This window comes from Trifolium pratense, linkage group LG4 (assembly GCF_020283565.1).
Source record: "Trifolium pratense cultivar HEN17-A07 linkage group LG4, ARS_RC_1.1, whole genome shotgun sequence".
Classification (NCBI taxonomy): Eukaryota; Viridiplantae; Streptophyta; class Magnoliopsida; order Fabales; family Fabaceae; genus Trifolium; species Trifolium pratense.
In genome coordinates this window covers 57220520-57292608 of record NC_060062.1, presented here as the reverse complement: position 1 = coordinate 57292608, position 72089 = coordinate 57220520, and the positions used below count along the sequence as shown (strand labels likewise).

At 36.7% G+C, this 72089-nt stretch overlaps 3 protein-coding genes and 1 long non-coding RNA gene across 7 annotated transcripts; all 4 read left to right on the top strand.

Annotated features, from left to right (window-relative positions):
• The first annotated feature begins 8060 nt into the window (after nt 1-8060).
• LOC123882461 lies at nt 8061-10048 on the top strand. The gene is made up of 2 exons (XM_045931321.1): nt 8061-8089; nt 9296-10048. The coding sequence occupies exon 2, from the start codon at nt 9299-9301 to the stop codon at nt 9764-9766; it is 468 nt and encodes a 155-aa protein (XP_045787277.1). The 5' UTR covers nt 8061-8089; nt 9296-9298; the 3' UTR covers nt 9767-10048.
• Nucleotides 10049-15988: 5940 nt separating this feature from the next.
• LOC123923726 lies at nt 15989-17973 on the top strand. The gene is made up of 2 exons (XM_045976447.1): nt 15989-16017; nt 17224-17973. The coding sequence occupies exon 2, from the start codon at nt 17227-17229 to the stop codon at nt 17689-17691; it is 465 nt and encodes a 154-aa protein (XP_045832403.1). The 5' UTR covers nt 15989-16017; nt 17224-17226; the 3' UTR covers nt 17692-17973.
• A 21008-nt stretch (nt 17974-38981) lies between these two features.
• LOC123923002 lies at nt 38982-41202 on the top strand. Its single transcript, XM_045975650.1, has 2 exons — nt 38982-40245; nt 41171-41202. The coding sequence occupies exons 1-2, from the start codon at nt 38982-38984 to the stop codon at nt 41200-41202; spliced, it is 1296 nt and encodes a 431-aa protein (XP_045831606.1).
• A 26783-nt stretch (nt 41203-67985) lies between these two features.
• LOC123920388 lies at nt 67986-71731 on the top strand. 4 transcript variants are annotated; one of them, XR_006813652.1, is made up of 7 exons: nt 67986-68441; nt 68604-68724; nt 68956-69069; nt 69673-69935; nt 70276-70470; nt 70987-71042; nt 71482-71731. It is a non-coding gene; the product is annotated as an uncharacterized LOC123920388 (long non-coding RNA). The 4 variants fall into 4 exon arrangements; XR_006813650.1 differs by having other exon boundaries at nt 69568-69935; XR_006813649.1 differs by having other exon boundaries at nt 69324-69935.
• Nucleotides 71732-72089: the final 358 nt, after the last annotated feature.

Sequence of the window (72089 nt, the reverse complement as noted above, 5' to 3'; positions counted from 1 at the left end):
GTTTGAGAATCTAAGAATGAATGATGATGAAACCATTCAGGATTTTCACATGACCATACTTGATTTTGACAATCAATTTGATGCCTTGGGTGAAAAGATACCTGAAGAAAAGCTGGTAAGAAAAATGCTTAGGTCTTTACCTAAGAAGTTTGACATGAAAGTCACAGCTATAGAAGAAGCAAAGGATATCACAGATATGAAGCTAGATGAACTAGTTGGTTCACTACAAACCTATGAGGTAGCTACAAATGAAAAGATGGATAAGAAAAACAAGAGCATTGCCTTTGTCTCGAATGCTGAGGAAGAAGATCAACAGAGTGACACGGAGTCTGAGAATAGCATCTCTGATGCAATGGTTCTTCTAAGAAAACAATTTAATAAGGTGCTAAAAATAATGGACAAACGTCCAAAGACAAGTGCAGCTGACATTGGTTGCAACACTTACAGGAATTTCAGAAAACCTGTAACAGATGAGAAATCAGCTCCAAATAAAGGTGTTCAATGCCATGAATGTGAAGGGTATGGACACATTAGAACTGAATGTGCAACCTTCTTGAAGAAACAGAAAAAGGGGTTAACTGTTTCATGGTCAGATGAGGATTCTGAAGGAGAAACTGATACTGCAAAGTCTATTCATGCACTGACAGGTGTATGCACATCTGACACTGAATCATGTGATGAAGAGCTGACCTTTGATGAACTTGCTGAATCATACAAGGAGCTGTGTCTAAGGAGTGAAAAAGTCTGCAGAATCTCAGAAAAACAAAAGGAGACAATCTCAAAGTTGCAAACTGAAAGAATTGTCAATCTAACAAAAATCTCTGAGATTGGTGTTAAGTGTGAAGAAGAGTTGAAAACAATTGAGGAGCAGAAGGCAATCATCGCCAATCTGGAAACAGATAAGCTTGAGCAACTAGCAGAAATATCTAAGCTGAATGAAGAGGTAACTGAATTGAACTCTCATCTTGAGAATCTAAAGAAGCATGTTGTTATGTTATTTAAAGGAACTGACCTAGATGAAATCCTAGAAAAACTACCTACCCCTAGTAGAGCCAAAACAGGCATTGGGTATGAGTATAAAAGCGTTAATAGAATTAAAGATTACAACAAAGATGGAAAATATATGCCTGAGATAAGTAACCAACCCTCTCCAACAATGTATGGAAAAATGTCACCACACTTGTCCACCGGACATCATACTACACACAGACAAGTGTTACCACATATGGCTCCACATCGTCAAAGAAGGCAGAATCCTAGATTTATACCAAGGCATAAAAGCAAATATCGTTCATGGAGATGCCATCACTGTGGAAGAAAGGGGCACATAAGACCTTACTGCTATAAGTTATATGGGTATCCAAATGAAACTATTCAAGAGAAATTTGATCCATCCATAACTAATGCAAAGAAGGAGTGGAAACAAAAGGTTGATGTAACCAACACCAAGGGTTGTGCAGCTGAAAGTTGTGAGAAAAGCTTGATTGCTCACACTTCTCTTAGAGCCTCATCAAAAGAAGATTGGTACTTTGATAGTGGTTGTTCAAAACATATGACCGGTGTTGAAAAATATTTGATGGATATAAAATCCTATGCAACAAGTTTTGTAACATTCGGAGATGGAGCTAAAGGAGAAATTAAAGGTATAGGAAGGCTGATTGACAATGGTCTACCTAAACTTGAAAATGTTCTTATTGTAAAAGGGCTAACTGCTAATCTAATTAGTATACGCCAACTATGTGATCAAGGCATGCAAGTCAACTTTACAAAAAATGAATGTCTTGTTACCAATGATGAAGGTGACATCCTGATGAAGGGTGTTAGATCGAAGGATAATTGTTACTTGTGGGTTCCTCTAGAAGAAGCTAATGTATCTACATGTCTCTTAACAAAAGAAGATGAGGTTAAGTTGTGGCACCAAAAACTAGGACATCTTAACCTGAAGAGTATGAAAACTATCAGAGGCTTACCAAACTTACAAATACAGGAAGACAACATCTGTGGCGAATGTCAGATTGGCAAGCAAACCAAAGTGTCGCACCAAAAGTTGCAACACTTGTCCACTTCTAGAGTTCTTGAGCTACTACACATGGACTTGATGGGTCCTATGCAAGTTGAAAGCCTTGGAGGTAAGAAATATGCTTTTGTTGTTGTTGATGATTTCTCTAGATACACTTGGGTTAACCTCATTAGGCAAAAATCTGAAACCTTTGATGAATTCAAAGATCTTTGCTTACAACTTCAAAAAGAAAACGACTATGGTATTTTAAGAATTAGAAGTGACCATGGAAAGGAGTTTGAAAACTCTAAATTTGCTGAGTTTTGTGCTGCTGAAGGAATAGCTCATGAATTCTCTTCACCTATTACACCTCAACAAAATGGTGTGGTTGAAAGAAAGAACAGAACTTTACAAGAATCTGTTAGGGTTATGTTACATGCCAAAAACCTTCCTTATAAATTTTGGGCTGAAGCTATGAATACGTCATGTTACATCCATAATAGAGTAACATTAAGAACAGGTACTGCAACAACACTGTGTGAACTATGGAAGAACAGAAAGCCTACTGTAAAATATTTCCATGTGTTCAGATCAAAATGTTACATCTTGGCCGATAGAGAACCTAGGAGGAAATTGGATCCCAAAAGTGATGAGGGAATATTTCTAGGTTATTCAACCAACAACAGAGCCTATAGAGTTTTCAATTCTAGAACGAAAACCATGATGGAATCAATCGATGTCGTAATTGATGATACTGATTTGACAAGTATAGATTCAGCTGAAGAGACAGATGTAGTCACACCTGTCCCAACACCAGATGATGATCAAGCTGAATATGATTCTATTCAAGACTTTGAGCCTAATACAGAGAATTTGAGACCAAACAAAGGTCCATCAATCAGAGTTCAGAAGAACCACTCAAAGGAAATCTCTATTAGAAATCCTGACCAAGGAGTTACCATAAGAATATCTACATATGTAATTCTCAAGAATTTGAAAGAAGAAGCTCAATCTGGAAAGTTAAGGGGCAAGCTAAGTATTTGCCTATTTAAAGAATTGTAGCAGTTACTGCATGTAACGCGTGCAACCGCCTCTTTTCCCTCTCTCCATTGTATGGTGCACGCTAATCAAGGGAAATGTGATATGAATTCTTCCTCTAAAGTTAATGTTAATGTTGGTACTTCTGGTAAAGTCATGATTGACTATGTGATTGATTGGTTCAAGAAAATCGTTCTTGAGACTAATGTTGTGCAAGATGTTGACACATCTTTGGCCCGAGAGAATAAACAAGGTGAAACTGTTCCTGAAATCCCCGAACATGTGATTGTTCCTGGAAATGAAAATGGTCAGGTGATGACTGATAATAAAGAAGAAGTGTCTGACGAACACACTGATGTTAATTCCCCATCTAATGAGAAAAGTTGTTTGAACTTGAAGAAGTTCATATTGGTTGAATGGTCCCTAGAAGTGGAGGATGGACTATTCATGGCAGGGCGTGTAATAGACCTGTCCATTATTATTCAGGCGTGTAGCTTTGGTGATGATTTGTTGTATGGTTTGATTTATTTTCAAACCTATATTAACCTGTTGGACCTAGAATGTGGAGTATGTGCAAAGGTCATTATGTTGTGCCTGAAGTTTGTTGATGAGTTTTCTAGTTCGAATTCCGCTGCATATATATCTGATGGAAAACTCATGGTGGTTTTGGGTGCTGAGTATGCAAAACTATGGTGTTCTTTGAAGCTGTATCCCTTGGTGAGGTGATACTCGATGAGAGATCCAACTAACTTGTTAGAGATGCCAAAGATACTTGAGGGTGATCTCAAGTCCACTCATAAAGACACTCATATATGAAGTTTGTTGAAGAGAGATCTGAATGAACTTATGAGCAATTTATTTTTGCTTCTAATCCTAAAAGTCAACCTCCAGTGGCTTTGATAAAGGATCTCTTTGTGTATTCCTTGAGAAGGAGACTGATGTCCTCCCAAATGTTGGAACATCTGACCAGCAGATTATGCAGTTATTAAGGGGGAGTCCTTAATCTGAAGCTGGAAGACCTTGAAGACATGTCAGACTTAATGTCTTGACATCTTTATATTGAGAATTTATTTTTCTCAATATGAATGGTGGTATTTCTCTGAAACGGGATGAAGGTTGTTTACTCTAACTTGATATCATCAAGTCTATGAGAGCATGGAACTCTTGTTCTGCTGTAGTAAAAAGCACTTCAAGGGATTATGAACATTGGAGCTGTTTCAACTTATGTTCAATGGTTAATTGTTATCTGTACTTTGGAGCGTCATCCAAATCACCTAGGATGAGCATTTTAGTTGGGAGCAAATGATTATTGTTCTTTGTTATTGAAAGCTGATCAACTACTAATGGTTGATTCTCTTGTGTCCCCCTGCTGTTGTTAATTATGAGTTACTAAAACCACAAGTGAGTTACTGCTGATTCACTCGTGGAACTCATCCCTAAGACGGATGTTGTGTCAGATGTTGATGCATCTATGACACTGGAGACAAATGTTGTACCATGTGTAGGTACATCTGCTCAGCCAATGGTTGGTACTCTCACTAGGAAGCAGATGAAAATTCTTATGTTCTGAATGTGTTTCTGATATTGTGTGCTCATATATGTGACATTCAGAGGTGATTACTACTAGTATATGTGACTATTTCAGACCTGTTTCTGAAACTTCTGGTTTGAAGTTCTTATATGATTGTTGAAGATGGATTTGGTATATGCCTCTTGAAGTTGAAACTGGTTAATCTTCATCTGTGTGTGTGTAACTCTGAGCTAGATGTCCTGGAAATTATGTCACCTGACAGGAAGAAATATGACATGTAAGTGTTCCTTCTTAGATGATGTCTCTTTCATGATGTGCAAACAAGGGGGAAATGTTTGGTGTGGTGGATATGATATGGTTCCTCCACTACTGATTTATATATGATGAACTATGTATCCCATGGTGTTATATTTGGTTGTAGTAGCTCTGTGCACTATGTGGTTGATGTGATGAAGATAGTATAGGTTTATGGCTTGTTACTTATGATCTTCATGCTATACTGTTGGAGTTTGGTCATGGTATTGTGGATGAAAGCGCGCATGTTCTCTTTCCACTACTTTTGTTCTCCACATCTTTTGTGGGCAAGGCCCTGGATTTCCAGCACATGTGTGTGCATTTTGGTTTGTAATAATTGCACCCTGACACTTCTATTTCCTATGCATGATGTTTGTCTAAATTATGGCTAAAAAGGGGGAGTAGTGTGCGTGTGTGACAAGTGTGTGGACAGATGTTCTCACATCTGGAGACTGTTGACTGTTTTTGCATGAATTGTTCGTATGCGTGTGTGACAAGTGTGTGGACAGATGTTCTCACATCTGGAGACTGTTGACTGTTTTTGCATGAATTGTTCGTATGCTCGTATTGAGGGGGAATGTGAGTAATATGCATGTTATGAGGGGGAGTAGTGAATATTCTTTCTCTATCTGATGAGTGTATGCATGAATTCAGGGGGAGTGTGAGTGATATTATCTCTTGATCGCCTGAATGTATTTGATGACAAATGTTGTGCCAAGTGCTATGGCACCTGACTATTGAGTCCACTATCTATTATGACTGAGAATTTATTTTTCTCAGATGTTTATGGGAATTTATTTTTCCCTGTTGTTCTTATGTTGATGAAATGCGCCTTAAACTATTAGGAGTTTATTTCTCCTACTTCTAAGCATCTACTATTGGGAGTTTATTTCTCCCTTGTGTTGTTCCATGAGGCTAGTTGTTTTTATTCCGCTGTTGCATTGCCTCTGATACTACTTATTTCTCTTGGAAGTAGTTTTAGTGTGTGTTACTTTCTTTCCTAGTTGTGTGATCATGTTGACTCGAAGGAAAGGTAATACTGTATCTCTCTATATACTGGTCTAATATTGTTTTAGCCAAAATTTGCCAAAGGGGGAGATTGTTGGGTTTTTGTATATTGGCTACATTTTGCAAAAACATATTTTAGCCAAGTGTTGAGACAAGTGTGCTGACCCCAAGTGTTGTGACAAATGTTGTGACACTTTGGAACAACACCTGACTCTGTTCTGCGCGCGCCAGCTGGATGTTATTATTTTCTACTCAATCTTTTGAAGATCTGTTTGAAGAATTATGTCAAGGTTTCTTACAAAGGAAGGCGCACGTGTTTAATGTGTTTCATGAGGCAGCTAAACCCTAGTTTTATTTTCCAAAAGAATTATATTTTTGGAAAATATATTTTTGCGGTTTCAAAAATATAACTATTGTTTTCAAAAATATATCACTGCTGCCGCAATTCTAGAAGCCCTAATTTTGTCTTGAAGCCCAAGTCGTTCTACTACTATAAATACGAAGGCAAGCATATGGTTTCAAGCATCTAAAATCGTGTATTACAAAGCGTGTGTTTTAGGGATTTTAGAGTGTTAATTGTGAGCCTATCTTGTGTCTCATTGATGCAAGCTTAGGACCTGAGTGTTATTGAGTTGTAAGTGTGAACTTCTCCTAAGCTTTGAAGTACGGAGATTGTTCCATTGTGTTGTGTGGTTTACTCGCAAGCTTTTAAGCAAGAGTGAATCCTAGTTTCTTAGGAGTGTGTCTCCACCTGTTGTGTTTGTGGAATTGAATAGCAGCGCTGTCTGTGTTGCTAAGGTAGGAATTGGGACGGGGTCTCATATCTAGGAGTTCCTAGGTAGAAGGATCATTGGGTAGTGATTAAGTGAGAAGTTGTAAACGGGTGAGTTTAGCTTCGAAGTAATACTGCTGATAGTGGACTTCATTCCTGGATTGGTATCCCCCAGAGTAGGCTTTAGGCTGAACTGGGTTAACAACTCTTGTGTGTTATTTACTTTACTGTTTGTATTGTTTTATGTTATTTGCTCTGTTTATAGACAAGTGTTGGCGCACCAGTAACAACATCTGTCTACAGCAGACAAGTGTGCCTTGATAGTAGTTTTACTTTGTGTAGACCGATAATTAATTTACCCTTTAGACTGTGAATTTAAGAAAAATAATTTTAAAAATCAATCATGAAATATTTCAGTAGGCTATGATAAAATTTCAGGCTTAAAATTCTACCGAAATTTAGACAGTGCCTTAATCGACCGTATAAATTATATCACAAAAAAAAAATAATAATAATAAATTCATTGTATGGGATAAGAATTACACGTTATGCATCATGGTGGCTTAATTTTCTTCACAAGTAAAAGTGGAAACGTGGAGTTAACTGAAAGTAAAAACGTGGACATATATTTACCATGTAGAAGTAGAAGTGAAACTCTATAAATAGGACCTTAGTGTTCACTACCTTTCACACAACCATCACTTTCAAAGCTGAGAATTACTTAAAAGGTACCAAATGAATTTTTCATTCTTCTCATAGTCGTATATTCTTTTATTTTGTTTGTATTTGTTCTTTTAAAAAATTGATCTCCTTAGTTCACTTTAAAACCTATAATTACTCTTCTTTATATCCACTAGCTTTTAAGTTTAGGTTCTTTTGTTCCTTTTGTTTTAAAACTTCTAACACAGTCATGATATTTGTGCAAATGTTGATTATGTCACTAGATTTTCATTTCTCCTAGTGTTTAGCTTAATCAAATCAACCTGTGTAAAGTTAAACATCTTTTTTCCAAAATTTAAGAACATGGTACTACTTGATCAAATATATTAGTCACTGGTTGTCCATTTCTCTGTTTTAGCTTTGACATTTAACTCATATAACCATGTTGATTCTTTAAGTGATAACTAAGTAAGGTGTAGCCATGTAAGGTGTAGCCATGTAACAGGATAGTAACAAGAGTGGATACTTCTAAAAATGAAATCTTTGGATTAACATGATGAGTTAAAATATCAAGTATTTGGTCCCTTAATAAACAAGAATATGCACGTAGGTCTCTATTAGAAACAAAATGAGATGCATTTTCTTAATTAATATTACAGTTTCAGTTTTTGAATAATTTCCTTTAATACATTAGTAACAATGATAGTTACTTAGATATAGTGTTTTGATGAGTGAATAGGTAACATAGAAGAAGGAGATTGCACAAGTTATTCTGAAAAGCTCAAAGGTAAGGGGTTATACTAATAATAAGTTGGTGAGCACAAGAAATGTGGTAATTGTATATATATTATTAGTTATAATTAGGAACTTGTGTACTTAATGTTATAATTATAAGGTAACATAGAATTGATTAAAATAAGTTAATATGCAGGGGATGATAATCCCTGTAATATTGAATTATTGAAAGTAGAACTCCCTTTTAATATATGTGGTATGTGAATACAATCTATATATGATCTTAACTCATTTTCTCATAATATAAAACAGCATGTTCAAATAGTTAGAATAATAATTCATGATACATTCTCTACATCTTTGAACTATCTATTGTAAACTATGTGTGTACTTGAAGCTGTTTATGGTAAAAAGTTGAGGTGAACATGAGTTTCGGATACTAACTATACTAAATTGACTGATAACAAAGTAAATCAAAGTCGATGAGTTGAATAATTAATCACCTTTAATAGGTGAAGAGCAAAACAGGGTGTTTCTTACAGTACTAGAATGTATGTAAGACTGAGGATAGGTCCGGCTGGGTCGCCTCAAGACCTAATGGGGATCACCGGCGTTTTGAACTCCTACCAATAGTCAGTGATAGCAACTCTGACTGGAGGAAATCATACAACCCGACGTGGTGAAACCTGACTGTGCAGGACTATCTATAATAAGGTGTAGCGCTCGGGCCAGAATGGTTGAGACATATTTGATATATGTCGATTGCATACAACCATGATATGGCAGTTGAAACGGCCTTACGCTCATAATAAAAGTCTCCATGGAGTCGGTGTGTCAAAAATAAATACCAAATAAGTTAAGTAAACTAACTTTGGATAGTGAATTTTTGTCTCGGTTTATCATTTGAATTCGATGAGGACTAACAAATTTTGGGTGGTGAGAATTATTTGACTAAGTGCTATAATGTCTTGAATGTGAATAATCTTAAGTGATGACCCTAATATATTAACTTATTGATACATGCTTCTGAGATGAATTCTTACATTTATCACAATACATGCTTCTGTGATTAACTATTAAATTTTCTGTGAAACTGCTTATGATAATATGTGATTCCTTGATTCAACATAATTTTATGTCTAGACATGTATAGTAATTAGAAGAGATAAAATGCATGTAAGTGTATAATACTATGTGTAACCTTGTGATCTCATCGCGTGGTAAGCTTGTGTACGAGTATTTCACCCTTACATTACAGATAATGCCGAGGGAGCCGCTGAACCACTCGGGAACCCGGAAAATTGAGTGTCTAGAGGAGATGGGTGACGCTGTTTGGGAGCTGGATAGAGCGTCACAAACCTTGACTTTTACTGGATTCGTGAAGACAACTGAAGGAATAGGAGGATTACTTGTTTCATCTATCATACACCATATTACCCTGGAGATGGTGCTGTCATTAGAGAGAATGATAATGGCCCTCAACCTTAATGGAGTTGGAAGAGGTTCTAACTCTACTGGACCTAGGGGACCAAGGCCTCGTGTTGGTCGTACTGCCCGTATGAGAGTGCGTAGCCGTAGTCCAGTTTATTATAATTTTGTGAATGATCATCAAGCAAATTTAAGAATGAATAATAATGATAATCAAATTGTACCTGATGAAGATCCTTCTGAAGACTCTAGTGGTGGAGAAGCTAATGGGAATAATGGAAGTCTCCCTAATGGTCATTAATAATAATAATAATGGTTAGGCAGTATGTAAAATACTAACTAATGGTAGGATTAAGTCTTGAAGCCTTTTGGGTTATTATAATAGACTAGATAAGTCCATGCTTCGTGACTCTCTTTTGTGACTCTTGGTGGCAGTAACTTCTAGGGGATAAGGTGTATGACTCATGATTAGTTAAGAATAGTTTGATCTAATTAGGAACTATTTACTTGCAGGTTTTGTGAAATAGTTAACTATACCTGTCAAGTTTAACTATGTAAGCCTACTGGCATGAAAATTATGACTTTGTGAAATATATGATGCATATTCTATATAATAATGTGTTTTCATTTTATATTTATTAAATTTTATTTAGACTCAAAGTAAAAATATATTATTGATATTTCATTACGAGTAAAATATATAAATAGAGTTAATTCATATTCGCGATTAAATTTTACGACTTAACACCATTTTCTATAGTTCCTGAAAATGGGGTGTTACAATAGTGGTATTAGAGCACGGTTGTATCTTTTGGGTTAACTTGTGTTTTAGGTCTATTATGTTTTTGTTGTGTATAAACATTGGGAATTGTTTGAATTTTCTTTCTATAAGGTTTTAATTGATATTACCTTCTAGGAATTCAATGGCTCGTAGGAACACACGTTTAAATCCTGGGAATGCTGAAGGTGACATCAACAATGCTGATAATGACATGGATAGAGCTATCCAAGCGATGGCGAACATGGCGGCTTCCATTGCACAACAAACTGCTGCGAAGACTCAAAGAGACCTTCGAAAACAACAGAGGGAGGAACAAGCTGTTGAGTCCAAAGGATTGGTGGATTTTAGACGTCACGATCCTCCACAATTTCAGGGAGACCCGGAGCCGGAGAAAGCTGACTTATGGCTTCAGGAAATTGAGAAAATTTTTGATGTACTGAAGTGTCCTGATGGAGTAAAAGTGACCTATGCAACTTACTTGTTGCTTGGAGATGCAGAATATTGGTGGAAGGGAGCCCGACAAATAGTTGAAGCTAATAACCAAGAAGTCACATGGGAGATATTTCGTACTAAGTTTCTTGATAAATATTTTCCTAGGAGTGTAAGGACTGCAAAGGAACAAGAATTTCTGAACTTGAAGCAAGGAGGAATGACAATTGGGGAATACGCGGCAAAGTTTGAGTCGCTGGCAAAGTATTTTCGATTCTTCCAAGATCAAATTGTTGAAGATTGGTTATGTGAACGTTTTGAAGGAGGGCTGAAGCATAGCATTAAAGAGTCTGTCTTGCCACTGGAGATTCGTCAATTCCAACCGCTTGTGGAAAAATGCAGAAAGATAGAAGCAATGAAGGAAAGTGCAACAAATCGAGTGAATGTAGGAGGACCATCTAGGTCTAAGTATCCAACTCAAGGAGGGAACCAGAAGGGAAAGCACCAATACACAAAGCCTTATTCTCGACCCTCGGGGAATAATCAGGATCAACGACCATATCGTCCAATTGCATCTGCAGTTGGAAATGGAGCAAACAGGAACCAGAATCAGGAATTCACTCGAAGATGTTTCAAGTGCGGAAAACCAGACCATTTGGCTAATTCTTGTCCCGTGGACAGAATAGTATGTTTCAAATGTGGAAATGTAGGACACATGTCGAGGGACTGCTCAAACCAAAGAGTTGATCCTGTGGTGAACAAGGTGGGGGCTACAAGGCAAAAGGAGAACGGAAGGGTTTATACTCTAAGTGGTGTCGAAGCCTCTCAATCAGAAGATCTTATACAAGGTAGTTGCAATATGGCGGGTAATCTCTTAACTGTGCTATTTGATTCAGGAGCAACTCATTCTTTTATCTCTATGGATCGAGTAAAACAATTGGAATTGTCTGTTACGCAATTGCCTTATGATTTAATAATTTCTACACCAACTGCTAAACCTTTGGTAGCGAATTTAGTTTGCTTGAAAAGCCCTATTGTCATCCACAATAAGCAATATCTTGTTGATTTGATATGTTTGCCTTTAACACAATTAGATGTGATTTTAGGCATGGATTGGTTATCTTCCAACCATATCCTTCTAGACTGTGCTCATAAGACTTTAGTTTTTCCTAAACCCGAGAATTCTGGACTAATATCCGTAAGTGAGGTTGTAGTTTCTTTGAAAGAAGGAGCTCAAGGGTATTTGTTATTGTCTTCCTTAGAAGTTACGAAGGAAGTTAGTTTGAGCCAAATTCCCGTAGTGAAAGATTTTCCGGAAGTATTTCCAGATGATGTTCCAGGTCTACCACCGGTAAGGGATATCGAGTTCTCGATCGATCTAATCCCTGGATCAAGTCCGATCTCTATCGCACCATATAGGATGTCACCTATCGAATTAGCAGAGTTAAAGGCTCAACTTGAGGATTTGTTGTCAAAACAATTTATAAGACCAAGTGTATCACCTTGGGGAGCGCCAGTGCTATTGGTGAAGAAGAAGGATGGAGGCTCAAGACTTTGTGTAGACTATCGTCAATTGAACAAGGTGACAATCAAGAACAAATATCCACTCCCACACATTGATGATTTAATGGATCAACTTCGTGGAGCGGTTGTCTTCTCAAAGATAGATTTGAGGACGGGATATCATCAAATAAGGGTAAAAACTGAGGATGTATCCAAAACTGCGTTTAGAACTCGATATGGACAATATGAATATCTCGTGATGCCATTTGGAGTGACGAATGCACCTGCGATTTTCATGGACTATATGAACCGGATTTTTAATCCATTCCTTGATAAGTTTGTTGTCGTATTCATCGATGATATTCTCATATATTCCAAGAGTTACGAGGAGCATGAAGACCATCTGCGTCAAGTTTTACAGATCCTACATGAAAAGAAGTTGTACGCAAAACTATCAAAATGCGAATTTTGGCTTGAGGAAGTGAAATTCCTGGGGCACGTGATTACAAGGGATGGAATAGCTGTAGATCCCGCAAAAGTAGAGACAATACTTTCATGGGAACGACCGCAGACAGTGACCGAGATTCGTAGCTTCGTTGGCTTAGCCGGATACTATCGAAGATTTATCGAAGGATTTTCAAAGATTGCGGCACCATTAACTAAACTCACGAAGAAAAATCAACCATTTGTATGGACCCAAGAGTGTGAGGAAAGTTTTCAAACCATGAAAAGGCTTTTGACAACATCACCCGTGTTAGTTTTGCCACAACCAGATCAACCATATGAAGTTTATTGTGATGCTTCATACCAAGGGCTAGGATGTGTGCTTATGCAGCATAGGAAAGTTGTAGCTTACGCCTCGAGACAGTTGAAGACTCATGAGAAAAACTACCCAACACATGATTTGGAATTAGCTGCAGTAGTCTTTGCATTAAAGATTTGGAGACATTACTTATATGGAGCTAGATTTGAAGTGTACAGTGACCATAAAAGTTTGAAATACCTTTTTGATCAAAAGGAGCTCAACATGAGGCAGCGACGTTGGATGGAATTTCTCAAAGATTATGATTTCACCTTACTTTATCATCCTGGGAAAGCAAATGTTGTGGCGGATGCATTAAGTCGGAAGACGATTCACATTTCTGCCATGATGGCAAAGGAATTGGAGTTGATAGAAAAATTTCGAGATCTCAATCTCAATATGGAATTGTCTAACGGAAAAATTTGCTTTGGAATGATCAAGGTGTCTAATGGACTCATGGAGGATATTCGTCAGCAACAAGAAAATGATGAACATCTGAATGAGAAGAGAAAATTAATTGGACAAGAAAAAGCTAAAGAATTCAGTTTGGGAACTGATGGCATTTTAAGATGCAATGGGAGAATTTGTGTTCCAAATAATATGGATATGAGAAAAATGATTTTGGACGAAGCACATAAGAGCATGCTTAGTATTCATCCAGGAGCGACGAAAATGTACCAAGATTTGAGGCAGAAGTTTTGGTGGCCAGGAATGAAAAAGCAAGTCGCAGAGTACGTTGCATCATATCTAACATGTCAAAAAGCAAAAGTTGAACATCAAAGACCAGCGGGGGAGCTTCAATCGTTGGACATACCAGAGTGGAAGTGGGAGAATATTTCAATGGATTTTGTGGTGGGGTTACCAAGAACCAGACATAATTTTGATTCAATTTGGGTGATCGTAGATAGACTAACAAAGTCAGCACATTTCTTACCTGTTAACATTAACTACAATGTGGAAAAGTTGACTGAAATCTACATCAAGGAAATCATCCGATTACATGGGGTGCCTTCAAGTATCATTTCAGATCGGGATCCAAAATTCACTTCTCATTTTTGGCAAAATTTACAAAAAGCTTTAGGGACGAAATTGCAACTAAGTTCAGCATACCACCCTCAGACGGATGGTCAAACAGAGAGAACGATTCAATCTTTAGAAGATTTGCTTAGGGCATGCGTTCTAGACAACAGAGGAAGTTGGGATGATCTACTACCACTAATCGAGTTTACTTATAATAATAGTTTTCACTCGAGTATAGGTATGGCTCCTTTCGAAGCTTTGTACGGGAGAAAAAGCCAAACACCGCTTTGTTGGTATCAAGACGGAGAGAGCTCTATATTCGGACCAGAAATAGTCCAGCAAACAACAGAGAAAGTTAAACAAATCCGTGAAAAGATGAAGGTTGCACAGAGCAGACAAAAGAGCTACTTTGATCGAAAAAGAAGACCTCTCGAATTTCAAGAAGGTGAACATGTATTTGTGAAAGTCACATCAACGACTGGGGTAGGTAGAGCTATTAAGGCTAGAAAACTCACTCCAAAATTCATTGGACCATATCAAATTCTTCGTCGTATTGGTCCAATAGCTTATCAAATCGCTTTACCACCTTTTCTTTCGAATATCCACAATGTTTTACATGTTTCGCAATTAAGAAAATATGTACCCGACCCATCTCACATAATTGAACCTGATGAAGTCCCATTGAGAGAAAACTTGTCATATGAAACATCTCCCGTAAGGGTTGTTTGGGATCAAGCAACTGGGGATTCAACATGGGAGTTGGAGGACAATATGAAATCACAATATCCAGAATTATTTCAAGGTACACAATTTCGGGGACGAAATTTTTTTTAGTGGGGTAGTAATGTAACACCCAAATATTTTTAACTTGTTTTATGTGTGCCTTGATAGTAGTTTTACTTTGTGTAGACCGATAATTAATTTACCCTTTAGACTGTGAATTTAAGAAAAATAATTTTAAAAATCAATCATGAAATATTTCAGTAGGCTATGATAAAATTTCAGGCTTAAAATTCTACCGAAATTTAGACAGTGCCTTAATCGACCGTATAAATTATATCACAAAAAAAAAAATAATAATAATAAATTCATTGTATGGGATAAGAATTACAAGTTATGCATCATGGTGGCTTAATTTTCTTCACAAGTAAAAGTGGAAACGTGGAGTTAACTGAAAGTAAAAACGTGGACATATATTTACCATGTAGAAGTAGAAGTGAAACTCTATAAATAGGACCTTAGTGTTCACTACCTTTCACACAACCATCACTTTCAAAGCTGAGAATTACTTAAAAGGTACCAAATGAATTTTTCATTCTTCTCATAGTCGTATATTCTTTTATTTTGTTTGTATTTGTTCTTTTAAAAAATTGATCTCCTTAGTTCACTTTAAAACCTATAATTACTCTTCTTTATATCCACTAGCTTTTAAGTTTAGGTTCTTTTGTTCCTTTTGTTTTAAAACTTCTAACACAGTCATGATATTTGTGCAAATGTTGATTATGTCACTAGATTTTCATTTCTCCTAGTGTTTAGCTTAATCAAATCAACCTGTGTAAAGTTAAACATCTTTTTTCCAAAATTTAAGAACATGGTACTACTTGATCAAATATATTAGTCACTGGTTGTCCATTTCTCTGTTTTAGCTTTGACATTTAACTCATATAACCATGTTGATTCTTTAAGTGATAACTAAGTAAGGTGTAGCCATGTAAGGTGTAGCCATGTAACAGGATAGTAACAAGAGTGGATACTTCTAAAAATGAAATCTTTGGATTAACATGATGAGTTAAAATATCAAGTATTTGGTCCCTTAATAAACAAGAATATGCACGTAGGTAACTCTATTAGAAACAAATTGAGATGCATTTTCTTAATTAATATTACAGTTTCAGTTTTTGAATAATTTCCTTTAATACATTAGTAACAATGATAGTTACTTAGATATAGTGTTTTGATGAGTGAATAGGTAACATAGAAGAAGGAGATTGCACAAGTTATTCTGAAAAGCTCAAAGGTAAGGGGTTATACTAATAATAAGTTGGTGAGCACAAGAAATGTGGTAATTGTATATATATTATTAGTTATAATTAGGAACTTGTGTACTTAATGTTATAATTATAAGGTAACATAGAATTGATTAAAATAAGTTAATATGCAGGGGATGATAATCCCTGTAATATTGAATTATTGAAAGTAGAACTCCCTTTTAATATATGTGGTATGTGAATACAATCTATATATGATCTTAACTCATTTTCTCATAATATAAAACAGCATGTTCAAATAGTTAGAATAATAATTCATGATACATTCTCTACATCTTTGAACTATCTATTGTAAACTATGTGTGTACTTGAAGCTGTTTATGGTAAAAAGTTGAGGTGAACATGAGTTTCGGATACTAACTATACTAAATTGACTGATAACAAAGTAAATCAAAGTCGATGAGTTGAATAATTAATCACCTTTAATAGGTGAAGAGCAAAACAGGGTGTTTCTTACAGTACTAGAATGTATGTAAGACTGAGGATAGGTCCGGCTGGGTCGCCTCAAGACCTAATGGGGATCACCGGCGTTTTGAACTCCTACCAATAGTCAGTGATAGCAACTCTGACTGGAGGAAATCATACAACCCGACGTGGTGAAACCTGACTGTGCAGGACTATCTATAATAAGGTGTAGCGCTCGGGCCAGAATGGTTGAGACATATTTGATATATGTCGATTGCATACAACCATGATATGGCAGTTGAAACGGCCTTACGCTCATAATAAAAGTCTCCATGGAGTCGGTGTGTCAAAAATAAATACCAAATAAGTTAAGTAAACTAACTTTGGATAGTGAATTTTTGTCTCGGTTTATCATTTGAATTCGATGAGGACTAACAAATTTTGGGTGGTGAGAATTATTTGACTAAGTGCTATAATGTCTTGAATGTGAATAATCTTAAGTGATGACCCTAATATATTAACTTATTGATACATGCTTCTGAGATGAATTCTTACATTTATCACAATACATGCTTCTGTGATTAACTATTAAATTTTCTGTGAAACTGCTTATGATAATATGTGATTCCTTGATTCAACATAATTTTATGTCTAGACATGTATAGTAATTAGAAGAGATAAAATGCATGTAAGTGTATAATACTATGTGTAACCTTGTGATCTCATCGCGTGGTAAGCTTGTGTACGAGTATTTCACCCTTACATTACAGATAATGCCGAGGGAGCCGCTGAACCACTCGGGAACCCGGAAAATTGAGTGTCTAGAGGAGATGGGTGACGCTGTTTGGGAGCTGGATAGAGCGTCACAAACCTTGACTTTTACTGGATTCGTGAAGACAACTGAAGGAATAGGAGGATTACTTGTTTCATCTATCATACACCATATTACCCTGGAGATGGTGCTGTCATTAGAGAGAATGATAATGGCCCTCAACCTTAATGGAGTTGGAAGGGGTTCTAACTCTACTGGACCTAGGGGACCAAGGCCTCGTGTTGGTCGTACTGCCCGTATGAGAGTGCGTAGCCGTAGTCCAGTTTATTATAATTTTGTGAATCATCAAGCAAATTTAAGAATGAATAATAATGATAATCAAATTGTACCTGATGAAGATCCTTCTGAAGACTCTAGTGGTGGAGAAGCTAATGGGAATAATGGAAGTCTCCCTAATGGTCATTAATAATAATAATAATGGTTAGGCAGTATGTAAAATACTAACTAATGGTAGGATTAAGTCTTGAAGCCTTTTGGGTTATTATAATAGACTAGATAAGTCCATGCTTCGTGACTCTCTTTTGTGACTCTTGGTGGCAGTAACTTCTAGGGGATAAGGTGTATGACTCATGATTAGTTAAGAATAGTTTGATCTAATTAGGAACTATTTACTTGCAGGTTTTGTGAAATAGTTAACTATACCTGTCAAGTTTAACTATGTAAGCCTACTGGCATGAAAATTATGACTTTGTGAAATATATGATGCATATTCTATATAATAATGTGTTTTCATTTTATATTTATTAAATTTTATTTAGACTCAAAGTAAAAATATATTATTGATATTTCATTACGAGTAAAATATATAAATAGAGTTAATTCATATTCGCGATTAAATTTTACGACTTAACACCATTTTCTATAGTTCCTGAAAATGGGGTGTTACAACTGCCGCCTCCAAAAATTCACCAAACCCTCAACACTATAAACATCCACTCATATCATTAGGGGTGTACGTGGGCCGGATTGGGTTGGGTTTGGCCAAAACCAAAACCCAAACCACATATGGTACTCCGGGTTGGGTTTAGTAAAATAACCACCCGTTATAACATTGGGCCGGGTTGGGCAAATTCACTAATTCCGGGTTGGATTGGGTTGGGTCGTGGGTTACCCAAATTATTTTTCTATTTTCTATTTTTTTATATTAAATATCTAAATGTTGAATCATCATATTTTTTCATAAAAAATAACTCAATCAATGTATTTTCTTGAAAAATAGGCCAACTTTTTTTCACTATAAAAAATAATCACCCATTTTTTTTGTGTAAATCTACTAATTTACGGTTTGGATAGCGTGTTTTCTAAATGATGTTTTTGCTTTTTTTAATATAAAATGACTAAACCATGAATCACTATATTTGTTCATGAAAATTATTCAATTTTTTTAAATTTTAAAAAAATAATGCGAAAAATTATCATATTTGTTCATAAAAATTATTCAATCTTTTTTATTTTCGTAAAAAATAGTACAACTCATTTTCAATATAAAAATATTTAATAATCAAATGAAAAAATCTTTAGTATTTTCATAAAAAAATTTCAAGAAACATAGCACTAGTGGGTTAGTGGGTTTTTTGGGTTGGGTCCGGTTTTACCCGAAACCCAATTTTTTTAATGGGTTTTTCATTTTTGAAATCCATATTCACCCACTTACCCAACCCAACCCACTTTTTTGGGTTGGATTGGGTGGGTTTGACCGGGTCGACCGGATTTGCCCAAACCATGTACACCCCTACATATCACGTAAAACTATGGCATTCTCACAAATTCCCTAACCCAAAAATAACTATATTTCTTCGAAGCTATTTTCATCATCGACATCCTATTTGCATCAACTCCTTATTTCTTTCTTCAGGTAAGGGCTCTTTCCCCATACATTCATGCTACATAGGGATTATGTTGTGGAATGATAGTAGAATCTTTGTCTATTAAGAGAAAACTAATTAAAAGAAAACTAATAAAAAGAAAGAGAAAATTGTAGTTAAGGCACTTTGTTTATGTCGTGTGTTCAACAAATGCTATAATTTTACAATATATATATATATATATATTGTGTGGTTTGTTAATATTCATTATTACTTGTTTCGTGAGATAGTTTATGCTTTCATTTTGGTTGTTACATGTTGATTGCTGTATGCTGCGGCTGTTGTTCCAAACCGTGAGAATGAATTTGTTTGTAGACTTATCTCATCACTTGTTTAGTAACCAAGAGAAAAATAAATAGAAATATATGGAAGACTAGTTCCTGCAGCACCATTATCTTTGTGGCTGAGTGGCTTAGTGGATGGCCTTGATGGCAAATATTATGATGGCCTTTACGGCATCATTGTTATCTTTGTGGCTTAGTGGCTGATTGACTTAGTGGAAGGCCTTAACGGCAATTATTATTACGGTCTTTGCGGCAGATTTTCTCATTGGAATGAATTCTTTTATTTGCACTATCCGAATCTATTTATTTCACAATTTGATTAGTGGTATTGCGAATCATTTGACCAAAAATTTTGAACAATAAATTAATTATATAGATTTTTCTGAAATCTTTTGGTTGGTGAAGAATTTTATTATTGTTTTATAACATGTTTCTTGTGGTGAGTATGATTCAATATGGACAAGGAAACTGACCCTTTACAATTAACATTTTAGGTACTCAAGAAGAAAGTTATGACTGAATGTGTTGCTTGAAGCGCGTGCGAACGGGGAAAACTGAGTTTTCACAAATTTGATATTTTATGTAATAAATAGACTCTTGCAGTACACTATTTTAATTTCAGATCATTTTTAATATTTTAAACTTGTTTAGAAATGCGGACATGGATTTTCTTCCGCTAGGATTTTTGAACTACTTTTAAATTTTAATTTCATTAAGTTATGTTTCTTTGAATCTCAATTCAGTAATTACTATACTATTTTTACTTGATAAAAAAAAAAATAGTCACACATTTCCTAATTAAGCTAAATTTTTTACAAATATCTTGGATAAAAATCCGGGATGTTACAAAAGGTATCCATTTTTTCTCGATTATTTAGAAAGTTTCAATCTTCTGTCGAAAGACCCTGTTTGACATCAATATTTTGAATTAGACCCATACTTTGCAAAGTGTGATAGCTTTCTCAAAAGATTTTCTATCGGTTGAATTATGAGCAACGTGGTTAAATGTTGCCTCGATGACTTAGACTAGATACCCTATATTTGATATGCCGGAGTGATATATTGACCCAAAATATATTTATTGTTATTGACTCTATAAATTATTTTAAGATGGTAATATGTTGCCTTGATAATGCTTAAATTCAAATTTCTATTGACTCTGCCTCTCATATGATTAAATGTTCAATTGAAGACCCTTAAGTCTAAATCCTATTGGCTAGATAGTTTCAATTATATGTTGCCTTGATAGGGTTTAATTAAATGTTTCTTTGATGACCCTTAAGTCTAATTCTTATTGGCTATATACGATGACCCTTATTCCTCTATGACCTTTAAGTTCAATTCTTATTGGTTATATAAATTCGGTTAATGTTGTCTGGATGACCCTTATTAAATGTTGTCTCGATGATCCATAGGTCCTATTATTATTTGCTATATAAATTCGGTTATATGTTCTCTAGATGACCTTAAATCCAATTAATATTGGCATTATAAATTTGGTTAATTGTTGGCTTGATGATCTCTATATCCCATTGTTGCTGACGAAATAAATTTTGAAATGGTTAAATGGTTGCCCGGTGACAGTGCAATCTACACATGAAGGTAAGTAACTATTTTTAGTATCCATTTTAGATTATGAAATTCTGGTATTACTAGAATGATGTTACCCAAGATGTCCCAACAACTACTTTATGAATAATGTTGTTTCTATTGTTAGCACATCTTACGTAACATGTAAAATAGTGACAGAAAACAAATAAACTGCACGAGTAATTGTTAACCCAGTTCAGCCAACTGCCTACTCTGGGGGATACCAATCCAGGAAGGAAATCCACTAATAGTTCTAGTTACTAAGACCTCCAACAAACCCTAGGATTTACGCCTTATAAGCAAACCCCTAGTTTACGTCTTATAACCTCGACACTACTCATGCGACTTCTGCCTAGGAACTCCTAGACATGAGATCCCATCTCACTTCCACTCACACAACACAACCTGTGTTGTTTATTCAATGTTGGGAATAATGTGGCAACAACTTACCAAGACACTACTCCACTCTTGCTTAAAAGCTTCAAGTGAATCACACACGGTAAACTCCGTACTTCAAAGCTTAGGAGTAACCTTACAATAATAAACTCACTTCTTAACTCGTGTTATAAAATCCACAAGTAAGAATTACAATTAACAAATACAAACAAAGACTTAACAAAGACTCAATATGTGTTTTTAATATTTTTCAATGAGATACTTAGTCTTGAACTTGGTCTTCATATATATAATGAACTAGCACGCTTCTCTTGCTTCAGAATCAATAGGACGCTCCTTGAGAGTGATAAAAGGTGATCTGATTCTCTTTTGATCTTCATCAAGAATGTATAGAAACTTTCCAAAAGTGTTTAAGGGACTTTAGAGGATAACTGTGATCATCCCGTTGTACCATTAAGTCTTATTGATCACTGTCGTTTCGTGATCAAAATAAGTTTTAATTAAGAAAAGTAGTAACAAGGTAGTTAACCTTGGTCGTCTCACAAGGACCTCTAATTTAATAATTAGTAAAAATAAGAACAATGAATAACACAATTAAATATGGGGTTTTGGGTTTGTTTAGATCGAAAGAGTATTAGAAATTCAATTGATAAAAAGACGATCAATCCATTGGTTTTAGGAAAACTTCGTTATGATTCTATCCTCGGTTCACATAAAATATTGTTTATATATTCATGCCTTGGTTGGTTTATAAGACCGATTATACAAGCGATAAACAGTTTATACGAATTCATTCGATTAAGCAAAGAATGTGTTCAACTAACCATGAGTAGTGAACAAGCGTCACTTAGAACACGGTTTGTATCATGACAGATTTCGACCAACCCTTTTTTGCTAAGCGCGAAAAAACCTATATCAATTCCTATTCGAACTAGTCATACAAGCGATGAATCAATCCGAAAAGTCTCACAATATATAACTCAAAATAGAGATTATGCATCACTATATTCGAGTTTCATAAATAAATAAAGAGCATGAATTGATAAGAGAAGACAGTAAATAAATAAACTAAATTACTATTAAGAATTGAACCTCAAGAAGTCATGAACGATGTTCCCGTATACCAATGAATCAACCTAGGGTTTTTAGGCTTCCATGAGAGCAAAGCAGCCCTTCTTTTCTATTTTGCGTGAATTCAGAATTTTTTGAAACCCTAGCTGTGTTTTTGCTTAAGTACTCATAGAAAATTGGGCTTAAAAAGCTACGGGTCGAAAAACATAAGTTTGACCTGAAATTACATTATTTTCATAAAGTCTGGAACATAAACGTAAATATTTGACTGCTTTGCACTCCGAACTGGGTTCTGGCCTTAACATGAAAGTTGTAGCTCTTTCTCTTATCTTTCCAACGTATATTCGCACACCTCAATCCGATACTCGTAGCTCAAGTTATGACCTGTAGAGTGAGCAGGATCAATATGCAATTAAATCCGAAAATTAATCAAAGAAATACATTAGAGCTCAATTATGACCCAAAGTTTAGAAACATGGTAAAAAGTTAATATTAGGCTAGAAAAGCTTCCAATATGCCAAAGTACAAAGCCATAAAATATGTGCCAAATTGCACTGATCAAATTCCCCCACACTTATTCTTTTGCTCTCCTGAGCAAAACTCAAGTTTAAAGACTAAAGTAAAACTTTTTTTTTTATTTTAAGAGATAACAAAGCATGATACAACGTCATAAGCAATCAACACATTCTAAGATTCAAGCTCAAACCATGGATTGTATTTCAAAGATTGGCATAACTCTTGTATATCAACTGTCAATGATAATCAAGCGTGTGTGTGTACTGCCTATTACTGTCAACCAAAGTCATGACATGATCCTTCTCAAAAACTACACAGTCAGGATACTAAGCTACCTTTTCTTTCCTACAACTCAGAGTTTGAGTTTAGATTTCAGCTTGAGGGGAAGCTATTCTTTTCTTGTTCTCACAGGCTTTTTGATTTTTATACGCAGGGATACCACTTAAGTTCATTTTAGTTATGCTTTAGGTGCTACTCTACCTTTTCACCTGACGGGATCTCACTTGTAATGAGTCCAACCTGTTACTCTAAATAGAGCACCCTACACAGCATTTGTTCCTCCAGTTTTAGGCACAGGAACTCAACATATTCATTATTGTTGTTCCAGTTTCGGGCACAAGAACTTATTCTATAATTAATTTTTTAAATTTTTTATTGTGTAGTATCCCATCATTTAATCTAGCCATGATCCTACAATCAAGTAATCCAGTTTTCCCCCAAACTTAGTCCTAATCATACCTCTTTATCGTATTCTATACTCAAACAACTTAGCTGATGACTGTGTATTTTAAAGATTTATCAAGCCACTACTAAGTTTGCAAGTTTTTCAGCAATTGTGCATTAAGGTGCAAAGATCATCATATCAAGTATGAAAACGAGAATTTCCAAAAATTTCACCAATCCTACAGCTATATTGCTCTAGTCCTAAAACATGTAACTACTCATAACACTTGCATGCATGCTAAATTTATTTTTATTTTATTATTACTATTTTTTTTTAATTGACAGAAAAATAAAATAACTAAATGTTCCCCCCACACTTAAAACATACATTGTCCGCAATGTATAACAATAAGCATAAAGTGAGAAAAGGAAGGAACACACCCGAGGAGCTAAGTTATAGCAGCTGGAAAGTCCATGTCCGGCGGTTTTGGTGGAGGCCTTTCTGCACTACGAACACATGAAACAAGAAAAAGCAAATAGCACGTGAGCTTGTATAATAGTACAGAATCCGGTGGCTTAGGAGGAATAACCAGCACATATAGTGAACCTGCATTAACAAAAGCATGGAAATCACAAAATCCACAATTAACTTGTGAGTCAGGTAAAATAGGTGGAAGAGATGCATAAATGGTGAAGGACAACTGCATATTGTGTGGCTTAATCCGAGGCTCCACCACCAATTTTTCTGCTATGGGCAATAGTTGCTTCCGACTAAAATCCACATTTTTTGTGTCAACTTCAAGAGTTATTGAATTTGTTTGAATTTCTGCACAAGTGGTTGTCGGCATCAAAATGTCTTCCCCTAAAATGACTGCACTGATCTCATGACAAACATTACAAACACCACATTCACAAGCAACAATTTCAAAAGATTTATCTACTTCAAGAGAAGTATATGATTCATCCAAATCAAAATTTTGTGGTGTAATATTCTCTTTCATGCATTCACTTGAGTTTGTGTTATTTATTTTATGTTCATCAGATGAAACAAACAATGTTTTAATGGGCTCACCTGAAGTTTCATCAACACTTGTATCACATTGCATTACCTCTAAGAGTGCAGCAGGTTGTACATCATCATGCAACATCTTCTTCTCTTGAATTAGATGGGCATTGGAGAATATTTGCTCAACTTGGACTGCTAAACTTTGAAGAGAGGATTGCATCCATTCATCCATTTGCTTATTATGTTCGGACATCTGCTTTATCAATTCTTCCAAACTAGGTTGTGGCTCAACCACCAATGAATCAATTTGCTGAAACTGTGGATGTGACCAAATAGGCTGCTCAGCAGGATATGAATTTTGTTCTTGATAGTATTGTCCTTGAAAATTACCTGCAAATTGCGTCTCACCACAAAAAGTATCTAAAAATATAGGACAATCATCACTAATATGAAAACTCGAAGAACAAATAGTACACATCACAGTTGGAATATAATTTTGATAGCAAGATTGTTGTTTTCTTGCATCCAAGCAATTTATGATATAAGCCAACTGGTCCGATGAATCTCCCATTTTTTTATTCGTTTTTTTTTTGTCTAAATAAAATGAAGAGAAAAATAAAAAACGAATCAAAAAAAATCTAAAAAAAATTAAAAAGAACACCTAAAATCTCTAAAAATCAAACAAATCTAAATATAATTTTTTAGGATCAATCTGAGATATCAACCGAAAATTAATTATTTTTCAGCTTCGCTGCAATATTCAACGTTAGAACCTGAAACACAACAAAAACTCACAAAACAAAAAGTGTTAGTAATGTTAGTTAGTTCTAAATTTTACTAATCCTAATCAGAGATCCCCGGCAACGGCGCCAATTTGATCACTGTCGTTTCGTGATCAAAATAAGTTTTAATTAAGAAAAGTAGTAACAAGGTAGTTAACCTTGGTCGTCTCACAAGGACCTCTAATTTAATAATTAGTAAAAATAAGAACAATGAATAACACAAATAAATATGGGGTTTTGGGTTTGTTTAGATCGAAAGAGTATTAGAAATTCAATTGATAAAAAGACGATCAATCCATTGGTTTTAGGAAAACTTCGTTATGATTCTATCCTCGGTTCACATAAAATATTGTTTATATATTCATGCCTTGGTTGGTTTATAAGACCGATTATACAAGCGATAAACAGTTTATACGAATTCATTCGATTAAGCAAAGAATGTGTTCAACTAACCATAAGTAGTGAACAAGCGTCACTTAGAACACGGTTTGTATCATGACAGATTTCGACCAACCCTTTTTTGCTAAGCGCGAAAAAACCTATATCAATTCCTATTCGAACTAGTCATACAAGCGATGAATCAATCCGAAAAGTCTCACAATATATAACTCAAAATAGAGATTAAGCATCACTATATTCGAGTTTCATAAATAAATAAAGAGCATGAATTGATAAGAGAAGACGGTAAATAAATAAACTAAATTACTATTAAGAATTGAACCTCAAGAAGTCATGAACGATGTTCCCGTATACCAATGAATCAACCTAGGGTTTTTAGGCTTCCATGAGAGCAAAGCAGCCCTTCTTTTCTATTTTGCGTGAATTCAGAATTTTTTGAAACCCTAGCTGTGTTTTTACTTAAGTACTCATAGAAAATTGGGCTTAAAAAGCTACGGGTCGAAAAACATAAGTTTGACCCGAAATTACATTATTTTCATAAAGTCTGGAACATAAACGTAAATATTTGACTGCTTTTCACTCCGAACTGGGTTCTGGCCTTAACATGAAAGTTGTAGCTCTTTCTCTTATCTTTCCAACGCATATTCGCACACCTCAATCCGATACTCGTAGCTCAAGTTATGACCTGTAGAGTGAGCAGGATCAATATGCAATTAAATCCGAAAATTAATCAAAGAAATACATTAGAGCTCAATTATGACCCAAAGTTTAGAAACATGGTAAAAAGTTAATATTAGGCTAGAAAAGCTTCCAATATGCCAAAGTACAAAGCCATAAAATGATACGAATCAGGGTGTGGTAACGGAAGCAAACAACCAATAACGAAGGTACTAGGTACCACCCTTATTAGTCGAATTCTATTAAGTGTTTTAGGTGTTTGTTTGTTGGGTTTTAGCGAAAACAGCAAGGAAATAAGCAATGTTAAACTACACCAATAGCCTAACACGAGATTAGCACTCAACACCAATTGAGCTAATCGGACTATTTTCAAGGCGACGCTTGCAAATAATCAGGCGAAAATTGTAGACACAATTTCTAATTGGACTGAAATGTTCTCGTTTATTGAATCCCCGCAAATGATCAAATTACATGCATATATGGCCGAAAAAACAGTAAGGCCTAATTAAACACAATAAAACTAGTAATAAAAATGCAATTAACTAGAAATAAAATGACTTAATGCAATCAGCTCATGATACTCCTTTTCCATGATTAATCACACGCCTATTTAAGGCCTTGAGTGTCCCATTTATGCTTCTTTTGTAACCATCTTGGAAAGGCTTTAAATGGCTGAATTTTATTTGTCTTAATTGATGAAAATGCTTAAAATAACCAAGTAATTAAACTCAGCCCTTGATGAGGATTCCAAACAGTCCCCACGCCATTAACTTCCCTTTGAATGTCACTTGTGTTGATTTTCAACTCCTCTTGGTCAATTTTCGTACCATCCCCTCCCCCTTTGAAAGGAATTGACCTCAATTCTTGAATACCATCATCATCTAAATACGGTGAGAGATCTCCAACATTTAAAGTAGCATGTACTCCATATTCTCCGGGCAAATCAATCTTGTATGCATTGTCATTGATCTTTGATATAACTTTGAAAGGACCATCAGCTCTAGGCATGAGCTTATTCTTTCTCTTGCTTGGGAATCATTCTTTTCTCAAATGGACCCACACAAGATCACCTTCATTGAATAACTTAGGCTTCTTATTCTTGGACCTTTGCTTGTAAACTTCATTCACGGCCTTGATTCTTTCTTGCACTTGCTTATGTAGCTTGATCATTGCTTTGAGTTTGGCCTCGGCATCTGGATGAACTAACTCCTCTTTTGGCATAACTATCAAATCCAATGGCAAGTAAGGATTCACACCATAAACAACTTCAAAAGGAGAATGATTAGTAGCATATGTAGGGGACCGGTTGTAGGCAAATTCAGCATGAGCTAGCTTCAAGTCCCAATCCTTTTGAGTTTTACTAACCAGACCACGCAGCAAAGTACCAAGAGTTCTATTAGTCACCTCGGTTTGTCCATCGGTTTGAGGGTGATGGGAAGTACTAAACAGCAACTTAGTACCTAATTTCCTCCATAATGTGTTCCAAAAATAACTCAAAAACTTTGAATCACGATCGGAAACAATAGTTTTAGGAACTCCATGTAAACGCACAATCTCACGAAAGTACAAATCAGCAACATTACTAGCATCATCTGTTTTGTGACAGGCTACAAAATGTGCCATCTTTGAAAACCTATCAACAACAACCATAATAGCATCTTTACCTCGCTGTGTACGGGGCAAAGCCACAATGAAATCCATGCTCACATCCATCCAAGGACCACTAGGCGTTGGCAAGGGAGTATACGCCCCTGGTTTGAAAGAACTCTTTGCCATATGACAAGTAACACACTTGCTAATGACTTTTTGCACATCTCCTAACATCTTTGGCCAATGAAAGTGTTCTTTTAAAATCTCCAAGGTCTTTGTAATGCCAAAATGACCAGCTAAACCTCCACCATGAGCTTCACGAACTAGTAACTCACGAATTGAATGCCTTGGGATGCAAAGCCGATTCTCCTTGAATAAAAATCCATCCTGCACTATGTACTTTCCAAATGCTCCATTCTCACAATTAGATTATATTTCACCAAAATCCACATCTTCTTTATAATAATCTTTCAAAGTCTCAAAACCAAGTAAGCGAGTTTCAAGAATTGAAATTAAAGCATACCTCCTTGAAAGTGCATCAGCCACCACATTACTCTTACCATCTTTGTATTTTGAAGAGAAATTAAAAGATTGAAGAAATTCAACCCATTTAGCATGCCTTGGACTCAACTTTTGTTGCCCATTGATATACTTCAAAGACTCATGATCTGAATGTAATATAAAGTGATTAGAACGCAAATAATGATTCCAATGATCAAGAGCTCTCACAATGGCATAGAACTCTTTGTCATAGGTGCAATAGTTCAATCTGGCTCCTCCCAATTTCTCCGAGAAATAAGCTATAGGCCTTTTGTTTTGTATCAAAACAGCCCCAATGCCAACTCCACTAGCATCACATTCAACTTCAAATGGTTGAGTGAAATCGGGTAAAGCTAAAACAGGAGCTTCACAAAGCTTTAACTTGATCAATTCAAAAGCCTTTTGTGCTTGTTCATTCCACCCAAACGCACCCTTCTTCAAACATTCGGTCATAGGACTTGCTATAGTGCTAAAATTCTGGATAAAGTGCCGATAAAATGATGCAAGACCAAGGAAAGATCTCACCTCCGAAACTGTTGTAGGGCTCGGCCAAGTCTTGATAGCATCCACTTTTGTTTGATCAACGGATACTCCATCTTTAGACACCACATATCCAAGAAACACCACACTTTCAACCAAGAAATCACACTTTTCCTTCTTCCCATATAGTTTTTGTGCTCTTAGGGTCTCAAAGATTTGTTTCAAATGAGTGAAATGCTCCTCAATAGATTTGCTATACACCAATATGTCATCAAGATAAACAACAACAAACTTACCCAAAAAAGGCTTGAGTACTTCGTTCATGAGCCTCATAAAGGTGCTAGGTGCATTTGTGAGCCCAAATGGCATAACTAGCCATTCATATAGACCATGCTTAGTCTTGAATGCCGTCTTCCATTCATCACCTTCACGCATTCTGATTTGGTGATATCCACTCCTTAGATCAATTTTTGAGAAGATAATCGTTCCATGTAACTCATCAAGCATATCATCTAGTCTTGGAATGGGAAAACGATATTTGATGGTTATGTTGTTCACCGCCCTACTATCAATACACATTCTCCATGATCCATCCTTCGTAGGAACCAACAATGTCGGAACAGCACATGGGCTCATTGATTCACGCACATAACCCATGCTTATCAATTCTTCAATTTGCCGTTGCAACTCCTTTGTCTCCTCTGGATTACACCTATATGCAGCCTTGTTTGGTAATGGAACTCCCGGAATTAGATCAATTTGATGCTCAATCCCACGGATAGGTGGCAAACCATTTGGTAGTTCACTTGGAAACACATCTTCATACTCACCCAAAACAGCCTCCAATTGTTGTTTAAGAGGAGTCTCTCCATCGTCTTGCTTAGCATTCTTTGCAACCAACATGTAGACTAATTCACCATTATCAATAGCATCCTTCACTTCATTTTCAGTAGCAAACATAGTGAGGCTAGGCCTTTTACCTCTTTTTGTAATCATGGAACGGACTTCATTTGACGCCATTGGTTTCAACACAATCCTCTTGCCATTGAAGTTCAATTCATGCTCATTGGACCTTCCTCTATGCGTGACATCCCTATCAAATTGCCAAGGGCGTCCCAAAAGTATGTGACTTGCATCCATAGGTACCACATCACACAAGATTTCATCAACATAAGATCCCATGGTTAGTCCCACACGCGTCTGCCTTGTAACATTTATGCTACTTCCATTGTCCAACCAATGTAGCGCATAAGGCTTAGGATGTTTTGTTGTGAGCAATCCTAATTTAGACACCATTTCAGTTGAAGCCGCATTGGTACAACTACCTCCATCCACAATGATACTACACCACTTATCTTTCACTTGACCCTTAGTGTAGAAGATTTGATTTCTTTGATCTCCTTCCACGGGTACAACCTTGACTTGCAAAGTTCTTAGCATCAAGGTATCATATATGGGAGGTCCATATACTTCTACCTCATCATCATCATCTTCAACAATTTCAACTCCATCACTTTCAATATTGCCACCAGATTCTTCTTCTTCCTTCATCAACTCATCACGCATGCTAATTGCTTCTCGGAGGGTCACAACTCGTTGATTAGGACAAGCCCTAGCAAAGTGTCCAAAGCCTTGACACTTGAAACACCTAACCTTTGACAGATTAGTCTCCTTGGCCGTGGCAATGGGTTGTTTAGGAGCGGCCTCACTTTGTTTCGGTTGATTCACCATTGGTTTAGTGTTAGGGGCTGGATTTGCACTACCCGACACACCTCCCTTGGACCAACCACTAGAACTCCCAGCATTATATCTACTCTTGTTTTGATTTTCAATCTTCAAACACAAGGTGCACAAAGTGGTGAAATCTGTGTAATTACATAGCTCAACAGCAAAAGCTATGTTCTTATTCAGCCCACGAAGGAAACGGCTCATTCTTTGCTCTTCATTTTCCTCCACTTCACCCATTAGGCATAGGTTCTCAAACTCATCAATGTATTCAGTGACACTCATTTTGCCTTGCACCAAATCTGCAATCTTTTTATACAAATTCAATCGGTGGTTTGATGGTACATATCTTTTGCGCAACTTCCTCTTCAAGGACTCCCAAGAGTGGATTTTCTCCTTCCCATCTCGTGTCCTTCTAGCCTTCAAACCCTCATACCACAACGATGCACTTTTGCTAAGTTTCAGAATCGCATATTTGCAACGTTTCTCATCATTAAGATCCTTGAAATCAAACATTCTATCAATCTTGCGCTCCCATTCTAAATAAACCTCCGGGTCTGCACTACCATTAAATTCAGGTAGTTCGGTGATTTTGAACTCATCCACGTTTGGACGTGGTTCACCCCTTCTAGGCCTCCATCGTTCATCTCTCATGTCAACGTTCCTTAAGGCTTCACGCAATTTGTCCATGAAATCATCACTGTTGAAATCCATTGTTGTCACGTAACACGGAATCAGAACCGTGCTCTGATGCCACTAATGATACGAATCAGGGTGTGGTAACGGAAGCAAACAACCAATAACGAAGGTACTAGGTACCACCCTTATTAGTCGAATTCTATTAAGTGTTTTAGGTGTTTGTTTGTTGGGTTTTAGCGAAAACAGCAAGGAAATAAGCAATGTTAAACTACACCAATAGCCTAACACGAGATTAGCACTCAACACCAATTGAGCTAATCGGACTATTTTCAAGGCGACGCTTGCAAATAATCAGGCGAAAATTGTAGACACAATTTCTAATTGGACTGAAATGTTCTCGTTTATTGAATCCCCGCAAATGATCAAATTACATGCATATATGGCCGAAAAAACAGTAAGGCCTAATTAAACACAATAAAACTGGTAATAAAAATGCAATTAACTAGAAATAAAATGACTTAATGCAATCAGCTCATGATACTCCTTTTCCATGATTAGTCACACGCCTATTTAAGGCCTTGAGTGTCCCATTTATGCTTCTTTTGTAACCATCTTGGAAAGGCTTTAAATGGCTGAATTTTATTTGTCTTAATTGATGAAAATGCTTAAAATAACCAAGTAATTAAACTCAGCCCTTGATGAGGATTCCAAACAGTCCCCACGCCATTAACTTCCCTTTGAATGTCACTTGTGTTGATTTTCAACTCCTCTTGGTCAATTTTCGTACCATAAAATATGTGCCAAATTGCACTGATCACTTATCTTATCCTTAAAACTCCTGATCAGATCAAATCTTCATTAAGTGTGCTCTTAAGTGGATTTCCATATATAGCAGATGCTCTCATTAAATGCGCGAGATTTCCTTAGCAAATATGATGTTGTAACATGTTTTCCAACATCTTGTTAGTATATTTGTTTTAGCAAAATTAAGCCAATTCAAATATCCAACAGATTCATTTCAATTTTGAAATTCAACATGCACTAATATGTGTTGTTTTTGAACAGGTTGCTCGAGAATTAGATCTGAGGTGGAAGAGAAAAATGACATAATTAACATGATTTTGCTTGAAAAAAGGTATCCATTTTTTCTCGATTATCTAGAAAGATTCAATCTTTTGCCAAAAGACTCTGTTTGACATCAATATTTTGAATTAGACCCATACTTCGTACTTTGCAAAGTGCGATAGCTTTCTCAAAAGATTTTCTATCGGTTGAATTATGAGCATCGTGGTTAAATGTTGCCTCGATGACTTAGACTAGATACCCTATATTTGATATGCCGGAGTGATATATTGACCCAAAATATATTCATTGTTATTGACTCTATAAATTATAATGTATTACACCATTATATCAAGGTAACAGTACGAGGATTTGTTTGATCCGAGTTTGTTATCAATGCTTGATATTTATACTTCCGTAGATTAATTTTATTTCTTTGTTTTTGATTAGAATCAGTTCATTTTGTTAACTTTTTTTTTAGGTTTGTTTATTTTCAGATTAGATTTATTCAAATCGGTAGTGTTTAGTATTTCGTATTGCTGATGCTCACTATGTGTTTGTTTGGTTGCTGATGAAATGTAGAAAATTGATTTTAACATAATCGTATTGTATTTTACGATCTATTAGTGCCCTATGACATTCCATAAGTAGGTTAAATGTATTTTTGTACTCTATTTTGATTATCCGGTTTATTGATTGTTTCTTATTTGTTTATTGTTTATTATTTGCAGTCTCATTACTAATTTCATATACTATTAGCTTATGCTTATACCTGTTTTATTGTTATTGTTATAAAGTAGTATTGGGCTTATGGTGGTCTGATTAGGGTTTATGGGTGGTCTTGGTCAAATCATCATGCCTATTGAAATGGATGAGTTTATATGCAACTCGTTTAACTTATCTCTTGCTCTGAAATCCCTTTGTTTAATGTCCAGAATCACTTTGGTGTTTTGTTCTCAATCCTTTATGCTTTCAACATGTTATTCGATATTTTTTCCTAGTTCTTTGTCCCTCGTATTACCCATTCTTAACATGATATTGAGAACATGCGTATGGTTATTGAGCTTTACCCGTTTTGCTGATTTAATTTATATATTGTTATGTGGTTTAGTTATAGTTTGCTGTTAAGTTCCCAGTAGCTTTATTACACATCTAACAAGTTTTTGTTGCTAGTTTGTGACTATTCTTTAGTTTTCATGCCTTTACTTATGCTACGTGTTCTGTATATTTAGTTTTCATGCCTTTACACAGATCCTATTAAATGCCCAAGCAGTGGATGGTGCTGTGAGAAAACAAGCTAAAGATAACTTGAAACAATTCCAGGAGCAGAATCTTCCAAGTTTCTTAATTTCAATATTTCTCACCTGGGTTTTCGATTTCAATTCTTAGCTATTCTTCTTTCAATTCTATTTTCTTTCCTTAGGATATTAGGATTTATTGTTTTAGGTTAATCTTTCAAAGTGGGTTCCTTGTTTTAGGATTTATAAAACTTTGGCAAAATGGGTTCTTTATTGGAAGACTATGCATTTAATTATAAATTCCCCCGATGCTTGTATTTGATTGCTTTAATTTCTTTATTGGAAGACTACACATTTAATTATAAATTCCCTCGATGCTTGTATTTGATTACTTTAATTTCTTTATTTGGAAGACTATGCATTTAATTATAAATTCCCTCTATTTATTTAGAGATATACAAGTATAGTACTTTGAACCTTCCTCTAATAACTTGAGCTTTTAGGAAAATTAATCCTTGATATATGATTCTAATTTTCAGTGAAAGTCTATGATATGGTTTTTTCTTGTATTGTAAAATTACGTAATGGATCCCTTATCCAATCTAACTTTTTCCTTCCTTGCTTACTTTCCAGAATCAAGACGACAATGATCTCATGGCTTACTAGCTGTCAAATACATCTGCACTATTGTTTCTGCTCCAACAAAGTTTAAAATCCGGTTGTTCAAATGACGCGACCTGATGAGAATCGCGGAGCGGTTGGAACAAAACAATTGTTGTGATGATAGAGGTGGTGGAAAGACGCCACAATCGGGATGGAAAAACGGATTGATAAGTCGTGAGGACGCCACAACCGGCTATGGAGGCTCCGGTTGATAAGTCAAAGATTAGCGTCATGGCAAGCCGATAAGCTCAAAATGAGGTTCAGAGAACCAAAGAGAATAAATCTCATATTTTTACTCAATCCAAATCTTTTTAAGCAAGAGTTACATGCCTCCTATATATAGGAATGACTTATGATGATGTAATAAGCAAAAAGTAACTCCTAAGAAAACAAAAGGATTTCAGCCACTAACTATCATGATAGTGGGCCTGAATTATTACAAGGAAAATGGAAAATAAAAGAAGAGATAGTGGTGCTCTTTTATTGCTTGGTGCACCACTTTCATATGCTTAGTGGAAGAGCTCTTCATTTTCCACTATCACATGCTTGAATGATAATCTTCAACTTTGGTTCTTTTTATTCCATGACCGAAATAATTCTTCTTGTTAAGGGATAGAATTTTAGGATCACATCACAACCCCAGTTAGAAAACCACCAAATCCAACATCCCTCTTTTGCAGAATGACTATGGTAATAATCTTACAGTGTTTGTAATCTATTATCCCTTTGCCACTTAAGATTTCATATTTATTTGTTACCTGAATTGCAGGTTTTCGGTCATCTCCTTATGCCAACCTTCCTGCCCGATTGGAGGTTGTACGCAAAGTAGAGGCTATGTATCCTGCTTTGCTTTTCAAGCAACAACTCACGGCCTATGTGGAGAAAATATATGGTATCTTGCGGGACAACTTGAAGAAAGAGTTGTAATCATTTATTTCATTATGTATCCAGGTATTTTGAATACAATTGTTTAACTGAATCTGAATGGAATAAGTAATGTTGAATGTCTGATAGATATTGATTTGTAAAAGGTATGATTCTTGTACTGATTCAAATATGTAATGAAGCAGGAAAAGATATTTGTTTATATTAATGGAATAAAAAGGTTCAAGTACATAGAAGGAATTGCAGGGAAATAGAAAATAACAAACTGCTAGTACTGTCTAACAGCCCTGAGCACTAGGTGCTCCCAAAGCACTATCACTAGTGACCCCACTTTCAATAATAGAAATTCTAAGATGATTCTTCTCAATCATTGACAGCACATAAATACTGCAACTCCTAGGCCACGTCATTATTCTTTCCTTTTGTCTTTTTCCTAGCATAGAATTTCCACACTCTTGGCTTGGGCCCAAATTCTTCTAAGCCCACTTCTGTGTTCGTATCTCTATCAACTCCCTCCTCCTTAGAAAATGCCTTGTCCTCAAGGCAAAATTGAGGAAACTGACCACGCAGAATTTCATTGTTCTCCCAAGTCACATCTTCAACAGGCTTATTTTTCCATTGGACTAAACTCTGTTGTATTTCAGCATCACCCTGCATAATAGATCTTGTTCCCAGAATCTTATCTGGATAAATACCATCTTCTTCAGCTATTTCCAAGTCTTTTTGGTAACTCACCCTGTGCTTGGTAATTCCCTATAGCACGTTTCAGTAAAGAAATATGGAATACTGGATGTATTCTTGACTCTGGTGGCAGATTCAATTTGTAAGCTACAGCACCTATTTTTTTAATAATTTGAAAAGGTCCATAGAACCTAGCAGCCAATTTCTGATGCATTCTTCTTACTACTGAATGTTGTCTATGAGGTCTTAGTTTCAGAAAGACCCATTCCCCTTCTTCAAAAGATAAATCCCTTCTCTTTTTATTAGCATAAATGGCCATCTGCTCTTGAGCCCTAAGAAGATGTAGTTTGAGTTGACTCAAAGCTTCATCCCTTTCACTCAATTCTAAGGCCACTGCTGTAACGACCCATTTTTCGTATTTATATTTCTTAAATGTTATTTGATTTATTAATTGGCTTTTAATTATTTTTAGTGATCGACGAATAATTAGTAAGCGCGAAACCTTTTAGTTTTGGGCTTGCTTGGGCGTGAGAACCTTATGGGCCTAAGCCATTGGGCTTGGTTCATGACCCATAGAGAGTAGTATAAGTACCAAGTCAAACCAATGAATAGTATCACAATTTATTTTCTTTGAGAAGATTAGAAGAGTTAGTAAGCTAGAGCACAGCAAAAACCCTAGGAAGAGGGAGAGAGATCACAAGCAAGAGAGAAGAGGAAAGGCTTGGATCATCATCTTTGCTAAGGTAAGAGATTAGAATTCATGATTCTTGAGTGACCAAGAGAGGGGAGATTGTCTATATCTCCATTCCCGAACTCTCTCACTCAATTTCTTTTAGGTTTTGAGAAGTTTTTGTATGTGTGTGTGTGATGTTCTTCATCATCACTTTGTATGTGTTAATCACTAGCTTGATTCCATGAACAATATGTATGTGTTTGAATCATGTTTGAAAAGTTTATGAAAGTTGCTTAAAACCCAAGAAATTGGCATGATTTTGATTGTTTGATGTATTTGGATGTTTGGAAGGGATGATTAATGTTCCTTGATATCATATATGCTTGGAATTGTTGTTTAAGAGAATTTATAACATGTTTGAATGAATTTTTGGTTGGATTCAATGTTAAACCGCCTTTGGAAAACTCACAGGAAATGCACGGTCGCTGAGCGAACTTGCAGCGAGCTTTAGCGAGCGTGTATGTTCTTGAGTGGTCGCTGAGTGAGGCTTCAGCGAGAGATAGCGACCAGCTCGCTGACTCTCGCCAGTGCTCGCCAGGGATCCCATGACCACTGCCGTTTGGTCGCCAGTGTTCGCTGATTCTCGTTGAGCGAAGGGAACTGATTTTCCAAATTTTGTTGTGGAGTCCTATAATTTATTTGGGCTATTGGGGTATGTTTCCTTGGTATTATAGAGTATTACCAAAGCGTAAAATATATGATTCGTACGTGTATGCAATAAGTTGCAGTTTAAAGTGAGTAATGTGATGTTTTGACATTAATTTGTAATGTTAAGTGAATGTGTTAGGATTGTGTTCCCGCATTCATAAAAGAGTAGCTTCGAGCTAGAGGATATCATATGGTTGATATGTGCATACATACATGCATTCATGATTGTATGTGAACATTGGAAACTTGGGTTCCAATAACGAAAATGGATTATGTGTCCATAATGAAGCCGAGGATCGGATTAGATGAATCCATGAGTCCAGAGCTGCTATCCAACAGGATATAAAACTGTGTTGGCTTATCCAAGGGAGATAAGATGGTTCGGTAAGTTCCGACATATCCAGCAAGATATAAAACTGTTCTTGGTCCACCGTTGGTGAGACGCCTTGGTACCACATGCATTTAGTCATGTCTAAGGATGGCATGACAATGAATTAATTGGCATTAGATTGCATTAGGGTAGATGCACATTTACTTGGTAATTGTTATGTGACATTACTTGACTGGTTTTGACGTGTTTGCTGTAAGTAGCATACTAGGTAAATTCCTATGTATTTAATACTGTAATTGTATGGCGTGAGTTAGAATATGTATGATAGTTCAAAAGTGTAAGGCCTTTCTTATACTCGTATGATATGCGATTATGTTTTTCTAACTCTCTGCTTTGTGTTATTTGCTGGACCTTTGGGGGTTCAGATATTCAGGCTGAGGACTGTGCCGACGATTAGACTGCTGTTTTTAGCTTGCTGTTGAAGTATCTTTTGGTGAGGAGACTTAGCATAGATTTCTCCTTTTAGGGCTAGCTTTTGGTTAGAGTTTATAAATAGTAATTGCTCTGGTAATGTAACATCGAGTCGGGGATTACGCTTGGCTTTCATCGTATATCGGTGTTACCTTTTTGTTATGCTAGTTCTTGTATAAGAGACATCCTTTTTAAGGGTAGTATGGGTCAGGGTGTTACAATAGTGGTATCAGAGCAGGTCGGTTCGTGTGAACCAATTAGGACTTTTCTTTTCCCCGTATGAGCATGTGTAGGGAACACTGTTAGTACTTTCTAACGTCTAGTTGTGATTCGTTTAGGAATCATGGCTGCTGCGAGAACGAATGCCCAGATTGCGGAGGCTTTGGCCGCACTCACCAACATAGTGGTTAGAGATCATCAACCTGGAAGAGAGGTAGAGATGAGGTTGGAACGGTTCATGAAGCAGAAACCGCCAACATTTACCGGAGGTTACAACCCGGATGGAGATTACAAGTGGCTGGAGGAACTTGAAATAATTTTTGAAGCAATGGATTGTTCCGAGGAAGGGAAGACAACCCTTGGAACATATGTGTTGCGCGAGGAAGCGAATGTGTGGTGGAAGAACGCCAAGTTGAGGCTAGGACCCGGTGGTATGGCTATACCATGGGCAATGTTTAAAAGGGAATTTTTGGTTAAGTATTTTCCTGTTGATGTGAAGAACAAGAAAGTGGTGGAATTCATGGAACTAAAACAGGGGAATATGACGGTAGCTGATTATGCCGTCAAGTTTGAGACGTTGTGCGCATTTAGTCCGCATTACAACACTTTTGAAGCGGAGGACGACAAGTGCGTGAAGTTTGAAAGTGGTCTACGTCCAGACATCAAGCATATGATCGGATTTTCACAGATAAGGGATTTTGCGACCCTTGTGAACAAGAGTAGGATCTGTGATGAAGATGGTAGGGCAAAGGTGAACTACTACAAGGCCGTGAACGACCGAAAAGGCAAAGGACAAGAACGCGGGAAACCTTATGATAACCGCGGTAGAGGTAATACAAGTGGTGGTAAGAAGCCGGTGAATGGAAGTTGTTATAACTGTGGAGGACGTGGTCATATGTCTTATGATTGCCCGAAGAGAGGGGATAGGTGTAAGAATTGTGGAAGGCTGGGCCACAAGACCGAAGCTTGCAGAGGAAAAGTGGTGTGTTTCAACTGTGGTGAGGAAGGCCACAAGAGTCCGACTTGTAAGAAGCCCAAGAAGGTGATGGGCAAGGTGTTTGCTTTGAGTGGAGAGGATGCTAGCCAAGAGGACAATCTCATTAGAGGTACGTGTTTCATCTATAACACTCCTTTAATTGCGATTATAGATACGGGAGTGACGCATTCTTTTATTTCTTTAGATTGTGTGAAGCGTTTGAGTGTTCCAGTAACGGATATGACGGGTGGGATGGAAATAGAAACTCCTGCTAATGGTTCAGTAATTACTCGACAAGTATGTCGTAATTGCCCCGTAACCATTTTTGATAGGCACTTTGGAATGGACTTAGTGTGTATTCCACTTAGTGGTATGGATGTAATTTTTGGTATGAATTGGTTAATCTTTAATCGAATTCATATCAACTGCTGTGAGAAGGCCGTTGTTTTTCCGAAACCAGAGGAGAATTTACAGTTGATGAGCGGGAAAGATGTGTCAGAATCATTGAATGAGCATGCCGAGATGTTCATGATGTTTGCATCATTGAAACTCGAAGGAGGAGTTAAAGTGGAAGAGTTACCAATCGTTTGTGAATTCCCAGATGTGTTTCCGGATGATATATCTGACGTGCCTCCAAAGCGAGAGGTAGAGTTTTCTATCGACCTAGTACCTGGAACTAGTCCGATATCGATGGCGCCGTATCGAATGTCAGCGTCAGAGTTGAATGAGTTGAAGAAGCAACTTGAAGAGCTGCTTGAGAAGAGGTTTGTTCGGCCGAGTGTTTCGCCATGGGGAGCACCTGTTTTGTTGGTAAAGAAGAAAGATGGAAGCATGAGATTATGTATAGACTATCGTCAGTTGAACAAAGTGACGATCAAGAATAAATATCCACTTCCGAGGATAGATGATTTGATGGATCAACTAGTTGGAGCTTGCGTGTTTAGTAAGATCGATTTGAGATCCGGATACCATCAGATTAGAGTGAAGACGGAAGACATACCTAAGACTGCATTCAGGACGAGGTATGGGCACTACGAGTATTCAGTTATGCCGTTTGGTGTGACCAATGCACCCGGAGTTTTCATGGAATATATGAACCGAATTTTCCATTCATTTTTGGATAGATTCGTGGTGGTGTTCATCGACGACATTTTGATTTACTCGAAATCCGAGGAAGAGCACGAAGAGCACTTGAGGATTGTTTTGCAAGTCTTGAAGGAGAAGAAGTTGTATGCCAAGTTGTCGAAGTGTGAATTTTGGATGAAAGAGGTGAGTTTCCTAGGGCATATAATTTCAAGTGGAGGAATCGCGGTAGATCCTGCGAAGGTTGACGCTGTGTCACAGTGGGGAACGCCGGAATCTGTTTCAGAGATTAGAAGTTTCCTTGGTTTAGCCGGTTATTATAGAAGATTCATCGAAGGTTTTTCGAAGTTGGCTTTACCGTTAACCAAGTTGACAAGGAAAGATCAAGCATTTGTTTGGGATGGTAATTGTGAGAAGAGCTTCCAAGAGCTCAAGAGAAGATTGACTACTGCACCCGTGTTGATTTTACCCGATGCCAAAGAGTCGTTCGTCGTGTATTGCGATGCTTCGAAGTTAGGACTTGGCGGAGTGCTTATGCAAGGGGGTAATGTGGTAGCATATGCTTCAAGGCAACTGAAGGTTCATGAGAGAAACTATCCAACGCATGACTTGGAGTTAGCCGCAGTGGTGTTTGCTTTGAAAGTATGGCGACACTACTTGTATGGATCAAGGTTTGAAGTTTTCAGTGATCACAAGAGTCTGAAATACTTATTCGACCAGAAGGAGTTGAATATGAGGCAACGAAGATGGCTCGAATTCTTAAAGGACTACGATTTTGGATTGAGTTATCACCCCAGAAAAGCCAATGTGGTGGCCGACGCATTAAGTAGGAAAACTTTGCATATGTCATCGTTGATGGTGAAAGAGTTAGAGTTGATTGAAGAATTCCGAGACTTGAGTCTTGTGTGTGAGGTTACTTCTTCAAGTGTAAAGCTTGGAATGTTAAAATTGACGAATCCTTTTCTCGAGGATATTAAAGAAAGTCAGAAATCGGATAAGAAATTGATGGAGAAGATGGTACTCATCAATGAAGGCAAGGAGACCAATATCAAGATTGACGAAAGTGGAGTCATGAGATTTCACGGAAGAGTTTGTGTACCGGATGTACCCGAATTGAAGAGAATGATCATGGAAGAAGGTCACAGAAGTGGTTTGAGTATTCATCCTGGAGTAACCAAGATGTATCAGGATTTGAGGAAGTTATTTTGGTGGCCGGGAATGAAGAGGCAAATTTCTGAATTTGTTAATTCATGCTTAACTTGTCAGAAATTGAAGATTGAGCATCAGAAGCCGTTTGGTTTGTTGCAACCAATGTTTATACCAGAATGGAAATGGGATAGCATTGCAATGGATTTTGTGGGAGGTTTACTGTAACACCCAAACCCGTTATTTAATTAACTCTGCCTTTATAAAATCTTTTTCGAAAATACGCAGCGGAAAAATTGAAAATCTGATTATAAAGCGCTGGTTTGAATATCACAAAATACAAAATCCTCCGCATCAACACGATGCGTTATAAGTTATACAAAACCAATACTTTTCACCAAGAATAATTCTTATATGAAAACATAAGCAATTACAGAGTAATTTTCTAAAGGAATTTATATATATATATATATATATATATATATATATATATATATATATATATATATATATATATATATATATATATATGTGTACAAAACCCCTTTTCTCCCCGTGTCACAATCAGAGCGGAGCTTTGTAACACCCCGAACTAACTACCCTTAAAAGACGTGATCTTAAAAACTTTTTAAAGATAAGTAGCCGGAGCGCTACGGAAAACATTTTATAAAACGATCGTGCACATGACACGAAACGTCGCAGCGGAAAACATTATATAAAGGATTTTCAAAGCAATGAACAAAATAGTTCAAAAGATAATTCATCTACATAAAACATAAGTTAAGATGTTCGCATCGATATACGACGGAATACAAACGTTCCCCGACTCGATGTTACAAATTACCAGAGCACTAATATACATCACAACCCAACTAAACTTAACAAAACTATACAAAGGTAGCCTACACTAGCTCCTCACCAAAAGTGCTCCACACCAAAACGATCTACAGCTAAAGCTCGATCGAAACCTCGACCTGAATACCTGAACCCCCAAAGGTCCAGCACATAACAAATAGGTAGAGAGTTAGTAAACATAATCACATACATACGAATATAGAAACGCACCTATATTCAACCTATCACGTATTACTAACTCACACACATGCCTCAATAAGCAATACACCAGATAACACATACTCACAAATACACAACCAGATAGTTTCACGTCGTTTCGGACAACACAAAGAACTCACGTAACACATAACACATAATTGCACATTTACTCAAATGCGACTAATGCCAAACATTCAATGTCATGCCAACCTAGACACGACTAATGCATGTGGTACCATCTTCTTTATCAAGGAACTTACCATTGATATCCTTCTTTATTGGACAAGTCCAATATCCTTCTTTATCAGACAAGTCTGATATCCCTAAATAATGCATGAATTTATGAATGCCATGCATTTACCAAACATATGATAATCACTTAGCACGAAGCTACTGCTCACTACATGGATAACATAATCCATTAAACTTCATTATCAGACACACTGATATTCTTCTTTATCGGACAGCCCGATATACAAAAATACATATACTTCTTTGACATTTTATATAAATGCCATTACACAACACAATTATTAAACATATAATAATTCCAAACCAAAACGAAACCAAATACATGGATACACACACTTTACAAACATCAGCAAAAATAGCTGTCACAGAGGCCTTCGCTAAGCGAGGGCTTAGCGAGACATGGCGAACCTCACCAGGAAGTCACCTGCTCATGGCGAGCATTGGCGAGCTTCAGCGAACATGTTCGCTACAGCGAACTCCCGGTCGCTTAGCGAACTACACCAGAAAAATATCTGTTCTTGAGTTTCAATAAGGCGGTTTAACCTTGAATCCACTCAAAAATTCATCTAGACATGTTATAAATTCTTGTAAACAGCTAATTCAAGCATACATGGTATCAAGGAACATTAATCATCCCTTCCAAACATCCAAATACATCAAACAATCAAAATCATGTCAATTTCTTGCAAAATAAGCAAAGTTGCATAAACATGCAAAACCATCATCAAACATATACATATTCCCTCCTAGATGTTCATTAAGCATACTAAGATGAAAAGACATGTTTATGATAAAGAAACTTCACCCAAACCCCAAAGAAATTGGATGAGAGAGTTTGGGAATGGAAGCGAGACACCTCCCCTCTCTTGGATCACCCAAGCTTATGCTTAACCACTCTCACCTTAGATTGAATGATGATTCTTGGCCTCTAAACCTCTTCTCCTTGCTCGTGTTCTTCTCCTTGCTCTCCTAGGGTTTGCTCTTGCTTCTAAGCTCACAAACTCTAACTTCTCATGAAAAATGAATTGTGATACTATTCCTTAGTTTGACTTGCTACTTATACCACTCTCTATTGGTCATGAACCAAGCCCAATTGGCTTAGGCCCATTAAGCTCTATCACACGCCCCAAGCCCACTAACATGGCAAAGGTTTCGCTCACAAACTTACGTTAGCGATAAATAATTATAGGTCGCGTAAATAAATATTTAACACTAACCCAAAATATATGCAAATATATAAAATATCGATTTACTAAAAATCGGGTCGTTACAACTCTACTGTAACGACCCGATTTTTAGTAAATCGATATTTTATATATTTGCATATATTTTGGGTTAGTGTTAAATATTTATTTACGCGACCTATAATTATTTATCGCGAACATAAGTTTGTGAGCGAAACCTTTATCGTGTTAGTGGGCTTGGGCGTGTGATAGAAGCTTAATGGGCTTAGGCTATTGGGCTTGGTTCATGACCAATAGGAAGTGGTATAAGTACCAAGTCAAACCAAGGAATAGTCTCATAACTTGTTTTTCATGAGAAGTTAGAGTTTGTGAGCTTGAAGCAAAGCAAGAACCCTAGGAGGGCAAGAAGAAGAACTCGAGCAAGGAGAAGAGATTTAGAGGCCAAGAATCATCATTCAATCTAAGGTGAGAGTGGTTAAGCATAAGCTTGGGTGATCCAAGAGAGGGGAGGTGTCTAGCCTCCATTCCTAAACTCTCTCATCCAATTTCTTTGGGGTTTGGGTGAAGTTTCTTTATCATAAACATGTCTTTTCATCTTAGTATGCTTAATGAACATCTAGGAGGGAATATGTATATGTTTGATGATGGTTTTGCATGTTTATGCAACTTTGCTTATTTTGCAAGAAATTGACATGATTTTGATTGTTTGATGTATTTGGATGTTTGGAAGGGATGATTAATGTTCCTTGATACCATATATGCTTGAATTAGCTGTTTATAAGAATTTATAACATGTCTAGATGAATTTTTGATGGATTTGAGTGTTAAACCGCCTTATTGAAACTCAAGAACAGATATTTATCTGGTGTAGTTCGCTAAGCGACCAAGAGTTCGCTGCAGCGAACAGGTTCGCTGAAGCTCGCCAAAGCTCGCCATGAGCAGGTGACTTCCTGGTGTGGTTCGCCATGTCTCGCTAAGCCCTCGCTTAGCGAAGGCCTCAGTGACAGCAATTTTTGCTGATGTTTGTAAAGTGTGTGTATCCATGTATTTGGTTTCGTTTTGGTTTGGAATTATTATATGTTTAATAATTGTGTTGTGTAATGGCATTTATATAAAATGTCAAAGAAGTATATGTATTTTTGTATATCGGGTTGTCCGATAAAGAAGAATATCAGTTTGTCTGATAAAGAAGTTTAATGGATTATGTTATCCATGTAGTGAGCAGTAGCTTCGTGCTAAGTGATTATCATATGTTTGGTAAATGCATGGCATTCATAAATTCATGCATTATTTAGGGATATCAGACTTGTCTGATAAAGAAGGATATTGGACTTGTCCAATAAAGAAGGATATCAATGGTAAGTTCCTTGATAAAGAAGATGGTACCACATGCATTAGTCGTGTCTAGGTTGGCATGACATTAAATGTTTGGCATTAGTCGCATTTGAGTAAATGTGCAATTATGTGTTATGTGTTATGTGAGTTCTTTGTGTTGTCCGAAACGACGTGAAACTATCTGGTTGTGTATTTGTGAGTATGTGTTATTTGGTGTATTGCTTATGGAGGCATGTGTGTGAGTTAGTAATACCTGATAGGTTGAATATAGGTGCGTTTCTATATTCGTATGTATGTGATTATGTTTACTAACTCTCTACCTATTTGTTATGTGCTGGACCTTTGGGGGTTCAGGTATTCAGGTCGAGGTTTCGATCGAGTTTTAGCTGCAGATCGTTTTGGTGTGGAGCACTTTTGGTGAGGAGCTAGTGTAGGCTACCTTTGTATAGTTTGTTAAGTTAGTTTGGTTGTGATGTATATTAGTGCTCTGGTATTTTGTAACATCGAGTCGGGGATCGTTTGTATTCCGTCGTATATCGATGTGAACATCTTAACTTATGTTTTATGTTAATGAATTATCTTTTGAACTATTTTGTTCATTGCTTTGAAAATCCTTTACTTAATGTTTTCCGCTGCGACGTTTCGTGTCATGTGCACGATCATTTTATAAAAAATGTTTTCCGTAGCGCTCCGGCTACTTATCTTTAAAAAGTTTTTAAGATCACGTTTTTAAGGGTAGTTAGTTCGGGGTGTTACAATAGTTGGTATCAGAGCAGGTCGGTTCATGTGAGCCATTAGGATTTTCTTTCTCTTGTATGAAGCATGTGTTGGGTACACTGTTAATACATTCTAACGTCGAGTTGTGATTCGTTCAGGAATCATGGCTGCTGCTAGGACCAACGCTCAGATTGCACAAGCTTTGACTGCTTTGACTACATTGGTGGTAAGGGATAATGACCCGGGAAGGGATAGTGAGAAAAGATTGGAAAGGTTTATGTCGCATAAACCAACTCTGTTTACCGGAGGCTATAACCCGGAGGGGGCTATCAAGTGGTTAGATGAGGTTGAGATCATCTTTGAAGCAATGAGTTGTTCTGAGGAGAACAAGACTACTTTGGGAACTTACGCCCTTAGAGAGGAGGCAATCGTTTGGTGGAGGAATGTGAGACTCAGGATAGGAGTGGACGGTGTTGCTATCGTTTGGGAAACTTTCAAAAGGGAATTTTTAAGGAAGTACTTTCCGGCTGATGTGAAGAACAAGAAAGTGATCGAGTTCATGGAGCTCAAGCAAGGAAATTTATCGGTCGCCGAGTATTCGGCTAAGTTTGAAGTTTTGTGTGTGTTTAGTCCACACTACAACACGGTGGAAGCCGAAGAGGATAAGTGTGTCAAGTTCGAGAGTGGACTTCGTCCGGATATCAAGCTTTTGATTGGATTTTCTGAAATCAGGGATTTTTCGACCCTTATGACCAAGGCAAGGATTTGTGATGAAGATAGCAAAGCCAAGACCAACTACTATAAGGTTCTGAATGATAGGAAAGGAAAAGGTTTGGATCGTGGTAAGCCGTATGAGAACAAGGGTAATGGAAGTGGAAAGAAGAAGCAAGGAGGTGGAAGTTGTTACAAATGTGGAGAGCGGGGTCATATGTCATATGATTGCCCGAGGAGAAGCGACAAGTGTTTCAATTGTGGACAGTTTGGGCACAAGGCCGATGCTTGTCGGGTGAAAGTGTTTTGTTTCAATTGTGGCGAGGAAGGTCACAAGAGTCCGGTATGCAAGAAACCGAAGATGCCGCGTTGAGGGTTCGTTCTCCGCTTTATCTCTTAGGTAATTTCGAGGGCGAAATTCTTTTAAGGGGGGTAGAGTTGTAACGACCCGATTTTTAGTAAATCGATATTTTATATATTTGCATATATTTTGGGTTAGTGTTAAATATTTATTTACGCGACCTATAATTATTTATCGCGAACATAAGTTTGTGAGCGAAACCTTTATCGTGTTAGTGGGCTTGGGCGTGTGATAGAAGCTTAATGGGCTTAGGCTATTGGGCTTGGTTCATGACCAATAGGAAGTGGTATAAGTACCAAGTCAAACCAAGGAATAGTCTCATAACTTGTTTTTCATGAGAAGTTAGAGTTTGTGAGCTTGAAGCAAAGCAAGAACCCTAGGAGGGCAAGAAGAAGAACTCGAGCAAGGAGAAGAGATTTAGAGGCCAAGAATCATCATTCAATCTAAGGTGAGAGTGGTTAAGCATAAGCTTGGGTGATCCAAGAGAGGGGAGGTGTCTAGCCTCCATTCCTAAACTCTCTCATCCAATTTCTTTGGGGTTTGGGTGAAGTTTCTTTATCATAAACATGTCTTTTCATCTTAGTATGCTTAATGAACATCTAGGAGGGAATATGTATATGTTTGATGATGGTTTTGCATGTTTATGCAACTTTGCTTATTTTGCAAGAAATTGACATGATTTTGATTGTTTGATGTATTTGGATGTTTGGAAGGGATGATTAATGTTCCTTGATACCATATATGCTTGAATTAGCTGTTTATAAGAATTTATAACATGTCTAGATGAATTTTTGATGGATTTGAGTGTTAAACCGCCTTATTGAAACTCAAGAACAGATATTTATCTGGTGTAGTTCGCTAAGCGACCAAGAGTTCGCTGCAGCGAACAGGTTCGCTGAAGCTCGCCAAAGCTCGCCATGAGCAGGTGACTTCCTGGTGTGGTTCGCCATGTCTCGCTAAGCCCTCGCTTAGCGAAGGCCTCAGTGACAGCAATTTTTGCTGATGTTTGTAAAGTGTGTGTATCCATGTATTTGGTTTCGTTTTGGTTTGGAATTATTATATGTTTAATAATTGTGTTGTGTAATGGCATTTATATAAAATGTCAAAGAAGTATATGTATTTTTGTATATCGGGTTGTCCGATAAAGAAGAATATCAGTTTGTCTGATAAAGAAGTTTAATGGATTATGTTATCCATGTAGTGAGCAGTAGCTTCGTGCTAAGTGATTATCATATGTTTGGTAAATGCATGGCATTCATAAATTCATGCATTATTTAGGGATATCAGACTTGTCTGATAAAGAAGGATATTGGACTTGTCCAATAAAGAAGGATATCAATGGTAAGTTCCTTGATAAAGAAGATGGTACCACATGCATTAGTCGTGTCTAGGTTGGCATGACATTGAATGTTTGGCATTAGTCGCATTTGAGTAAATGTGCAATTATGTGTTATGTGTTATGTGAGTTCTTTGTGTTGTCCGAAACGACGTGAAACTATCTGGTTGTGTATTTGTGAGTATGTGTTATTTGGTGTATTGCTTATGGAGGCATGTGTGTGAGTTAGTAATACCTGATAGGTTGAATATAGGTGCGTTTCTATATTCGTATGTATGTGATTATGTTTACTAACTCTCTACCTATTTGTTATGTGCTGGACCTTTGGGGGTTCAGGTATTCAGGTCGAGGTTTCGATCGAGCTTTAGCTGCAGATCGTTTTGGTGTGGAGCACTTTTGGTGAGGAGCTAGTGTAGGCTACCTTTGTATAGTTTGTTAAGTTAGTTTGGTTGTGATGTATATTAGTGCTCTGGTATTTTGTAACATCGAGTCGGGGATCGTTTGTATTCCGTCGTATATCGATGTGAACATCTTAACTTATGTTTTATGTTAATGAATTATCTTTTGAACTATTTTGTTCATTGCTTTGAAAATCCTTTACTTAATGTTTTCCGCTGCGACGTTTCGTGTCATGTGCACGATCGTTTTATAAAAAATGTTTTCCGTAGCGCTCCGGCTACTTATCTTTAAAAAGTTTTTAAGATCACGTTTTTAAGGGTAGTTAGTTCGGGGTGTTACATCTACCCCCCTTAAAAGAATTTCGCCCTCGAAATTACCTAAGAGATAAAACAGAGAACGAACCCTTAACGCGGCATCTTCGGTTTCTTGCATACCGGACTCTTGTGACCTTCCTCGCCACAATTGAAACAAAACACTTTCACCCGACAAGCATCGGCCTTGTGCCCAAACTGTCCACAATTGAAACACTTGTCGCTTTTCCTCGGGCAATCATATGACATATGACCCCGCTCTCCACATTTGTAACAACTTCCACTTCCTTGCTTCTTCTTTCCACTTCCATTGCCCTTGTTCTCATACGGCTTACCCCGATCCAAACCTTTTCCTTTCCTATCATTCAGAACCTTATAGTAGTTGGTCTTGGCTTTGCTATATTCATCACATATCCTTGCCTTGGTCATAAGGGTCGGAAAAACCCTGATTTCAGAAAATCCAATCAAAAGCTTGATATCCGGACGAAGTCCACTCTCGAACTTGACACACTTATCCTCTTCGGCTTCCACCGTGTTGTAGTGTGGACTAAACACACACAAAGCTTCAAACTTAGCCGAATACTCGGCGACCGATAAATTTCCTTGCTTGAGCTCCATGAACTCGATCACTTTCTTATTCTTCACATCAGCCGGAAAATACTTCCTTAAAAATTCCCTTTTGAAAGTTTCCCAAACGATAGCAACACCGTCCACTCCTATCCTGAGTCTCACATTCCTCCACCAAACGATTGCCTCCTCTCTAAGGGCATAAGTTCCCAAAGTAGTCTTGTTCTCCTCAGAACAACTCATTGCTTCAAAGATGATCTCAACCTCGTCTAACCACTTGATAGCCCCCTCCGGGTTATAGCCTCCGGTAAACAGAGTTGGTTTATGCGACATAAACCTTTCCAATCTTTTCTCACTATCCCTTCCCGGGTCATTATCCCTTACCACCAATGTAGTCAAAGCAGTCAAAGCTTGTGCAATCTGAGCGTTGGTCCTAGCAGCAGCCATGATTCCTGAACGAATCATAACTCGACGTTAGAATGTATTAACAGTGTACCCAACACATGCTTCATACAAGAGAAAGAAAATCCTAATGGCTCACATGAACCGACCTGCTCTGATACCAACTATTGTAACACCCCGAACTAACTACCCTTAAAAGACGTGATCTTAAAAACTTTTTAAAGATAAGTAGCCGGAGCGCTACGGAAAACATTTTATAAAACGATCGTGCACATGACACGAAACGTCGCAGCGGAAAACATTATATAAAGGATTTTCAAAGCAATGAACAAAATAGTTCAAAAGATAATTCATCTACATAAAACATAAGTTAAGATGTTCGCATCGATATACGACGGAATACAAACGATCCCCGACTCGATGTTACAAATTACCAGAGCACTAATATACATCACAACCCAACTAAACTTAACAAAACTATACAAAGGTAGCCTACACTAGCTCTTCACCAAAAGTGCTCCACACCAAAACAATCTACAGCTAAAGCTCGATCGAAACCTCGACCTGAATACCTGAACCCCCAAAGGTCCAGCACATAACAAATAGGTAGAGAGTTAGTAAACATAATCACATACATACGAATATAGAAACGCACCTATATTCAACCTATCACGTATTACTAACTCACACACATGCCTCAATAAGCAATACACCAGATAACACATACTCACAAATACACAACCAGATAGTTTCACGTCGTTTCGGACAACACAAAGAACTCACGTAACACATAACACATAATTGCACATTTACTCAAATGCGACTAATGCCAAACATTCAATGTCATGCCAACCTAGACACGACTAATGCATGTGGTACCATCTTCTTTATCAAGGAACTTACCATTGATATCCTTCTTTATTGGACAAGTCCAATATCCTTCTTTATCAGACAAGTCTGATATCCCTAAATAATGCATGAATTTATGAATGCCATGCATTTACCAAACATATGATAATCACTTAGCACGAAGCTACTGCTCACTACATGGATAACATAATCCATTAAACTTCTTTATCAGACAAACTGATATTCTTCTTTATCGGACAGCCCGATATACAAAAATACATATACTTCTTTGACATTTTATATAAATGCCATTACACAACACAATTATTAAACATATAATAATTCCAAACCAAAACGAAACCAAATACATGGATACACACACTTTACAAACATCAGCAAAAATAGCTGTCACAGAGGCCTTCGCTAAGCGAGGGCTTAGCGAGACATGGCGAACCTCACCAGGAAGTCACCTGCTCATGGCGAGCATTGGCGAGCTTCAGCGAACATGTTCGCTACAGCGAACTCCTGGTCGCTTAGCGAACTACACCAGAAAAATATCTGTTCTTGAGTTTCAATAAGGCGGTTTAACCTTGAATCCACTCAAAAAATCATCTAGACATGTTATAAATTCTTGTAAACAGCTAATTCAAGCATACATGGTATCAAGGAACATTAATCATCCCTTCCAAACATCCAAATACATCAAACAATCAAAATCATGTCAATTTCTTGCAAAATAAGCAAAGTTGCATAAACATGCAAAACCATCATCAAACATATACATATTCCCTCCTAGATGTTCATTAAGCATACTAAGATGAAAAGACATGTTTATGATAAAGAAACTTCACCCAAACCCCAAAGAAATTGGATGAGAGAGTTTGGGAATGGAAGCTAGACACCTCCCCTCTCTTGGATCACCCAAGCTTATGCTTAACCACTCTCACCTTAGATTGAATGATGATTCTTGGCCTCTAAACCTCTTCTCCTTGCTCGTGTTCTTCTCCTTGCTCTCCTAGGGTTTGCTCTTGCTTCTAAGCTCACAAACTCTAACTTCTCATGAAAAATGAATTGTGATACTATTCCTTAGTTTGACTTGCTACTTATACCACTCTCTATTGGTCATGAACCAAGCCCAATTGGCTTAGGCCCATTAAGCTCTATCACACGCCCCAAGCCCACTAACATGGCAAAGGTTTCGCTCACAAACTTACGTTCGCGATAAATAATTATAGGTCGCGTAAATAAATATTTAACACTAACCCAAAATATATGCAAATATATAAAATATCGATTTACTAAAAATCGGGTCGTTACAAGCTTCACCACGCTACTCGGACAAGCTAACATATAACCTGTCAATCTGGATATCTGAACCCCCAAAGGTCCAGCAATTAACACAAAGCAGAGAGTTAGAAAACATAATCGCATATCATACGAGTATAAGAAAGGCGTTACACTTTCGAACTATCATACATATTCTAACTCACGCCATACAATTACAGTATTAAATACATAGGAATTTACCTAGTATGCTACTTACAACAAACACGTCAAAACCAGTCAAGTAATGTCACATAACAATTACCAAGTAAATGTGCATATATCCTAATGCAATCTAATGCCAATTAATTCACTGTCATGCCATCCCGAGACATGACTAAATGCATGTGGTACCAAGGCGTCTCACCAACGGTGGACCAAGAACAGTTTTATATCTTGCTGGATATGTCGGAACTTACCGAACCATCTTATCTCCCTTGGATAAGCCAACACAGTTTTATATCCTGTTGGATAGCAGCTCTGGACTCATGGATTCATCTAATCCGATCCTCGGCTTCATTATGGACACATAATCCATTTTCGTTATTGGAACCCAAGTTTCCAATGTTCACATACAATCATGAATGCATGTATTTATGCACATATCAACCATATGATATTCTCTAGCTCGAAGCTACTCTTTTATGAATGCGGGAACACAATCCTAACACATTCACTTAACATTGCAAATTAATGCCAAAACATCACATTACTCACTCTAAACTACAACTTATTGCATACACGTTTATCAATCATATAACGATTAACAATAAGCATTAACAGCATCAACATGTATCAACAATCATGTAAGGATACCCTTAAACCATGATACAAGTGCCTAATTACACTTACAACCATTAACAAAAGTTGCAGGTTCAGTACTGTTCGCTAAGCGAAGCAGTAGCGAACAGGTAGCGAACCATTCGCTAAGCGAAGCTCAGTTCGCTGCAGCGAACTACGTCAGAGGATTACAGGTGCATGGCGAACAGATAGCGAGCTGTGGCGAGCAGGTTCGCGTAGCGAATCTCCTGGTCGCTTAGCGAACTACACCAGAATAAAAATATCTGTTCTTGAGTTTTCTAAGGCGGTTTAACATTGAATCTGCTCAAAAATTCATTCAAACATGTTATAAATTCTTATAAACAGCAATTTCTAACATATATGGTATCAAAGAACATTAATCATCCCTTCCAAACATCCAAATACATCAAACAATCAAAATCATGCCAATTTCTTGGGTTTTAAGCAACTTTCATAAACTTTTCAAACATGATTCAAACACATACATATTTTTCATGGAATCAAGCTAGTGATTAACACATACAAAGTGATGATGAAGAACATCACACTCACATACAAAAGCTTAATCAAAAGTCTAAAAGAAATTGAGTGGGAGAGTTCGGGAATGGAGACATAGACAATCTCCCCTCTCCTTGCCACTCAAGAATCATGAATTCTAATCTCTTACCTTAGAAATTTGATGAATCCTCAAGCTCCTCATGTTCTAGCTCTCATGAGCTCCTCTCTTTCTCAAGCCCTAGCACCCTCTTGCTTTGCTCTCTTGCTTGCTCTAGCTTAGGGATAATGATCCATGAACTCTCATAGTTCCAACAAGCTTCTAATGAATGATTTTGGTGAAGAAATGGAATTTTGGTGAAGGGTTAGGCATGATAAGGAAGGCTCACGGTTTTGAGGAAAGAAATGAATGAATTATGTGATTTTTCCTATTAATATAATTATATAGAAAGCTTGAATTAAACATGGCCTTTTGATCTATTCTTGCTCACCACACAAAGAATCATGGTCACTTGATCTAGTCTTGCTCTCCAAGTTCAAGTTAATCATGGTTCACTCACTTAACCATGATCATCCACTTGCTCATGACTTTTCTCTTCTTCTTATCCAACAAGAAAAAAATTGTGGAAATATCTCCTCCCACTTGCATGAGCAAACCGCCCCCTTCCCACTTGTCTTGGCCCATTGGGCCTTAAGCCCACTTGCACGGTTTCGCTCACGTAACGCTCCTAACTTACGCTCGCGCTAATTAATTATTCGCCGCTTAATAAAATAATTAAAAGCCAATTAATAAATAAAATAACATTTAATAAAATATACGAAAAATGGGTCGTTACAACTCTCCCCCACTTAAAAGATTTTCGTCCTCGAAAATTACCCGACTTAAAACAACTCCGGATAATTCTTTTATCCGATTTCCAACAAAACACTTCGAACTCCACGTATTAATAAGTTTGACAAAATTAGTCTATCCCAACCAACACAATCTCGTCTACTACCAACAATAGATCAAGGACAGCTAATCCCTCGATTTGTCGATAGATAGTCAACAATCATGATGTCTGTATAAACCATTCTTATCAAACCACCCAAAACGTCCACTTAATATCTTACGGTACTCACTGCACCACTCAAAACAAACTCTAATCAGTCTAATACACCTTGAAAAGACGTTTTCGTTGAATACCTTACAACTTTTCAAGTTCCATAAGTCCTCAACTTTTCTTCAATCACTTAATTGCGTCGAATCTTATTCTTCATCATTCAAAAATGATACCTCTCTTTTAGCTTCATCTTCACTTCTAGGATCTCATTCAACTTCGACACAAATTGCCCTGTCATTATCCAAATCCAATCACTTTTTCTTCGACAAGCCTCTCACAAAATCCTTCGAATCGTTATCCTACTTCCAATGATTCAACAAGCATACCAATCCTATTATGATATTTCGCAATTCCATTCTCATCTACTTTAAAACCTACTTCCCTTCATCGATTAATGAACACCAACGGTTCACTAATCTTCACATCTCTTATGAAAATTACTTCACACACTAGACTTAGAACTCCAAATTGTTCAACCAATTCAACCTACTACCAAATGCACGACTCACGTAAAACTTCTTACTCAAGAATCCGCTACAACATCCGATCCACTTGGATGACAACTTACTTCAAAATCATCACCTCTCAAGAATCATAATCACTTTCTCTTCCTCATATTCGACTCATTTCGATCAAACAGATACTTCAACTTTGGTCCACAAAACACGCCTCCATACTTTTAGTGCAACACACGATCTCCAATCATTCCGAATACTCTTCATCTCACTTAACCAATCTCACTAACGCCTCACGGCGAAACACTTGGTCCCACAACTCCTCTTCTAATAGTTTCTCACAACTTGTTGTTCTCATCCATTCCACTTCGAACAACGTCACCACTTCCTGAATATTCTGCTTCAAGAACATCTCTACTCATCCCATCCTCCCACATTCAAAACATCTCGGAGGGATATAACCTTCTCCCCCACTTATCTCAAACCCACCTACACTCTTCCACTAGAACTTCCGGTGCTCACACCTAACGGTTCTATCGTCTCTAAACATATTCTCCCTAAGAAGAAACTAGTATCGACATTGTTTACACGCATGTCGCATACAAGGGACAAAACCTAACCCACGATACCTAAACACTAACACAAATTCATGCAAGCATTCAAGTAACCTATACTTCCCTCACTTCTCAAAGTTAGGAAATCAAAACAACACAAGAAAAATGAACATTGCATAGCAACAATTCATATTCACATTTATCCTAGCCCTAGTAAACACAAGAAGGCAAGAATCTCACATCCAATTAACTTAGGACAAGACATCAACAAAATAAAATTTCTTGTCTGGATCCCTCGCTTAGCAAAAGCTAGCGAGCTCCCGGCGAGACAAGTCACAAACATTCACAGGACTTAGCGAGACTTAGCGAGACTCAGCGAGGTTCATTCTTCGCCTAGCGAGCACATCCAAAAATCTGGGTGCTCTGCTACGGTTTTGAACTTACGCTCACTAAACTCTCGTTTTCTCGACTCACTAATCCACAAAATCCAAAACATCAAGCATATAACATCATTATAAACTTGAAAGCACAATTAGAATCATGCATCAACAATCACAACATAGAATTATGAGATCTTCATGTTTTTACTCATAAACGCATAGCAATTCAAATGCCTAGTAATCATCTAGCACATGTTATAAACAAACATATAACAAACACATACCAGGACACATTAATATCCTACTCTTCTCACCATTTCGAAAATTTAATTTTCACTCACCCAAAAGAAAATAACTCTATATTTTCACCAAAATCTTTAAGAAATAATATTAGTTTCTTAAAATTATTTCAAATCATTACCACATGCAGTTTTATATCATGCCGGATCGTCACATGCAGTTTTACATCATGCCGGATCATCAACAATTAGCAATTAAGCATAAATCAACCAAGTTTAAACTACACCAAGGTTAAACTCTAAGCATATTCAACTATTATAAACATAGAAGTATAGCACTCACACCATTACTCAACAAAACAATGGATCTATTAATCCAATTCACACCACTCATAGTTCCTAAATGAACAACATGAATGATTTCACAAAACAAACAACACAAAATTGTTAGACAAACGCGACTGACACACAATACTCACTTGGTCTGACTGCACAGACCTGCTCTGATCGACACATAACCCACACAGTCCGAAGACAACGGGGCTCTGATACCAATTGTAACACCCAAACCCATTATTTATATATTTCTACCTTTAGTAAAATCTTTTTCAAAATACGCAACGGAAAATCACATTTAATTTATTGAATATCGGTTCGAGTATTACACTCCTCTATCAAAATAATACTAATGTAATTAATTAGTAAAAATAGTGTTTATACAAATCTTTGAATCAAATAATGTATTTATTGATTATACAAAACAACCTAGACAGTAGACTTTATATACAATATAAAACCCTTTCCCGTGTCACAATCAGAGCAGAGCTTCACCGACGACTCGACATCGAATACCACAAAACCTGTAAATCTGGACCCCCAACGATCCAGCACATAACACATAAAAGAGAGTTAGACAACATACTCAAAATATAAGTGTAAGTAAATGGTACTTAGACACTTCTTCATAAAAACATGCATAATCATACATTATACATATACCTCACCATCATTCATGCATATTCATATATCATGCATATACTTCATTTATCACATAATCAATCATTCACAAAATACACCAAACATATAGTTTCACGTCGTCTCGGACAATACCAAAACATTAACAAATACATTGTTCAGATTATGGTCATGACGGACCCTGCGTTGTTCATTTTATAGTCATGACGGACTCTGCTCCTCACATACGGATTAACAATCAACATTTACGAAGTATGTGTCAAACATCATTTATCATAAAATGCACACAAAATCCCTAATGCAATCTAATGCTTCACATTCATGTTATGTCCTCTAGACACCTCTAATGCATGTGGTACCATCGTCTTTATCAGAGTATCTCACCTCCGATATCCTTCTTTATCAAACAAATATAGTTCGATATCCTTCTTTATTGGACAAGCCAATATCCCTAAATATTCATGATGCATGCACTCAAAACTCATGAATATATTCATCAACAATTATGGCATATAGCCCATCAACAATAACGTGGAACACTATCCAACGTTCGTCTTTATTAAGATAATCAATACCTTAATATCCGTCTTTATCGAATATCATAATTCGATATACTTCTTTATTAGAATAACATACTCTAATATCCTTCTTTATTAAGTTGATTAACACCTTAATATACTTCTTTGATATTTAAACAAACATCATCAACAATCATCAACACATACAATGCATTTACTCACATTTTTAACACAATACTAATAATATAAGTAAAGTGTATTAAGCATGCATTTTATCATAAAACAAACTCCGGAATCGGAATCTACTCGAAAAACTGGGTAAAATACATAATATAACATGTTAGAACCCTCAAAGTCATTGAAATTCCAAAACAGCAAAGTGCTGTGCTGACACGGTGGCTAAGCGAGCCTTAGCGAGCTGTAGCGAGCTGTTCGCTAAGCGAAGGTCAGCGAGCTTCAGCGAACCACACCAGTGGCTCACCTGCTCGTAGCGAGCTGCAGCGAGCTGTAGCGAACAGCTCCTGCCAGAACTGCTCAAAACATGCGATTTCCACCCAAATTCACCCAAAAATCCCATTTTTCATGTTATAAACCCCAAATAAGTTTATATTCATGTGCAACAAGCATATCTAAACACAAAAGGACAGTTCATTTCTCAGATCTACATCATAAACATCGAAAAAGTAATGATTGAACACTTTTACTCAAAACACTCAAGAACACAATGTTCTTGAGTTTAATCCTTTATAAATCTCGTTTTTAACCATTAGATTCGTTCATACATCATGATAAGAGCATGTTAAACATGTTATGAACCTTAGAATCGATTTCCATTAAGAAAATCCATCCAAACTAAAACGAAAATGGGGTGGAGGAAGTTCGGGTGAGGAGAAATCGACATTCTCCCCTTCCTCGAGTCACCCACGAATATGGAATCTACTCTCTTACCTGGATTCGAAGAAAACACGACGAAGCTCTCGAATCCCTAGCTCTTCTTCTCGCCCTAGCTCCTCAAGCTCTCTCCTCCTCTCTTCAAGAACACAAAGAACATGAGAAATGAATTTCTCTTTCTCTTCCTTGCCCTTAATGGGCGCCCCCTCACACACACTCAAGGCCCATTGGGCCTCAAGCCCAATTGGCTTGGCCCAATAACACGTTAATTCTCTCTACTCGCTTAATAACTAAAGTACTCGATAAATAACTCTAGTTATTAACTTAATTAAAATGCCACGTTAAATAAAATATTTTAACACATAAAAATAATAACATGAAAATTGGGTCGTTACAACTCTCCCCCACTTAAAAGATTTTCGCCCTCGAAAATTACGCTACTAAAACAACTCCGGATAACTCCTGTATCCGACCCTCCAACGAAACGTTCAAAACACTGCACATTACCAAGTTTGACAAAATTAATTTATCCCATCCAACACAATTTTTGTCCATTTATCAACAAGAGATCAAGGACGGCCAGTTCCTCAATTTGTCGATAGATAGTCAACAATCATGATATCGACATAAACCATTCTTATCAAACCGCTAAAACATCCACTCCGCACTAAACATCCATAGATTCACATTCTACGGTACACATAATGCTACTCACAACAAGTACAACTAATCGAACACACTCCGAAAAGATACTCCCGTGGAATACTCCATAACTCCACAAATCCTATAAGTCTCTGATTCCCTCATGAATCACTTAACCGTGTTACATCACTTATTCATATTCGAATCTTATTCCAACTTATCACTTGATGACCATCATTCTCAAACTTCATTGACACATGCTAAAAACTACCGTCTCTAACCGTCAAATTCCTTTCTCACATTGAGTCGAATCCAATACGACTACTCTGTTCCCAAGTAATCTCTCAACCAATATTTGCATTCCTTAACGCAAACACTTTCCAATACCACTTCTCCTTAATCCCTTAGCAATCCGCTACTTCAAAATTAGACTACCGCCTAAAATTGGTTCTCCAAACAACCATAACATCTATCTCGTTGATTCCAAACGACATCTTCAATTCGCCCATAATCCATCTATCGATGTTCCTCATCATCTTGCATTGCAACAAGCATAATCTTCTCCGTTTATTCACTCATCGAATTCTTATTCACCAAATCACTACCGTCCCATCATCCATGATGAAACAATTTAAAATCCTTTACTTCATTGTCACCGATTGTGACCATACCTCATCAACATCCACGATGCATCTAACAACACTAGTCTCCACCGACTCTTCCATTCCATGAATCCAAATTCCTTAGCAAATACTTACTCACTCTTATCTTTTGGGCACTACAAAATGCACTCCGACACTTACTTTAGGCATCGTCTTCAACTCCTCACTATATGTGATAAAACACGACATCTACTCACATGTGCGATAATCCTTTTCGCAAATTCTCACCTAACACAAGTCACTTCCAACATGACCTCATACTACTCATTCTCAACACGTTCTCCAACGGCTAACTTCCTTATTCTTCATCATTCAAAAATGATACCTCTCTTTTAGCTTCATCTTCACTTCTAGGATCTCATTCAACTTCGACACAAATTGCCCTGTCATTATCCAAATCCAATCACTTTTTCTTCGACAAGCCTCTCACAAAATCCTTCGAATCGTTATCCTACTTCCAATGATTCAACAAGCATACCAATCCTATTATGATATTTCGCAATTCCATTCTCATCTACTTTAAAACCTACTTCCCTTCATCGATTAATGAACACCAACGGTTCACTAATCTTCACATCTCTTATGAAAATTACTTCACACACTAGACTTAGAACTCCAAATTGTTCAACCAATTCAACCTACTACCAAATGCACGACTCACGTAAAACTTCTTACTCAAGAATCCGCTACAACATCCGATCCACTTGGATGACAACTTACTTCAAAATCATCACCTCTCAAGAATCATAATCACTTTCTCTTCCTCATATTCGACTCATTTCGATCAAACAGATACTTCAACTTTGGTCCACAAAACACGCCTCCATACTTTTAGTGCAACACACGATCTCCAATCATTCCGAATACTCTTCATCTCACTTAACCAATCTCACTAACGCCTCACGGCGAAACACTTGGTCCCACAACTCCTCTTCTAATAGTTTCTCACAACTTGTTGTTCTCATCCATTCCACTTCGAACAACGTCACCACTTCCTGAATATTCTGCTTCAAGAACATCTCTACTCATCCCATCCTCCCACATTCAAAACATCTCGGAGGGATATAACCTTCTCCCCCACTTATCTCAAACCCACCTACACTCTTCCACTAGAACTTCCGGTGCTCACACCTAACGGTTCTATCGTCTCTAAACATATTCTCCCTAAGAAGAAACTAGTATCGACATTGTTTACACGCATGTCGCATACAAGGGACAAAACCTAACCCACGATACCTAAACACTAACACAAATTCATGCAAGCATTCAAGTAACCTATACTTCCCTCACTTCTCAAAGTTAGGAAATCAAAACAACACAAGAAAAATGAACATTGCATAGCAACAATTCATATTCACATTTATCCTAGCCCTAGTAAACACAAGAAGGCAAGAATCTCACATCCAATTAACTTAGGACAAGACATCAACAAAATAAAATTTCTTGTCTGGATCCCTCGCTTAGCAAAAGCTAGCGAGCTCCCGGCGAGACAAGTCACAAACATTCACAGGACTTAGCGAGACTTAGCGAGACTCAGCGAGGTTCATTCTTCGCCTAGCGAGCACATCCAAAAATCTGGGTGCTCTGCTACGGTTTTGAACTTACGCTCACTAAACTCTCGTTTTCTCGACTCACTAATCCACAAAATCCAAAACATCAAGCATATAACATCATTATAAACTTGAAAGCACAATTAGAATCATGCATCAACAATCACAACATAGAATTATGAGATCTTCATGTTTTTACTCATAAACGCATAGCAATTCAAATGCCTAGTAATCATCTAGCACATGTTATAAACAAACATATAACAAACACATACCAGGACACATTAATATCCTACTCTTCTCACCATTTCGAAAATTTAATTTTCACTCACCCAAAAGAAAATAACTCTATATTTTCACCAAAATCTTTAAGAAATAATATTAGTTTCTTAAAATTATTTCAAATCATTACCACATGCAGTTTTATATCATGCCGGATCGTCACATGCAGTTTTACATCATGCCGGATCATCAACAATTAGCAATTAAGCATAAATCAACCAAGTTTAAACTACACCAAGGTTAAACTCTAAGCATATTCAACTATTATAAACATAGAAGTATAGCACTCACACCATTACTCAACAAAACAATGGATCTATTAATCCAATTCACACCACTCATAGTTCCTAAATGAACAACATGAATGATTTCACAAAACAAACAACACAAAATTGTTAGACAAACGCGACTGACACACAATACTCACTTGGTCTGACTGCACAGACCTGCTCTGATCGACACATAACCCACACAGTCCGAAGACAACGGGGCTCTGATACCAATTGTAACACCCAAACCCATTATTTATATATTTCTACCTTTAGTAAAATCTTTTTCAAAATACGCAACGGAAAATCACATTTAATTTATTGAATATCGGTTCGAGTATTACACTCCTCTATCAAAATAATACTAATGTAATTAATTAGTAAAAATAGTGTTTATACAAATCTTTGAATCAAATAATGTATTTATTGATTATACAAAACAACCTAGAAAGTAGACTTTATATACAATATAAAACCCTTTCCCGTGTCACAATCAGAGCAGAGCTTCACCGACGACTCGACATCGAATACCACAAAACCTGTAAATCTGGACCCCCAACGATCCAGCACATAACACATAAAAGAGAGTTAGACAACATACTCAAAATATAAGTGTAAGTAAATGGTACTTAGACACTTCTTCATAAAAACATGCATAATCATACATTATACATATACCTCACCATCATTCATGCATATTCATATATCATGCATATACTTCATTTATCACATAATCAATCATTCACAAAATACACCAAACATATAGTTTCACGTCGTCTCGGACAATACCAAAACATTAACAAATACATTGTTCAGATTATGGTCATGACGGACCCTGCGTTGTTCATTTTATAGTCATGACGGACTCTGCTCCTCACATACGGATTAACAATCAACATTTACCAAGTATGTGTCAAACATCATTTATCATAAAATGCACACAAAATCCCTAATGCAATCTAATGCTTCACATTCATGTTATGTCCTCTAGACACCTCTAATGCATGTGGTACCATCGTCTTTATCAGAGTATCTCACCTCCGATATCCTTCTTTATCAAACAAATATAGTTCGATATCCTTCTTTATTGGACAAGCCAATATCCCTAAATATTCATGATGCATGCACTCAAAACTCATGAATATATTCATCAACAATTATGGCATATAGCCCATCAACAATAACGTGGAACACTATCCAACGTTCGTCTTTATTAAGATAATCAATACCTTAATATCCGTCTTTATCGAATATCATAATTCGATATACTTCTTTATTAGAATAACATACTCTAATATCCTTCTTTATTAAGTTGATTAACACCTTAATATACTTCTTTGATATTTAAACAAACATCATCAACAATCATCAACACATACAATGCATTTACTCACATTTTTAACACAATACTAATAATATAAGTAAAGTGTATTAAGCATGCATTTTATCATAAAACAAACTCCGGAATCGGAATCTACTCGAAAAACTGGGTAAAATACATAATATAACATGTTAGAACCCTCAAAGTCATTGAAATTCCAAAACAGCAAAGTGCTGTGCTGACACGGTGGCTAAGCGAGCCTTAGCGAGCTGTAGCGAGCTGTTCGCTAAGCGAAGGTCAGCGAGCTTCAGCGAACCACACCAGTGGCTCACCTGCTCGTAGCGAGCTGCAGCGAGCTGTAGCGAACAGCTCCTGCCAGAACTGCTCAAAACATGCGATTTCCACCCAAATTCACCCAAAAATCCCATTTTTCATGTTATAAACCCCAAATAAGTTTATATTCATGTGCAACAAGCATATCTAAACACAAAAGGACAGTTCATTTCTCAGATCTACATCATAAACATCGAAAAAGTAATGATTGAACACTTTTACTCAAAACACTCAAGAACACAATGTTCTTGAGTTTAATCCTTTATAAATCTCGTTTTTAACCATTAGATTCGTTCATACATCATGATAAGAGCATGTTAAACATGTTATGAACCTTAGAATCGATTTCCATTAAGAAAATCCATCCAAACTAAAACGAAAATGGGGTGGAGGAAGTTCGGGTGAGGAGAAATCGACATTCTCCCCTTCCTCGAGTCACCCACGAATATGGAATCTACTCTCTTACCTGGATTCGAAGAAAACACGACGAAGCTCTCGAATCCCTAGCTCTTCTTCTCGCCCTAGCTCCTCAAGCTCTCTCCTCCTCTCTTCAAGAACACAAAGAACATGAGAAATGAATTTCTCTTTCTCTTCCTTGCCCTTAATGGGCGCCCCCTCACACACACTCAAGGCCCATTGGGCCTCAAGCCCAATTGGCTTGGCCCAATAACACGTTAATTCTCTCTACTCGCTTAATAACTAAAGTACTCGATAAATAACTCTAGTTATTAACTTAATTAAAATGCCACGTTAAATAAAATATTTTAACACATAAAAATAATAACATGAAAATTGGGTCGTTACAACAACTCTCCCCCACTTAAAAGATTTTCGTCCTCGAAAATTACCCGACTTAAAACAACTCCGGATAATTCTTTTATCCGATTTCCAACAAAACACTTCGAACTCCACGTATTAATAAGTTTGACAAAATTAGTCTATCCCAACCAACACAATCTCGTCTACTACCAACAATAGATCAAGGACAGCTAATCCCTCGATTTGTCGATAGATAGTCAACAATCATGATGTCTGTATAAACCATTCTTATCAAACCACCCAAAACGTCCACTTAATATCTTACGGTACTCACTGCACCACTCAAAACAAACTCTAATCAGTCTAATACACCTTGAAAAGACGTTTTCGTTGAATACCTTACAACTTTTCAAGTTCCATAAGTCCTCAACTTTTCTTCAATCACTTAATTGCGTCGAATCTTATTCCAATCATTTAGTCGACAACACAACCTCAACATTCTTTTGTTGATCAACTCCTCAAATTTTTCTTGACACTTATCAAATTCACCACCTCTAACCGTTAAATTCTTAGATTACGTAACATAACATTTCCAATGTCGCTTTTCCGCCGCGATACCCTTATCAAAATATTATTTTAAGTCACCCATAGACTCACTGTTGTTTCACCGTCCATGATGAAATTATTCGAAATCCTTTACTCCTTTACCACATGGTATAACTTTACTATTCCAACGGATACGATGTGTCCAACATCTCAAATCTCCACCGACTTTTCCAATAAGTCGTTGTCAATCTCATTCTTACTTCCGAATGTTACAAAACACTCTCTCTGATACTTTCTTATTTCCAAACAACCACAGTTCATATCTTGTTGATTCCAACAACGTCCTTATTTGTCGCACACAATCCAACTAGTCACGTTCCTTATCATTCTTCACTGTGTCAAACGTACTTTTCTTCATTCGATCAGTTCTTATTCGCATCTCGTGACTATCTTAAAGTCATAACATCCTAAAGTTCATCCACACAAAATCTTTATTCCAATCTTGGCTAGTCTCTTCGAACTATTCAAAATGTTTACTTTCCTTAAAGGTTCACTTGCTAATAATTAACAAGTTTAGCTCACACCGATAAAACTCTATAGGTATTCCCACCATTCTTATAACCATCACCTAATCATCACTAGGTTCGCCTACTCTTAACGCACAACGTCTTCTCCGTTTTCCAACAACGGTTTCCATTTAACATCTCTGTTCGTTCCACTATTCCACAATGGTCACATTCTCTTTACGGCTAAACAACTTTAGTTCGACTCATTCTGAATCTTCCGGAATGATCATCTAATATTTCCTCCAAAATACTCTCCAAATAAGAACTTTACTTTCAATCCCTTATCAAATTGACGTCTACTCGTCATTACTCAACTTGTCTGAACGACAACGTCCTACTCCTTCCATTCCATGGTATTGCTTCTGAGAAATTCTTGTAGTTCTCATCCGCCTCTAGTCCATACTCTTTTGTACACTACACGATCTCCAATCGTTTCCAAACGGTCTTCATCTTTCTTAACCAATCTCAGTGTTGATCCTATGACGAACACTTAGTCCAACAACTTCTCATCTAGAAATCCTCACAACTTGCTGTCCAAGTTCCTTCCACTTCGAACAACACTAATCAATCTTGAACAATCTACTTCAAGAGCATCTCCATCCATCCTAACTTCTTCCCATTTGAACGGTCTCGGAGAGACACAACTTTCTCCCCCACTTATCTCAAACCCATCTATACTCTTCCACTAGAACTTCCGGTATAAACACCTAGTCATTCTATCGATTCTAAATATATTCTCCCAAAAAGAATCTAGTACCGACAACATTCACATGTGTGTCGCATACAAGGGTAAACGTAAGGCATTAAACCTAGAAATCTATACAAATATCCTGCACAGTCCTCTTGACATATACGCCACTATGCAAATAGATAAGTATTCTATTCCCCACATATACTAGTGTAACAACCTTCATACCAACTAGCATACGCAAACACAACAACATGTCAATACATATATTTATAACTAAAGTATATGTAAGACAACAAAACATCCATGTACACAAGACATCGAGTCAAGTACATGCATTACATTTCATTTGTTCGCATACTTACAACATCTACTCAAACATGTATAAAACATAGCATGTTCTCAAACAAGTTCTCATCATGAGAATACATTCACATAGTTCAATTAAAGAACCACACTAAGTTCTAGTAATCAATCTACCACATGTTATAAACAAACATATAACAACACTCATTAGGATCTACTTACATCCTACTCCTTTCTCACTCTAGTGAAAAATTCATTTTCACTTACTCAAAAGAAAATAATCTTATATTTTCAACAAAATCTTCATCACATGCAGTTTTACATCATGCCGGATCATCAACAATACAGTTTTACATCGTGTCGGATCATCAACAATACAGTTTTACATCATGTCGGATCATCAACAATTAGCAATAAGCATCTACAAACCAAAAGTTCAAACCACACAAATTTTTAAAACTTTAAGCATAAAAATACACAACCACTACTTGACTTGATAACTTATAACAATGATAAGTATCAATCGCATCAAGTACACACAACAAGAAAAGACAGACACAACTGGCACACACGCTCACTCGATCTGACTGCACAGAACGGCTCTGATTGACACATATCCTCACAGTCCGAAGACAACTAGCTCTGATACCACTTTTGCAACACCCAAACCCGTTATTTAATTAACTCTGCCTTTATAAAATCTTTTTCGAAAATACGCAGCGGAAAAATTGAAAATCTGATTATAAAGCGCTGGTTTGAATATCACAAAATACAAAATCCTCCGCATCAACACGATGCGTTATAAGTTATACAAAACCAATACTTTTCACCAAGAATAATTCTTATATGAAAACATAAGCAATCACTACTACAAAAATGAGATATAATAGCGCCTATTTAATAGCGCTTATTGAAAAAGCGCTATTAAAACTTAACCACGAAGCCTTTTTACAGCGCTTTTCGTAGAAACGCTTTTAAAGCCTTGAACCCAGGGGTGTTACAATAGCGCTTTTGAGAAAAGCGCTATTAAATCCAAATACGCGGAACTCTATAATAGCGGGTTTTACATGAGCGCTATAGTAAGAAAAATAAATTAATTAAAATCTGTGGTGGGCGAGTATCGAACCTTCGACCCTTGCTGAATAATAAAAAAAACATGTATCAATTTTTTAGAAAAAAAAAACTTATAGTTTCCATTGACCGCATCCTCTACTCAGGGTTTCCTTGTTCCAATTCTGTTCTCTTTGTTCATCTCACTCAAACCCAACGACCTTCAAACCACCCAGAAACATTCACCTCACTCGATTCTACAAATTACCCACTCACCTTCGTTCTTCTTCAATCTCACTTCACCTAGAAACCCTCAACCTTCTTTAAACCTTCGTCACTCTCACTCCATCCAGAACCCTTCTTCTTCGACCTTCTTCTCACCCAGAAACTCACTGAAACCCTAAACCCCGTAGAATGTCAATTAATTGAACCCAGATTCCCATTGAAACCCTTAAATAAAAATCAATTGAACCTTGAGAACTCGCTGAAACCCTAAAACCATCTTTCCCAATCGTTCTTCATTGTCCATCGTTTCAGAAGTCGTTTACCCAGAAACTCTTCATCGTTCCGCCATCGTTCATCGCAGTTGAACCTCCATCTTATCATGAGAGGTTAGGTTACTCAGTCTTGCTCAATCAACAACACTTCTTTTGTTATTTTTGTTTATATCAGATTGATTAAAATCGTCTGATTTGGGGATTATGCTGCTGTTGTTGTTTTGATGTTAGTGACGATAGAGGTTACTCAGTCTTTGGTGTGTTTGTTATTTGCAGGAGTTGTTTCTAGATGTGGTGCTGTTGTGTTGGTGTTTCTGAATTTTTTCTTTGAGATTGTCTTCTTTTTTGGTTTGGGAGTGTAGGTGTAATTTTGGAGTGTGTTTTAGCTTGATATAAGGTGTGGTTTTGTCTCCTTTTATGTGTCTTAGGTATCTTTTAGTTTTTTGGATTTCTATTTGGTCCTTGGAGGCAGGTTGGTAGTGGTTCTAGTTTTGAGCTTGGTGATGAAGGCTTTGAAGAGGCAATAGTAATCTAAGCATTGGGCCTTTATTTACTTTTTAGTTTTATCAGTAATTAAAACTAATAGTTTATCTAGTATGTAAAACTTGATGTTCAATTATGTTTACAGATTATTTGCCTTAGTGCCTCTACAAACAAACAGTCTAACATACAAAAGTAGGCAGAGGAAAAAGCTGCTTTGATCATGGAAGAATTACACTCTGATGACACTGGATTTATCATGGTAATTATTATATGCTACTTACTTGATCTTCTCATTCATATTTTTCACTTAGTTGTTGGTGGTTTATTATTCCTTATATAAGACTTTCTTTCCTGCAATTAGAGCATCATTACATGACATGTAGAAATTTTGTGTCTCACATTATAATTGTATTCATCATTTACATAATTCAGTTTAATTTACATAATTCAGTTTGATTTAGCATATTAAATTATATGACATGTAGAAATTTTTTATAATTTTCTTGTGTTTAGACAGTTGGAGATGTTTGTTGCACATGAGTTTTGGGTAGTGATGGAATGGTTCTTGTAAAGAAGGGCTGCTCAAATGCATCTTCTCCATAAATTTGCAAGTTGCAATAGGCGATGATTTCCAATTTTAAGATAAATTTATAATGTTTTCAATCCCTATAATGATGCCTCTGCTATTAGAATATAATTTAATTTACCATTAGTTCTAGTTGATATATTATAATTTATCTTTGTTTTTATTGGGCAGGAAACTTGACATGTTTCTATATATGAATTAAGAATGTCTTATAGATTATGATCAATGTTTTTATAATGGAAAATTGGCTTGTGGATTATGAATGTATTGCCCCAGGAGCTTGTTATAAAACCTGAAATAAATTTGATTAGTGGTGATTACGGCGTTGGGAAGAGTACTCTATTGTTGCAGGTATGGTGTTAGGTAGATTACGTGCTTAAATTTAATATCACTATTTTGTGTCCTTTTCTTGTATTACCCAAAAATTGGGAAGTATGTCTTAGGAATGGACAAGACCTTCTTTAAAAAATTTCTGAAATCTTACTTAAATACAAGTGATAGCAGCATTGGATCATGTTTTGTTTCAAACTTCAGAAGAGGTATGAGATAGTATTGCTTTTATATTGCATCATTATATGTGATATTACATTCTTGTAATTCATTTGCTAATTTGAAATTCTCATTTTGTTTGCCATATACATTAACTTATCAAATAAACAAAAAGTTGAGTATTCGGAGAGTGTTTTCTGAACCTTCTTTTCAAATTTGAGCTTCGATGTATTTAATAAAAATGCTCTGCCTGTTATTGTAAATGATGGCTTTGACTGCGATAAAAAAATTGATACACCACTTTAAAAATCTTGCTTTAATTTGATGACATAACTTCAATATGTATTCATTAGGGGTATATCAGTCCATTTGTGTTACTGGTGATGACAGCTGAGCATAGCATATAAGGGAAATGAAGAGGATCAGAGATACATATAAAAGATTTGAAGAGCTTTGTGTTTGGGTTCGAAGAGTTTTTCTTTAAAGGACTGAATATCTATTTATGGATAGCAAATTTATATGTATCTGACTCTCAATTGTCTATCCCTCCTGATTGAATCTGAGAGGCTTTGCTGCTCTCTTGCGGTGAGCTTCTCAATCATCTCTCTATACTTGTGTTCACTTTTGTGTTTCATACTCTTGAATTCTATTTCAAAGCAATTAGCAACAAAATTGTACCTTGTTCCTTATAATAATACATCACATCTGAGAAAGAAGTAGTAATAAAATGTATTTAAGTTGCAGCAAAACAGTGTGCGAACCATCACTTCGCTAGAATTGTTATATTATCAAAACAATGCAAAACACATAAATTTTAAGGGAAAATTTGCATTATTAGTCACACTATATTTTTATCTATGTTTCCCTTACGGGTTTAGTTGGTCAGTGGAATAGTCTCATTCCTCATTGGACTCGAAGTATATTCATGTTCATCTATTTTTATCTATTACTTTCAAATTTAAAAAAAATGTCATTTTATTTTCTATGTAACTTGTGTTCCAGCTGAAACTTGTAATAGGCTGAAACTCATTCTAGTTTTTCTACATTCCATTTATTTTTGTTTAATAGTTGCATTTTCTTCACTTTTTCTTTCTGTTACAGGTCTGACTTTGGCCCACTCTTTTTTTGATTCCGCTCAATTGCGCGATCTTTGTAAGGTATCAAATTCATACTTCTATTCACCATTACCAATTTTTATATCCTAATTTTCTATGTTGTGTGGTTTTTGTGGTTTATGATTTGTGTTAGGTGGTTATGATTTAACATGTTCTCTGTTAGCTAGTAATTTAATTTGGTTTCTTGTTTAGTTAGGAATAATTCTAAGTTTCAATTCACCCGTCTTTGAAAAATAAGGTGTGGGTAGGTGGTAGCACAGTAGAAGGGGTGTGTACATTAGAACTAGGTTACTAAACTTGGGCATATGAGCTATTGAAACACTAGAATGAATTATGATCAAGTGGCTAAAGAGAACTGAAAAATAGAAATATTCAGTTCCAATGAGGCCCTTTATGCAGCAAACGATGTATTATCAAGCAAATGCCTATGTACTTTATTTCATGTTCATTGTATATGCAATGACTATATTTTATTATACAGGTAGTTTGAATTTTATAGGCCTTCCTTTTTCGATGAAGTGGATCGTTCTCATCAAGTGACAGAAAAAAGAGTTTTGCAGCTGTTGTTAGATGTCAAATTTGTCATTGATATTATCAGAAGAAAGCAGGGCCAAAGTTTGACGATCTCATTTGTAGTGGTGTTTGTGTTTGTACTATTCAATTCTGATTTGTCTTGTAGCTCGGATAGGTTTTGTTTATGAAATGAATGTATTACGAGTTGTTGTTTTATTAGAGCTAGTGTGTATTGGAACAACACTGTTTCTTAGAAAATTAATAATATTGTATATTTTGGAAGTCTATATATTGGAACTATTTTAAAATTTCAAGTGCAAGTTGACAAAAGTACTGTCAAACAACAACAAAAAAAGCAATTTAGTCTAAAAAAGAGCAATTTTTTTAAAAAAAAGACAGGACATACAATAGCGTTTTTTACACGGTCGCTATTAAAAGTTTGTTAGACAAGGAATTATAATAGCGTTTTACAAACACGGGCGCTATTATAGATGACATATAACAGCGCTTTTTTAAAAAAGCGCTATCCAAACCCGTCTCCATAAGGCTGTTTGTTCGCGTGCAGGTACATACTAC

Coding starts and splice junctions, on each gene's coding strand:
- LOC123882461 (XM_045931321.1), top strand. CDS start 9,299: ATGCCGAGGGAGCCGCTGAACCACTCGGGAACCCGGAAAATTGAGTGT.
- LOC123923726 (XM_045976447.1), top strand. CDS start 17,227: ATGCCGAGGGAGCCGCTGAACCACTCGGGAACCCGGAAAATTGAGTGT.
- LOC123923002 (XM_045975650.1), top strand. CDS start 38,982: ATGACGGTAGCTGATTATGCCGTCAAGTTTGAGACGTTGTGCGCATTT. Junction 40,246..41,170: donor GGTAAAGAAGAAAGATGGAA/GCATGAGATTAT, acceptor GTATGGATCAAG/GTTTGAAGTTTTCAGTGATC.